The sequence below is a fragment of the Hibiscus syriacus genome, unplaced genomic scaffold (assembly GCF_006381635.1).
Source record: "Hibiscus syriacus cultivar Baekdansim isolate YM2019G1 unplaced genomic scaffold, ASM638163v2 tig00112789_pilon, whole genome shotgun sequence".
Taxonomy (NCBI): domain Eukaryota; kingdom Viridiplantae; phylum Streptophyta; class Magnoliopsida; order Malvales; family Malvaceae; genus Hibiscus; species Hibiscus syriacus.
The window spans coordinates 280,147-338,692 of NW_024063402.1; the positions used below are offsets into that span (position 1 = coordinate 280,147).

The following is a 58,546-nucleotide window of genomic DNA, read 5'->3' on the forward strand; positions in this document are numbered from 1 at the left end:
TCACAAAATAATCACCGTGACATTATAACGATTGTAGAGGTACAATAAATTTAACAGATAAATTATAATAATTTAATAAAATTTAATTATCACTTTATAACCTCCAAAAGTTTAACGACTGAAATAATTATTTAAATAAAATTAGTCAATTTTAGTCTAGTTCAATTTTTTTATTCACATTAATCATTAAATTTGGATTTTTAATTTATTTTTAATCATTTTGATGATATGATATTAAGAATCTATCACGGAATGCAACACTAGGAATACCTCATATCATCAAAAGAACTAAAACAGAAAATAGTTAAAAGAAAATTGATTTATCTGAAACTTTAAACATTTAGTCCCTAAATTCTATGTTTTTTTTCAATTTTGTCTCTAGACCTTTTCTTGATCCACTATTATTTTAAAGGGTAAACTTGCATTTAGTACCTAAACTATTAGTTTTGCTCCGTTTTAATACCTGAACTTTTAATTTTTCAAAATCATACCTACATTTTAGTTTTTGTTTCATTTTAGTATCCTAATTTAAAACTTAATGTTAAATTTTGAAAAAAAAATGAACGTTTAGGTACTAAAACTGATAGTTTAGGTACTAAACGCGTTAAGTTTTTGATGATAAGATACTAAAATGAAACAAAAACTAAACGTTAGGTATTGTTTTAAAAAAATTAAAAGTTTAAGTACTAAAAAAGATCAAACTGGTAATTTATGTGTAGTTTACCCTATTTTAAATTTAGACAATTTATCTATTCTATTATTGGATACTAACTCCATCTTTAAAATTAAGGACTGCTAGTTGTTTATATTTTCATTTTTTATTAAAAATATATTTTATTATTTATTAATCTTATGGTGTTTTTTAATAAAAATTGCAGACAGACAACGCCACGCTCTGGGCCTCCCGCCTCCCCCATAGTTAATGGGGATTGAATGTAACAAGAGTTTGGTTTAATATCTTATCTAGTCCTTGCTATTGTCCATCAGTTAACAGTAGGTCCTCCATAAGAGGTAATATAGGAGGAAGATTTGTTAAACATTTATTTTCGTCCCTGTACTATATTCGAGTTGAAAATTTAGTGTAAATATTTTATGTGACATTATTCGAGCATAAAAGATTCCACTAATAGGATGACGTGGAATATTAAAAGAATATCAAATCAAGCATAGCAAAGTATAATTTAGTTGAATTAATAACTCAGTAGTAAAAAGAAGATTATTTTTAAAAGGTCTTGTTCGAGTATCTATATTTAAAGGGTATGTAAGTGTTATTAATAGGTTAAGAAAATTCTGAACATATACTACATTATAAATAAACTTGTAATCACCCTATACTATTGAAAAATAATAATAATGGGTAAAGTACACAAATGGTCACCCGACTATAGGGTATTACTTTATTAAGTTCCTTAACTATTAAAAGTTACAAAATAATCATCTGATTATAGAATGTTACTTTATTGAGTCCCTCGACTATTAAAAGTTACAAAATGGTCATCCGACTATTCATTATGTTCTAAACTCATCATTTTCTGTTAAAATATCGATGGTATTTTGAGTTGAACGTTAACATGTTAACTGTGATATGATAAAAAATGATCCTAGAATCTCAAACGACTATCATATCCGATTCATCATGTTAATGTCTAGCTTAGACAACTGCCAATTTTTAATGAAAAATGACGAGTTTGGAACATAATGAATAGTCATATGACTATTTTGTAATTTTTAATAGTAAAGGGACTTAATAAAGTAACATACTATAGCTAGAGTACCATTTGTAACTTTTAATAGTTGAGAGACTTAATAAAGCAATACCCTATAGTCGGAGGACCATTTATGTACTTTACCCAAAAAAATTAGTTGGATAGTAAGGATAATTTATAGGGTAAACTATCTAAATGGCCATTGAAATATGAGTAATTTTCTCCTTTCCACATTGATGTTTCAAAAGTAAAGATTTGATAATTAATATTATCATTTTATAATGAATTGGTCACTCGGTCGTTAACACTATTACCCCAGTAACGAAAGACCGACGTAACACGTTAACCTAATCATCATCTTCCACACATTTATTCTTCTTGAGAACCCCAAATAAACCTCCTTCCCCACCTCCATTTATTCCTTTGCTCTTCTTTTCACCTCGTTCATTCTTTCCTCAATTACCACGCTTCATTTAAAAAAAACCCTTCAGTAGAAGGGAAAAAGAGCACATAAGTAACGGTGATCAAGATCACAAAAGAGACACCTACATAGACATATTCTCGTAGCACCTGACAATAAAAAAATACAATTCAAAATTATGAACACCTTAGAAAGTAAAACAATATTACAAAAAAACATAAATCTGAGTACGCTATATTGTTTATAGACACCCTTCAAGATCCACCCATCAAATATTCAGAGCGCAACAGTCATCTAGCTTACGGTGTAATTTCTGACATTTTGGAAAAACTCATCATCCAAGATATTCAGTAGACCTCCGAAAACTTGTCAAACTTGACTTCAAATATAATTAATATCAGCCCAACAACACAATAGTATAAATCTCCAAATGTTCCTTCCCTACTTCCAAATTTTGAGTCACTCATGTCTCAAGTTTCCCTTGTCTGATAAATGATGGAAGACATGGTGGAGATAATGGTAAGAAAGGGTAATTATTTATGTTTGTGGTTATGAAAGACATGGGGGAGAACAAATAAGGAAAACATGGTAAGGGGGGGAAGGAGGAGGTGAAAAGAACAACAAAAGAGGAAAATGAGGAAATATACGTGATGGTAAAAAAGAGGGTTGGGGAGAAGGTTCACTTGGATTTTTCAAGAAGGATAAAAGTGGAAGGTGATGATTAGGTTACTAGGTTAATGTGTCACATCATCTTTCTACTATTGGGGTAACAGTATTGATTAAATTTTTATCAATGAATAAATAAAATATTCAAAAATTAAAAAATAAAATAGTTCCATATTTTTTCCGTAGTTCCATATTTTTGCCAATAATTAAATTTGTACTTTTAAAATATAGTAGGAAAAAGAGAAATTTACTCATACTTCAATGAGTACTTATGTAGTATGTTTCGAGAGCAAATCTCATCCCTGTCCCAATAGAAAAAGTCATTTACGTTATTCAAAATCAAGTTTGATTAACGAAACTTCTTTGGATCTCATGAGAATGCAACATGGTAGCTAACTAGCTAACGAAGAAGTCCACTCTTGATCACTATCGAGTTTCATTTTTTGATTCTGTACCACCCAACATTCAATCGTTTGTTTCAAAGGATGTAACACCCTAAACCCGATTGGGCCTAAAGTGCCACATTAGGCTGCCGAGGTAACCCATGGTTTTCAAATATTTATTCATTTCCTTTTTAAACATGTTGAGTGGTATCATAATTAAAAACATAAATAACATTTATAAAAACATTTTACAAAAACCGAAGCTCTGTGACACATAATTTAAAATCAAAATAATACAATAATTTCTTATAAAACTGAATACATAAGTAAGGTCCCATGAATATGCATGCCCTCTAAAACTACTATATAATACCTTGAAAGGGATGCTAGAAGTCATGCAGTGACGGTGCTCCACTAGCTACTCAGTTACTAACCTGCCCACGGAAAATATCCGAAGGTTGAGCTTACAAAGCCTAGCAGTATAATCACTAATCTAGAGCAACATAAGAATTCATAAATGCAAGCATACTAAAGACTGAGTTCTAAGCAGTAGGTATATGCATGCTCTCGATCATGTACTGCCTATTTAAGGTTTTAATGTTCATTCGCTAAAGTATGAGTCTCACGCTTCCCTTAAACCTCGACTAAGGGCCTCGCCGTGAGAACACCTCTAAAAGGTCTCTAACCCTAATAACTGAACTACTATACATTCACTAAATGTGACTCTGACACTCATAGGCATGTCCTGAATGCAGACTTTATCTCTGCTATGCTAGTATCTGGTATCACACAATATCATATACTAGCCTCACTGGCTCTACTATGCTAGTATATGGTATTACACAACATCAAATACTAGACTACTGAGAGTGGGTATCGGTATCACACAACATTGGTAAGGCCCTCTAACTGCTGGATCATCTCCTAGTATCACACAGCGTCAAGAAGATCTTCGAGAATGAATCCCGATATCACACAACATCAGAAATTCCCGTTCATCTGAAGCATTGGCTTGGTATCACACAGCATCAAGCCAAGCTTTTCTGATAGCATAGATACTATACTAATGCAACTCTATATGTATATCTAAGGCCCAAAGGCCACACAACACTGACTCTATTAACCCACTCCTCGTGAGTGTTCGGGCCTCGTGCCCTAGCTAGCTCCTAAAGTGCCTCGCACACTGACAATGCCCCACAAGGGCAACTAAGGTAACCTGGGTATACTAAAGTACAATTAGACTCACTAGGGTGTGGTCGTTCTTTCTCTAGATGCTAACTCGCTCGTTTTTTATCTAGCAGATTGTGTTGGGTTTCAATATTTTGTTGCTGATATTAGTTATTAAGCAGCTCTACTGTAGTCGTTCAATTATTAGGGCGTATTAGTCATTCTCTGGTTCTAGTAAAGTTTCTATGTGTTTTCAAGGTCTTACGACAATTACTGAATTCACTAGTCACTGTCTGTACTATTCGCTAGCTCGATATCTAACTCAGGTTCAACTTGAGTGGCATCACTCTACTCGCCCTTATCAAGCTTTCTTTTAATACCTCTTGAGCTGAAAGGGTTGGCTTACCCTTCCTAGGTTCACTAACATTCTCCAAGCTCACTCTTTCTGCCACTACTGACTCTGATTTATTCCTTATACGATTTATCGGTATATCCTCTACACGATCCTCATCCTCGACAATTCATATATGTCCTCTACTAAAGGTATTTCAACGTAATCCACTTAATATGATTGCACTCATTGTAACCCGCTCCTATGAGTGATTTTGAGTATCCTTAGCCATTTATGTCCCTACCAGACTAGTTCTTACTGTTACAGCTCGTCCTTAGCTCTTACGAACCCTAACCGATTCAAAATTGGTCATCCAAAGTGAGTATTATCGATACTCTACTTGAAATATTGATACCATAGGGTCAAGTATCGATACCCCTATGAGTATCGGTATCGAAAATGCATTGTCTTCGAAATTGGGGCCTAGTATCGATAATGCTACCTTGAGTATCGAGATTGGAGGGTCAGTATTGATACTCCCTTTGGCAGTATCGATACTCTCAACTTAAATCCAAAATTTTGGCTCTGATTCATACATTATCGATATTGTTCATCCCAATATCGATACTCAACCCCGAAAATGGGTATTTTAGGCTCAAGAAACTCTCTAAATTCACCCTAAAAGTCTTGGTTTGAGTTCTAAACTTGTTTTAAAGCTTTGGTAAGCTATTTAGGGTCTCAAAAGAGCATATAAATATCTTTGAAACCTCTAAAACATGATTTAATATTTATATCAAATATAAACCCTAAAATACTTAAATACTCAGACCTTAAGAAATACTTGAAATTTATGAAAACTTAATACTTCAAAGGATTAGAGATACACTACCTTGATGCTAGGATCCTGAAATGAAGCTCCTTGCTTAGCCAAAATCTTCCTTTGGTGATTTGGATGAAAACTCAACTTTCCTTTAGCTATAATCAAACCAAGACTTTGATTCTTTAAAACCATGTTGCAAGGGGGATTAAGAACAAAAATGAAACAAAAAAAAGGTTTAAACTCTTACCTTGGCTTGATCTTGAAGAGGAAGAGAAACCTACGTCCAGCCACATATAAAGACCCCCAAAATATCTTCAATTTTCATTTATGGTCTAATTGCTCTTTTGGTCCCTCTCATCTTGACAACAATTCAAAAAAACCCCTTTTATGGTTAATTGGGCCCAAAGTCAACCCAATTAAACCCAACAACTTAAATTGGAATTTCCACGGGGTCCACTTACCTCCCGGATAAACCCAAACTACTAACATGAAATTTGGGGTGTTAGAAAGGATATATCGAGACTTCCATATCATAGAATTATTCGTATTCAAATCATTAGCTTGAAGTCATCTTAGAATTAGAACAAAAAACGATAAAATAAAAATCATAGTGGGTTGGAAGAGTTAAGGTCCCTCTATCACTGAACTTATCATTATGTAGAAATATGATTGTCAAAATAATTAACTTTTACTTATCGATTTTTATTTAAAAATTGAACACAATAAAGTGATGAAAATCATAATTTTATCAGAAAACATAAAAATAAAGGAAAATATTCTATGTAATACCAATTTGGATTTTTTATATAAATTCTAAATTTAATTTTAATCCTACTCAAAGGGGAGGGAAATGAAATATTTTAGAAGAAGACAAGAAAATACTCTTAAAAGGGGAGGGAAATGAAATATTTTAGAAGAAGACAAGAAAATACTCTTAGTAGGTCTAAAACTCTTAATTTAAAGAAATATAAGGGAACAAAGATAAATAATTTGACCAATTGAGATTGATTCAAGTAGTAAGCATCTTCATATCGCTTAAGCAATATCTTAGGTTCTAAGTGACTCACCCACCAAAATCAGATATACGACCTGGATTGGTCCAGATAAGTTAAGACGAAGCCTTGGAACTAAAAGGCAACAATATATATAATTTGACCAACCTACCACTCTACGCTTACTCGTACCAACTTGGATTATACGGATACACTTCCCTTAAAGTATTCCATATAAAAGAAACTGTGACATGTCCAAAATTAACTTTTTAAAGTTATATGCATAATGTATTTATATAACTACATAAATTTATATTTTAAAATACTTTATTTTATTAAATTTGTTCTTTATTGATTTTCTTTAGTTAAAAATTTTCAATTATTATTGTTTTGTTGTCCTCCAGATTCAAAGTTTCACCTTGACTAATCTGGATCGAATCGGATCTCATACTTGGCTTTGGTGTGTGAGTCTCCCAGCAGGGATTTTCTACATACACAATGACTCAAACCTGAGACTTTGCTTAAGCAATATCAAGTTGCTTACCACTTGAACCAACCCCGTTTGTTATTTAAAATTTATTATTGATAAAAATATAGAAAAATATATTTTGAAAAGTTTAAATACAATAATTTTTTAAATATTTATTTTATAAAATTTAATTATTTAAAATATTTAAAATAATTATGGTCAAAATTTCAAAATTTTAACTTTTAAAAAGTCACCAATTAACAAAATAAATGGGACATAGGAAGTAATATTAATTATAAAATTAAACAATATAATTATTTAATTTTCATTTGTCTCATAAAAAATGAAAACACTTAATTAAACGAAATCTACATATTATAATAATGGATGATATGTGTTATATTTATATAATCAAATGAAATTTATATTCAATTTTAAACATTATGTATCTTTGTTGCGCAAGAATATGTGATCTCAATAATTAAGAGAGTGTTGTTATGTTCTAGGTTCGAGCACGACATTTACAGATGTGTATGAATATTCATTGTCAAATGGTTAAAAGTTTTTCGAACATATATTACATTGTATTCACTTTAGACTAATCAAAACTTTGATGATGAATTTTTTCATGGTGTTTAGTCATTATATAAATACATATAAATAAACATTACCAGAATTCAACAAGTGATTTCAGTGGTTAATACTTAATAAGAATGCTATTGTTCTTAAAGGTCCCGAGTTCAAACAACGACATCTACGGGTGTATGTGCGTCATCAATTGTTAAGAAAAAAATCTAATCCCCAAATTCTACATCTAAACTCTAAAATTAATAATATTAAATCTTGAATATATCACACCACAAATGATTAAAAAAATTTAATTCAAGTGTCAACCATATTGCTGTAACAATAATTGATTCCGATATGGCAAAGTCACGTATCCAAATATTTAAAAATTGAGATCTAACATTTTAATTATTTATTAAAAAATAATGTATATAAAAAATTAATTTTTAACACATTAAATTAAATTAACCGTTTTCCTAAATTAATAGGATGCACTCGACCCATAGTGGTTTAATGCATCAGCCCGTAACCAAGGGAGAACCTCCATGGTTCTCGGGGTATCACAGGTAACCCCTCCACAAGTGTCACCCATAATACAAATGTCACCTCTCAAAAGTGACACACCTGAAATTTTTGCAACCCCTGAATTTTTGTCCTGAGTCCGTCACTACCCGTAACACGTGTCCACCTTAAGCAAACCTTGTATCCGCTACAAGTTTGTTATACCTAAAATAAATAAAACACTATCAATGTGATTTGTAGAAAAATAATTAATAGGTCCATAAGAAGCTTAAATTTAATTTCTTAAACGTGAAAAAAATGAATTTGAAATTTTAGATCTATATTTATTTATTATATGATAATGATATATGTACGGATTAGTTGGAATTTGTATGATTGAATATTCGAAATGTATAAAAAAAATAAATTTCAAAAGTTTTGCTTGAGATTAAATTTAGTTTTAACTAGGGATGGCAACGAGTCGGGTTCAAGCCGGGTATTGGTCCTCTCATCCCCGTCCTCATTTAAAAAATCCGTATCCATCTCCGCTTAAAAAACTGCGGGGATCCCCATCGGGTAATCCGAAAAAAACCGCGGGGAAACGTGTATCCCGTTTAGCATAAACGGTTATTTAAACGGGTATCGGGTCGGGTATATATATTTAAATTAAATATATAAATATTATATATTTTTTAATTTAAATTAAATTTATTAATATTATATATATATAATTATTATTTTTAATATTTATCGAGCCGATATCGGGTCGGGTAATCGGGACGGGGATTATTAAACCCAACCCCGTCCCTGTCCCCATTTAACATAAACAATTTTTCCCTGTCCCCGTCCCCGTTTAGCATAAACGATTTTTTTCCGTCCCCGTTTAATTCGATTTTTGATTTTTCCCGTCGTGTTCAGATTTTTTTTTTGCAATCCCTAGTTTTAACTTTGAAATAATTAATATTAATATGATTGTCAGATATTATTTAAATATATGAAAAAAAATTCAGTGTGCATTTAACAAATCAATGAATTAACAAATATAAAATTATATAAATGTGTTATATTTAAATCTTTTTATCAATCGTTATAAATTATATGAGGATGCGTAAGGAAATGCAACTTAATATAAGGCTAAGAAAAGACGCTATCGAAAATGTTAATATTTTTTAATATTTCCGGCAGAGTGTTTCCTAAAATGTTATTTTTTTCTATCGAAAATATTAATATCGAACACTACTTAAAATGTTTTTTTTTCCTGCCGAAAATGTTAATATCAGAAATATTCATTTTAGGTAGCGAAATTAACATTTCTGATAGAAAAAATAACATTTTAAGTAGCGCTCTATCGGAAATATTAAAAAAAATATTAATATTTCCTGTAATGTCTTTCCTTAAGCTCATAACAACCCAAATTATATACCTTTTGAGTTGAATATGGTTAGAAACTGTCAAATACACTCTTATAACTTTAGGAGGAGGGATGAGTTGACATGATTACGTGTGTGATTATATTTTTTATTTTCATAATTAAGATTATTTTATAGTTATTATGGATAATATCAGACATATAAATTTGAAATCAAACATGGTGTCTGTAGGGATGGGTATGGGATGCGAGTTCAGCAAATTTAGATCCAATATCATATTATTAGGTCATATTTTAAAACAAAATATCTCGGGTTTAGATTGGGATTGAATTTAAAGTGAAAACTATTTAATTTAATCTTACTCAAAAAAAATATAATAATATCTTATATATTTAAAGATAATTACAATAATATATCTTTTTATATTATTTTTTTTCAATTAGATCTTTATTTTATCAAATAAAAATAAGAATTATAATATATTTACATTCGAGTTTCAAATCGAATAAAATTACATTAAATTTAATCAAATTAGATATAAGATAAAATATTATATTTATCGGATCAAAATGAATGGACGAAAAACAACATCCGACTCATAGCCAGATCAAATTGAACGGACCAGAAACAACATGGCGACTCATATCCCTAGGTATCTTTATCAAGCACGTGATTCCCATGGTGCCAAAGGTAGATGCAGGAGGAAAAAGTGAGCTCTCTCACTCACTTCCAACTTGCATTTAATTACCTTCGTCGTAAATAAAATCATTTCAAAAACGTGTTTGATAAAGAAGTTAGCCTTGATTATTTTATATTTTAAAATGTTTACAAATAGAAGATAGCATCGAAATGATATATATATATATATATATATATATATATATATGAGATAATATATACTTAAAGAATGTACTTTTTTTAGTTTTAATTATATTTAGGAATATTAAATGAGTGAAAATAGATAATTTAGATTAACAGTAAAATATATGAAGATATTCACTTAGAAAAATAATAAATCAATACGGACCATCTATTTACACAATGTAAAATTCTTTTAGTTTTACACAGATTTAAGATAATTGATGAGTGAAAATAGGTGGCTGAAACTAATAGTAAGAAATGTGAAGATATTGACTTAAAAAGTGACGGATCTAGAAATTTAAAAATTGATCCAAATTTTAATACTCTTTTCTTAAAAATAATGGGTATGCAAAAAAATTTATTTTTTCCATTTTCTTTAACATATTAAACTAAATTTCACATTTTTACTAATATAATGAGGATGCACTTGGTCCCCTGAGGGGGCTTAGTGAATCTGCCCCTGACTGGAAAAAAAATAATGAGTTAATCTCAATCATTTATTTTTACTCATCCAACGGTCCTAAATCCGAATAAAACTAAACTTTTTAATTGGTCCCTAAATTTTTCAAACGTACAATTATATAACTTGACATAACGTTTTTATTAACATGGATAATCAATTGGTATATAATTTATAATGATTGATCAAAGATTCAAATATAACAAATTTATATAATTATATTTTTTTTAAAATCTTTGATTTGTTAAATGCACATTAAACTTTTTTCATATATTTAAATAATATCTGATAATCACGTTAATATATTAACTATTAAAAGAGTGTATTTGATTGTCTCTAACACATCCAACTCCACGAGGCATATGATTTATAATGGTTGATCAAAGAGGGTATTTTAACCATAATTTAATATAACTTGACCTAACGTTTTTATTAACATGGAGTGTGATTAGTATATACATATAATTTGGGATGAAATTGAAATCTTAAAAATGTTTGGAGACCAATTTAGAACGAAGGATATAGTTTGTGGATGGAACTAAAATGTTCAAAATCTTCGGGACTAATTTAGAGTGATAACCATAATTTAAGGATGAAACTAGAACATTTATAAGTTTAGAGACTAATTTAAAATGAGATTCATAATTTGAAGAAGTATAATGCAATTAACTCAAATTTCGTGTAAGATATTTTTCGAGAAGCAAAGGTCCTAGCCAATCCACGAAACAGCCATCGTGTACGGCTGTCTATCGACGGAAAACGTAAAGCCACGTGGAGGGAATGGAAAGAAGAGCAGCTGATGGATCCACCCATCCAAGGAGGGAAAGCTGGGAACAGAAAAGCTTAAATATCAGGCCTAGAGCGTCCAATCGGCCACCAGAGATTTAAGAGTTAGAAAAAAATAATCAAAGATCGATTTGATTGTCTATCTGCATTTTCAGGTAATTCAATATCTCTTCTTCTTCTTTTTCCAGATTTCTTCAGGCTGTTATTGATTTATTCTTCTTATTGTACGTTGTTGTTTTGTACTGTTATTTATAGTAGTAAATTCATTGATTTATTTTAGATCTATGTTGTTTTGAAGCTCAGATTTGAATTTTTGTTGTTGTCGTAATCTTGTTTTCTTTGAATTCTCCGACGTCTTCTTCTCTTCGAGTTTGGATCTGTAGTATTTAAACTATCGGTTTTAGTTATTTTTATTGCTTAAACTTTTAATTTTTATAAAATTTAAATTTTGAACTTATATTAAAATAAAATAAAAATTAAACTTTAAAAATGATATTAAAAAAAAATAAAAATTAACGTACTAAAATTAATAATTTAGATAATAAATATATAATTTACCCTAATTTTATTATCGGGTGTACTTTTGCAGTTATAATTGGTCGATTTACAAGCATGAAACTGTATTTGGTCTTTAACCATTTTGCCATCTTTGATCTTTTCTCCAGGTAGAGGAACAATGGGTGCCGGTGGCAGAATGTCGGTTCCGCCATCTGGGTCCTTGAAGAGAGTCCCAATATCCAAACCACCCTTCTCTCTCAGCGACATCAAAAGAGCCATCCCACCACACTGTTTCAAGCGCTCGCTTTTCCGCTCTTTCTCGTATCTAATTTACGACCTCATCTTAATCTCCATCTTCTACTACGTAGCCACCACTTACATCAACCACCTCCCACAACCCCTTTCTTCCGTCGCCTGGGCCGTCTATTGGGCCGTCCAAGGCTGCGTCATGACCGGCGTTTGGGTCATCGCCCACGAATGCGGCCACCACGCTTTCAGCGACTACCAATGGGTTGACGACACCGTCGGTCTCATCTTCCACTCATCACTCCTCGTCCCCTACTTCTCGTGGAAGTATAGCCACCGTCGTCACCATTCCAACACCGGTTCCCTCGAACGCGACGAAGTGTTCGTCCCGAAGAAACGTAGCGCCGTCAGATGGTGGGCGAAATACCTCGACAATCCACCCGGCCGATTCATCACCCTCACAATTCAACTCACCCTCGGCTGGCCTCTTTACTTGATGTTCAACTTAGCAGGCAGGCCTTACGACGGATTCGCCTGCCACTACAATCCTTACGGCCCCATCTACAACGACCGCGAACGGCTACAAATCTACGTGTCCGACGCCGGGGTCATCGCCGTCACGTGCTTTCTGTACCGTCTCGTCTCGGCCTAGGGGTTAACATGGGTCGTCTGCGTTTACGGCGTTCCGTTGCTCATCGTTAACGCATTCCTCGTCATGATCACTTACTTGCAACACACGCATCCGGCACTGCCGCACTACGACTCATCGGAGTGGGACTGGTTGCGGGGAGCGCTCTCCACCGTCGACCGCGATTACGGGATATTGAACAAAGTGTTCCATAATATAACGGACACTCACATAGCTCACCATTTGTTTTCGACGATGCCCCATTACCACGCAATGGAGGCAACCAATGCGATCAAGCCAATATTGGGAGAGTACTATTCTTTCGACGGCACACCAGTTTACAAGGCCTTATTCAGGGAGGCGAAGGAGTGTGTTTTCGTTGAACCAGACCAAGGGGAGCAGAGCAGCAAAGGTGTATACTGGTTTAAGAACAAGCTTTAAATTAGGGTTGCGGTTACCCATGGCGGTTGCGTGTAGGAGAATTGTGTGGGGTCTGTTATATTATCGTTAAGGGTTTGGGGTTTTGGCTTTTGCCACGACTTCATTTTACCTTTGGTCCTATTTTAAATTAAACTACAATAATGGAGGAATTGTTGGTATTCCTCAAAGTTTTAGGTGAGTACTACAAATGTTTAATGTGTACTTACTCAAGAATAAAAAAAATTATTAATAATATATTAATAATATAAATAATAAAATAATATTAATAAATAGATTTAAATATAGATTAGTTATGGTAAAAATTAATTATATTTATATTATATTACAATCGTAATTACATTATAGTTTAACTATACTAATAATAAATTTACAACGTCTATACTATATATTTTTTCTATTTAATATTATAATCCGTTAAAATTTTGACGATTATATTGACATGTTAAGACTAGGGTTGGTCATGGGACCCGAATTCGACAGGTTCCGACTAGACCCTATCTAATCAGATTAGATTTAAAAAATCAGTTTCAGGTTGGTTTTTTAAGATTATGATCGAATCGGGTCGGGTATGACTTTAGTGTGAAAAGTACTCAACCTAATTCAGCCCAAAAAATTATAATTTTACCTTATATATTTATGGATAATTATAATAATATTCCTCTATATATTATTTTCTTTAAATTAAATCTCTATTTTTATGGAATAAAAATAATATTTTTAATAAATATATTCTTTCGGGTCGGGTCTGGTTATAATTTTTTCTAAAAAAATCGAGTCGGATTTGAGTCAGGTGGAAGGTATATATTTTTGGAGTCAAGTAAAGGATTTATAATTTTCGGTTTGGGATGGGTGAACCAAAAATATGAATTGACCCGACTCATGCCCTTCCCTTGTTAAGAGGTCCAAGTAGGCCTATAAACGAACTGAACAAATGTGAACGATGGTATGTTCATGTTTGTTTGTTTAACTTTAACCGAAACAAACGAACGAACACGAACAACTAAACGAACGGAATTTTTTGTTCATGTTCATTTAGCTTGTTCATATTTGTTTATGTTCATTCAGCTTGTTCATATTTGTTTATGTTCGTTCGTTAAAATGATAAACAAACATAAATTAATGAATGTAAACTAATACAAACAAACACAAACGAACGAGCATAAACGAACGTAAAGGAACATAAACGAACAAACATAAAATTAATTGAGTTGATATTTGAGAAGAGTTTTTTTTTCTTTCCAAATAATTTTAAGATTTATATTTTATTTAATTGATATTAGGATTTTTATTTGGGTTCAAAATTAATTGGGTTTTAAAATATTAATGTATTTAATGTTAAAATTTATAAGGGACTTAATATTTCAAATGAGTTTAGAGATTGGACAGAATATAAACGAATAAATATAAACAACAAACATAAATGAATAGATTATCGAATGTTCATGAACATAAATGAATGAACGAGTCATTTATTCGTGTTCGTTCATTTAATTAAACGAACATAATTGAAATTTCCGCCGAACGGTTCGAAGAACATTCGGTTTGTTTACAGGATTAGGTCCAAGGTTTAATCTCTTTAATAAATCGGCAACTATCGGTGTAATTTATCATTTTTATTAACATCATAATTCTCTTTTAACCCTTTTAAAAATGGGTAAAGTACGCAAATGATCCTTTGATTATAGGATATTATTTTATCGAGTCCCTTAATTATTAAAAGTTACAAAATGATCATCCGATTATATAGTGTTACTTTGAGGAGTCTCGCGACTATTAAAAGTCACAAAATAGTCACTGACTAATCATTACGTTACAAACTCATATTTTTTCGTTAAAAATTAATGACAATCTGAGTTAGATGTTAACTCAGTGACTGAAATATGATAAAACTTGATATCAGAATCTCAAACAACTATGATGAAGGCAGGGTCTAATTTGGGGAGGACCCTTCACAATTTATCGATACTTTAGCAGGCATGTTTGGTCAAACCATGGACAATGAGTATGAATCGAGGGTAGGGGTGTGGTCGGGAGGGGACGCCGATGACGATGGTGATGGCGGCATGAGCCACCGTTGGCTGGAGGTGGGGTAAATGGGAGGATAAGAAGAAGATTGGGGTTTAACGGGAGTTAAATGCGACATCGGCAAAATCTAACAGGAGATAACGACATGGACCTTTCATGAAAACGATCTAAAAGTTTGATGATTGTATTGCAAGTTTCAAAAGTTGGGTGACCAAAATGCAAGAGACGTAAAAGTTTAGGGACTATTTATACTTTACCCTAAGAATTAATCTTCATATTAATTTTTTTTTATAGAAAGCCGTTAATTTTATTAAAAATAGAAATATCTATAATTATAATGAAGATGTACAAGTATAAGCGTAAATATAAACTAAATTAACCATTGACACAAAAAGTAACCACCTATATCACATAATGACAAAAAAGAAAGATAAGATAAAAGAATATAACCAATGCTCGAACAAACTAAAGATACAAATAAATATGTCTGCATCGATAAACGAATCACACAAAGGGATGAAGCTACTGAAGTCCATCGAAAAATCACAAATCAGAATTAAAAGACGTGAAAAAACTATTTACGAATACAAAGCGTGTATCCAAATCAATCCGAGTATTTTCTATCTTTAAAAAAATTCAATCAGAGTATTTAAAATCTTCTATATTTGTAACATTTACACTATATAAAAAAATATTTTATCCTTACCAAACTATTTTTTTCCCAAACACGTTATCTCTCCATTTTTGCCACATAAACATACTCTAATCTAAATATACTCAATTTTATTTTGAAAAATAAAATATGAACTCATTTATTTATTTATTTTGACAAAATATATACTCATTTATGAATGAGGAGTGATTTAAATAATATATGCATATTAAATGGGTTAATATTTGACGGCAAATATAATCTCCATTTGTCCCCAACTCCGATTGCGCCACGTAATCATCCAATCCTCCAATCCAAATCATCATCGCCGTTTATTAATACCCAATCATGGTTTATACAGTAAGTACAAATGCAGAGAATCTTCCATGGGCTTTCTCTTTCTCTCCCTTGGGCTTACTTGAATTCTCTAAGGGCAAATTTCTCCATTTTATTTTTCTTCCTCTCCAAACAAGTTGAAAGATCGCTGACCCAATCCATGGCGAGCCAAGCCGAACTCAGAAACAGTTCCTCACACTGTCCAGGTCAGTGACTCAGAGCTCTTGAAAAGCTCCGAGTTTGCTGGTCAAGATATTTGTTAAGGCCAGGTCTTTCTTTTTTCTTCAATAAGTTTTTTTACCATACATTTTCAATGCTTATCTGTTCTTGTATTTAAGGTCTTCAGCTCGATGACATAAAGCTTGGGCTGTTTCCCAATTTGGGAGGCTGTTAATTTGGGTCTTAGATCTTAGCTTCATGATATTTGTTAAGAAATTAGAGTTTTACCCTCTGGTTTTGATGAAATTGTAATCAAGGAAGGGCTTTCTTTCGGAATTGCGGTTTATGGGTTATTAGGGTATAAAAAAATTTGGGGGTTTTGATGAATTTCTTCAATTTTAGGGTAAATTTAAGGTTTTTATAATTTTTGAAGATTATAAGTAGGGTTTACCCGCTGTTAGAAAAAAAATAAGGGTTTCTTCGAGCATCTGTGATGGGTGAGGAAACATCTGATACGAACCTTGATTTGAATCTGGGTCCAGCGCCCGAGACCGGGTCCAGATCGCTGTCGAATGAAGGTGTAAATTTTGATGATTTAGTTGATAACCGGTTTGATAGGATCCGGGAAGCAGTTAGGCGAAGGCGATGGAGATGGCATCAGGTTCCAATTCCTGCTGCAACTCAGAGCCTCTCGGTGGAATTCGATCAATTTAGGGTGAATACGGGCAGTGTGAATACGATGCAGGCAGGTGAGGGCAGTGTTGCAGCTGAGGAAAGGATGAGTGATGCGCCGAAGGCTTGTGAAGCCACCAATGGGTTTTCTGAGGATGGAGTTTCAGAAGGTAGAAAGGATGATATTGTGAATGGTGTTAGCAATGATGGGAGTTTTTTCGATTGTAATATATGCTTGGATTTGGCTCGGGATCCTGTTGTATCTTGTTGTGGTCACTTGTATTGTTGGTCGTGCCTCTACCGATGGTTGCATGTTCATTCGGATGCAAATGAATGCCCCGTCTGCAAAGGGGAGGTGACTGTTAAAACTCTGACCCCGATATTTGGTCGAGGGAAGGTTATCCACGAGTCAGAAGAGGATTCAGGTTTTAAGATCCCTCCTCGGCCCTCTGGACGGCGAGTGGATAGTTGGAGGCAAACTATTCAACGGACTCCTTTAAATATCCCAGTGGAGGAGATGATTCGCCGGATTGGAAGCAGATTTGATATGGTTCGTGACCTGACTCCACCACGGGAAGCCAATGGTTCCCGAGGGACTTTAGAAAGGACTGATTCCATGCTTAACAGGATTTTGACATCTCGTGAGTTCCGGGGAGAGCAAAATGCGGTTGTGCCCCTTGATGATGTTGACTTGACGCCTGGCAGTTCAAGCGGTACCGATGCTATGTCCTCTCGGATTCAATCTTTTCAACGACGATCATACATGCGAAGAGCTGCAAGATTTATGAGGTCAGCGGAAAGGATGGCTGACGCATATTTCCGAGGCAACTCGGTGGGAAGAAATCAGGAACAGCCACCAGCAGTCGTCGATGATAGAGACTCGTTCTCAAGCATTGCTGCCGTAATAAACTCAGAGAGTCAAATGGACACCGCGGTCGAGATAGATTCCGTGGTATCGGTCTCGACTTCATCTTCCAGGAGAAGAAATGACGTCTTGAGGGTCTCGGATGTCGACAGCGGCGACTCTCGGGCGCATAGGAGGAGACGACTGAACTAGGGGACCTTGTAAAGATTTCGGATCACATCTCGATGTCACGGAACAGCACCATACTAGTTTTCTTCTTCTTCTTCTTCCTGTTAACCGCTTTCCATTTTATATCGCATTTACTTATCTTACAAAGAATTCTCAGCTTTTTATTCTCTGATTGAAATGTTGTAATCCTTTTCTATGGATCTGTCCCTCTTATCTTTGCCTTTACAAATTAGGGTTTCCAAGTGTTTCATCTTCCCTTCCCCATTTTATTCTTCATTTTTTGAAAGCTCTATTGGAATTTGATAAATAATTTTTGTTTTGTCACACTCGTAATGTAAATAAAAAAATATTTTATATAAAATTCAATATTGATATAAATTTATTTAAGAAATGATTATAGATGAAATGATAAAATATTAGTCTCTTGTTTAATTCTTAAATAGTTGTTCTTAAATGATTCTAAATAAATCTTAATTATTTTATATAAAAGTTGTATAAAGAATTTTTTTATTAAGTTAGGGGATTATAAAGTCATATTTGTTTTAAATATTTTTAATTATTTAATAACGAATGCTCTATATCCTATTACAGTAACTAGTGCTTGAATTTATAATCTCCGAGTTATTAAATTACGAGTTTTTGTATCTAAATTTCATTTTTTCAAATTCATAATTAATGTTTAATTTTTATTTTATTTAATACCCCATCATTAAAAACTTAACACATTTACTACTTAAACTATTAGTTTTAGTCCTTTTTAGTGACTAAACTTCCAATTTGTTTCAAAAATTCATCGTTAAATTTTTAACCGCAGTATTAAAATGAAACAAAAAACTAAATGTTATATATAATTTTAAAAAAATTAAAATTTTAAGTATTAAAACGGATCAAAATTGATAATTTAATCATAAATGTATAATTTATCCTATAATAAATATTATAAGTAAAGTACAGGAGATGTATTTTTTTCTTGATGTACGAGATATTAGGTTTATTTCTTGTACTTGTGATTGATGATAGGGCCTCATTTATTATTCATTTAATAATAAACACTAAATCATCTTAATGTAGTTATTGGTATTTGAACTCATTATCTTTAAGAATAACAACGATTCTTATAACCACTTAATAAGTTAGTTGATATTTTTACCAATATAATGTGCAACAGTTTAGACATTGTATAAAAAAATAAAATATAATTATTAAAAATTTTCAAACTTCATTAATTAGAGTTGACGTTCCACTAAATAAATCTTTTTGACTTAACCACTTGGTATATAAATTTGGAATAATGTGAAACTTTTTTCTTACGAAATCTCTTTATTACATAATTTATATTGTGTTTTACAGCGATTGGTACCAACCTTCACTTAAACATGAACACTATATAATATACATACATACATTGCTTACAATTTACATTAATTGTCACAAGCTTTCATTGCCTCATCCATGGCGGAGCTCCTCCTAAAACACTCCGCCGCCTTCTTCCTCTCAGTTCTCACGTTAACTTCGTCCTTCGCCACCGTCCCTGGCGCTAAACAAACCAGAGAATCCAAGCCATCTCCATTTCTACTTCCACGACATCGTCCTCGGCAAAAACGCCACCGCCGCCCGCGTAGCGCAAGCACCGACGACGACCACGGCGTCGCCGTTCGGTGTGGTGGTGGCGCTCGATGACCCTTTGACGGTCGACTGCGATATAGCGTCCGAACTCGTGGGGAAAGCGCAAGGGATTTATGCTTTCTCGTCGCAGACTGATGCTAGCTTGCCGGTGGCGTATAACTGTGCACCCACAACCTATTTTATATTCTCCAACAAAAGAAGACGCTATTTTATATTTCAACTTCGAATGCTTTCACCGCCTCAACCATGGCGGAGCTCCTCCTAAATCTCTCCTCCACCGCCGTCTTCCTCCTCACGGTCCTCTCGTTATCTTCACCCTTCATCACCGTAGAATCAAAGCCTTTCGCTCAAGTTCTGTCCCCGTCGTCCATGGGGCTAAACAAACCCGAGAAACTAAGCCACCTCCATTTCTACTTCCACGACATCGTCGCCGGAAAAGACGCCACCACAATCCGCGTAGCCAAAGCACCAACGATGACGGCGTCGTCTCCGTTCGGTGCGGTGGTAGTGATAGACGACCGTTTGACTGTCACATCAACTCTAACTCAAATTATCATTATTTTTAATATAAAAAGATTAGTTTTAAACGTAATAAATAATTTATGATTATTTTATGACTTTTAATAGTTAAAAAAATTAAAAAAAAAATAACAAAAATGAGAAGCATTCGACTTAAAGAGCAGATGGTTTTATAATCATACAAGCTAAGCTATGTTTTTGGAAAGGACAGACAACCTAATCTGCTCAAACGTTACTGTCGAGTGTGTTACTAAGTCGAGCTTTTTACTATTTGAAGTGAAGCAGGAGACTCCTTAAACGGGTAATACAAAATCATATTAGCTACCTTTTCAACATGAAAAAAAAAACATTAATTCTTGAAATTGATATATTTTTTAATTGACCAAAATGTATAGAAGTCTATTTACTTAAAAAATAATATGGTCATCGTGTTATTTTTCTTTTAATGTGATCCTTCAACTCATAAAACAAAATATAATGTGGTTATTTGATCAATGTTTTTCGTCGTTGATCGTTACAGTGCTAACGTGGCAGATGACATGATAGATAGGCTAAATTGGTAACTCAAACATGGTAGATAGACCGTCACGTCAGCACCGTGAACTGTCATGTCAACATCGTAAACTGCCACGCCAACACCATAACGGTCAACGATGAAAAAACGTTAGTCAAAAAGTCACATTAAATTAGTTTACTGAGTTTGAAGGTCACATTAAGAGAAAAAATGATATGAGAGTTACATTGTTCTTTTTAAAATACAAGGAACTATGATGTCTTTTTACCTTTTAAATTTAGTATTAAAATTATTTTATATTATTATTTAAATTTAATCTTTTGATAACGTGATAATACGTGACGTGAATTAATCTTATTGTGTTACCTAATTAAAAAGATTAAATAAATATTTACTTTTGGATCTCGAAGTTTCATCCCAGGTCCATCCATGCCAAAGTTCTTAATCACAGCAATGTGATATAAATTAATAAATATAAGGCTAAACTACAACACCAGTACTTGAACTATAGGATCAATCTCGTTTTGATCATTGAATTATTAAAAATTTAATTTTCCCACCGAACTTTTAAAATTGAACTTTATTGGTCACTAGACCAATTGTTGTTGTCTTTATTTATTTAGGGCTGTATTTGCCTTTGAAAAACTTTGTTAATTTGATAAAATGTCGTTTTTAATTCTTTGTTTTGGCTCAGAAAAGGCAGTACTTGGAGATGAAGAATTGGTTACAGATAATTGAACGTCAAGAAAAGCAACATAATAATGGAAAACTATGACACATTATGCTTCTTTCAGTAAAAATAGATCATATTTACACAATGAAGGCCTGTAAATGCCATCTCTTCTTTTATCACCCTATACTTATAATTGGGTTGGTTTCATACTAATTTTGCATCCTATGCTCTTACCATATGGAGCCCGAGAGGCATAATGGGTGAGCCATGCAGGTACTTCTTGATTTGCTTCTTGCATCAGCTCAGCCAGTGGCCTCGCCAGTGTCATATTGCTCTCGTTAAAGAAAGCAGTTGCCAACCCTGTTTTACCAGCACGCCCGGTCCTACCAATCCGGTGGACGTAGTCATTGGGAAGATCGAAGTTGGCAATGTGAGCAACGCGGGGTATATCAAGACCCCGAGCAGCCACATCAGTTGCTACTAAAATTGGGGTCTTTCCGCTCTTGAAAGATCTCAACGCTAGTTCCCTTTCCTGCATACAAACAAGCCCGTGGCATTTATGCAAAGACGTATACTGGGTAAAGGAAGGTAAATAGCAAATCACCACAGTAACTTCTTCATAAGCCAAACTAAAACGAACAAAGCAAAGTTAACAGCCCCTTCTGGGTACTAGAATTTTAATTCAGCAGCGAGAATAACCAAAATTAACTCTCACAAGCCAAGGCTGCTCAACTACCTGGTTAGGCTCTTAGAAAACTTATCCGAGACGTTTTTCGAATAGTGAATGGATCTCTAAGAGGAATTGAATACAAGAGTGAATGAACACATACAGCACCACCCACCAAAGACATGGATAAGTATATCTACTAGATAACATAATGCAAAATCTAGATCTTTTGTCTAATTTTCGTAATCCTCAAGTGTCTGGCGTGAATACAAACAAAGGTATGAGACGAGTCCCCAAAGATCCTCCAAATACATGGAAAACATAAAAGGAAACTGAACATGCCCATGGTGGACATATACTCATATCCGACACTCAAACTCGAGTCTAAGCTACATAGTCTAGAGCCACTTGAATGGAAGTAATGCTCAATGGAGAAAATAAGACTTGGATATAACATAGGCAACAGAATGTTTATCATATCAACTAGCACAGCAATTAAACGAACAAGTATATCATTCCACATGACTAAACCTCATTCTTTCACATCTCTTCAACAAATTTATTTATCAACAAATTACCTGTTGACTCCTATCACCAAGGATGGTGGTTGATGGGAATCCATTAATGCACAGCCAGTGCTCCAATGAGTCAGCTCATTTTTTAGTCTCCACAAAAACTAAAGTCAAAGCTTGCTGCGTCAAAGACACACCCCAGACAGAAATTATTCATCAAGCAAATATACCGAGTAACAGAGCAACTATCTTTGATTGAAAGATACATGGATAAAGGAACATAAGAAAGTCCATACATGGTCGTCTTGCGTTACCTTTCCATGCTCCCCATTTTCCCTCTGTGCATGCAGAAGATCCGTGAGATGGCTTCTCTTATCAGATTCGGGAACAAATTCAACTCTTTGAACAAGTAAATCTGTACTTGAGCCAACCCTCCCAACAGCCAAGAATATGTATTATGGAAAACTCTATTAGCATCAAAGCTGCATTTGAAAACTATTCTAAAGCAATAAAATATAACATTTTCACTTCATTTTGGGTTGGTACGTTTTGAAAGAGGAATAACACAACCCCACCCAACCAAAATCACATATCAGAAGAACTTGAAACATTTTACAATTATGAGCGTGAAACATATGAGTGGAAAATGTAAAAAAAAAAATACAACTTCAGCACCCAAATAGCACATAAAACGTGAATCAACAAAGAAAACATATTTAACAATTATAAACAACCTGTTTCTCTCTTGGAAAGGTGGCACTAAACAACATTGTTTGTCTCACGCTCCGATTAGGCATATCCATTTGTTCCACTATCTTCCAGTTTTGTGGCTCAAAACCCATATCAAGCATTCGATCCGCCTCGACAAGGGCCAAGTACCTAATCGTCCCAAAATGTCCCCTATAATGGACAAAGTAATTATTTTATCAAATGTTAGGAGTCTTTTTGTCCTGAAAAGAAATGTTAAATCCAAAACGGATAAAAAAATAAAATAAGGGGCAAAATGACCATTTGAAACATTAAGAGGCTAATTTTGACATTATACCTTTAAAATAAAAGTTATACTTTAAGAACATGTGATACAATTAACTCAAATTTTTAATGGGTTCAGTATTTGTTTTTTAAAAAAATCGTATCATTAATATAAAATTATATCAAAAAATAAATAGGTAACATTTGTATCATTTTGATAAAATATAAAAGTTTAAGAGTTAAAATGACTAATCTGTTGAGTTAAGGGGCTAACATGATCATTCTACCTTTTATTTTTCTTGGTGTGAACGTATAATGTTTCCCGCGTATAAACAGCTCTGCCATTGTTGCTAGTTCTTTTGTTTGGTCTGAATTAAACAACTGGGATAACCAGAGGATGAACAAGAGCATCAATGTCTGCAGCAAAGTGTTGAACACCCTAAGATTAAAGGACCCAAAGCTTCTATTACTTGAATCCTGCAACGATTTATCCCAGTTGAAGATCATCCATGGCTACATGATAAACCCACATCATCTTCGACATCTTCGCCGTCAGTCGTTTGATTTCCCTTTGTACAGACCCTTCATTCGGAACATTTTCATTGGATTACGCTAAAGATGTTTTTTCCTCGATCGAAACCCCGAATCTCTTCATCTACAACGCTATGATCAAAGGGTTTTCGAGTGAACCCGATTGAGTCTTTCCGTTTCTATTCCGAATTGTTACGCGTCGGCATTGTTCCAGATAATCTCAGCTTCCCGTTTTTGGTAAGGGCGTGTTCCCAGTTGGAAGCCATTGATGTGGGGATTCAAGCTCATGGGCAGGTTATAAAACACGGGTTTGAAAACGATGTTTATGTGCAGAACTCTTTAGTTCACATGTATTCGACCTGTGGGGATGTAAAGGCTGCAAATGAAGTGTTTAAACGAATGGCTTGTCCGAATGTGGTTTCGTGGACTTCGATAATGGCTGGGTTTAATAAAATTGGTGATGTTGTAATAGCACGTGAACTTTTCGATAAAATGCCTGAGCGGAACTTGGTTACTTGGAGTACGATGATTAGTGGGTATGCTAAGAACGATTGCTTTGATGAAGCTGTTGAAATGTTTGAGGTTCTGAAGGAAAAAGGGGTCAAAGCTAATGAGACGGTTATGGTTAGTGTGATTTCTTCTTATGCTCATTTGGGTGCCATTGGATTAGGTGAAAAAGCTCATGATTATATCGTTAAGAACAAATTGAGTTTGAATGTGATTCTGGGGACTGCTTTGGTGGATATGTATGCAAGATGTGGGTGTATTGAGAAAGCTATTGAAGTTTTCAACGAAATGCCTGAAAAAGATGTTCTTAGTTGGACTGCTGTTATTGCTGGTTTGGCCATGCATGGTTATGCAGAGAGGGCACTTTGGTTCTTCTCGGAAATGGCGAAATCCGGGTAAAACCCAGAGATATTACGTTTACATATTTGTTATCTGCTTGCAGCCATGGTGGATTAGTAGAGAGAGGTCTAGAGTTGTTTGAGAGCATGAAAAGAGAGTACAGAATCAAGCCGAGGTTTGAACATTACGGTTGCGTCGTGGATTTGCTCGGGCGAGCAGGGAAGATAGCTGAAGCCGAGAAGTTTGTTCTTCAAATACCGGTGAAACCGAATGCCCCGATTTGGGGTGCGCTTCTTGGAGCTTGCTGGATTCATAAGAATGCAGAAATTGCAGAAAGAGTAGGGAACATATTGATCCCTTTGTTGCCAAAACACAGTGGGTATTATGTGTTGCTTTCAAACATTTATGCACGTACAAACAGGTGGGAAAATGTTGAAGCTACTAGACAGATGATGAAGGAAAAGGGTGTTAAAAAGCAGCCGGGTTATAGTTTGATCGAGTTCAACGGGAAAGTTCATAAATTTACGATGGGAGAAAAGTCGCACACAGAAATCGAAATGATTGAACGAACTTGGGACAAGATTCTTCAGAGGATAAGATTGGCAGGTTATACAGGGAATACATCTGATGCATTCTTCGACATTGATGAGGAAGAAAAAGAAAGTGCTCTTCATAGACATAGTGAGAAGCTTGCTATTGCTTATGGGATTATGAGAACCAAGGCTCCAACAGTGATCCGAATAGTGAAGAACTTGCGAGTGTGCGAGGATTGTCACCATGCTACGAAGCTGATTTCAATGGTTTTCGGACGTGAGTTGATCGTGAGAGACCGGAACCGGTTCCATCATTTTAGAGAAGGTTCATGTTCTTGTATGGACTACTGGTGAGAAGTGAGAACTTACAATTACGGATGACAAGATAACTCGTGTCTGGTTCAAATCCAAGGGGAGGGCCGGTCAGATTTTCTCATAAAAATTCTAGGGCAAAGGTATCGAGTTCGCGATATTTACTAAAATCAGCATACATCTTTACATAGTTGCAATAATTAGTAAGATGGATTTCGTTTTAGATTTGTGTGATAAAATCTGGTGAATATATGGCATTGGTATTCTTTTAGGCCCCCAGATTTACAAAATAGAAATTAGTTGCACTAGATTTCAGCATTAATGTTGTTGTTTAGTTATTATCTAAAAATGACCAAATCTGAGTTTATTTTTTTAGAGAATTTATTTCAAGGATAAGTCAAAATTAAGCATACAAGGCAAGATGATGTGTATTATTAGATAGTAATTATCATTTCATCCTTGTTGTTTCATAATCTTCACATTTAAAAACCATCCATCCACCAACCCATTCTCTTCATCGTTCTCTCTCTATCTCTCTTCATATGTTCAACCAAATGTTTCCCCATCATTCCTTGATTGATCCATTTGTTCAGTAAGAATTTAAAAGAAAAATGGAAACTGGGTCCTTAAGGCTAGGCCTCATGGCAGTCTTTGCAGTTTCTGGAAGTGTGGTCTTCATTGCAAATGAAGTCCATAAACGCCTCCTCTCGGATTTCATGAACAAGATCGAATTCGAATTGGCTGGTAATACATGCATACACGCACATACATATGTACTGCATGAATGAAATTCTGGGTTTGTTTTTGGTGCAGGGAATGGGAAATGTCAAGTGAAGAAAAGGGTTCGTTTTGCCGATGATGTTCGGGAGCCATCGTCGAATAACAAAGAATACAGGAAGAGGAATCTGAGTGCTGTGGCCTTTGCAAAGCAGGCTGATAGACGACAGCTTCTTAAAATGCCTCTCAATAGGCAGGTTTTGTATAAAGGGATTCTTCAATGTAAAGCCCTTTGAACAAAATTTTCTCTCTTATTATATACATTGCAATTTGTATATATATATTTTTTATTTTTTGATGGGTTCATGTTGAATTTGAATTTGTATTATTAAACAAAAAGTTTTGTTTGTAGCTACAAATTACTGAAGTCGGCTCAAGAGCTCAGGTAGGATAGTAGACTACCCCAACGTCAGGTTGAGAACAGCTTCCGTAAGAGACTTCCGAATTATGAAATGTCTTCCGTGAGACTCGATCCCACGACCCTTAATTTTTGTTCAATTCCTCAAATTTTTTAAGTCGCCTCTTCAAATATAGTTTTACAATCCTTAAATTAAAATAAATACACTTAAATATACTTTGCTCATAATTTTATGAATGAAAACTAAATTAATGTTCAATTTACTAAAAAACGAATTATAAGTTGAGGTAACTTGTAAGTTTATTACCTAAATTATTAGTTTTAGTACTTAAACTTTTAATTTTTTCAAATTTATACTTGACGTCTTATTTTTTATTTTATTTTAGTACATGTCGTTAAAAATTTAAGGGACGGGCTTGTCGACTGTCTCATCCATTAACCGATGAGACCTAAACTTTTCGGTCCACACCTTTTTGATATTTTGAACGTAATTTAGGGTTTTATTTCAACAAAAAAAAATACCTCAATTATCTTAAATCAACGATGAATTTTTTGACTTTTTCATCAAATGCCTCGATGCCCGCATCGGGTCTGCTTGGCGAAGGAACCACCTGATCATTAGCAAGCGGCGGCGGCAACTGCGTTGGGAGCAGAGACGTCCGGCAAACAGGACACGTCGCGTGCAACCGCAACCAGTGGTCGACGCACTTGAGATGGAACAAATGGCCGCGACCAGGCAGCAGCCTAAGGCGATCATTACCCTTGTAGTGAGCCAACCATATAGAGCAGCACGCATCCGCACACTCTTTCTTCTTCCGCCTGGCCTCGGAGTACATTAGCTTCGGGTAGCTTTTTATCGTTTCCTCGTCGAGGCCTACGACATCGACGACGAAGCTGTCGGTATCAACCGCACAGGAAGTAGGGCTCGTCTTTGTTGACGTGCCTTGGTCCAACCGTAGGAAGCCAATGCAACGGCGATGATACAGAAGATGATCCCGACGGAAACTCCGATCCCATATCCGAATCCTCTGACGTTGTCGGGGCCACCAAAGAATTCCTGGTCGGAGTCCGAGGTTGTGTTCATTTCATGCAAGGGAGAAGGATCGATGGGGTATCAAAAGAGCTGTTTTTGGTCAGCCATGGCCGTATGGTTTTAAGTTGTAACAAAGTCAAAGAAAACATGACATAGGACAGGCCGAAATGTGAAACTCATGGGAAATAATTTATGTTTAGAAATAATTATAGTTAAAGTGTTGACATCAAAGATTGCAGTTCAAGCCCTAATAATTTTGTCTTTCACTGTTAGTACTATCGTACTTTTGAGTGGCTTCCGTTCAACTTATTGAGTGGCTTTCTTAGTTAAAAAAAGAGTTGTTTTCAAATTTCGAGTTCGAACGATTATATTTGTATAGTGTATACTTTATCAATTATTAAGAAATATTATGAATATGTGTTACTGTATAATAATCTCAGACTATTCAAACGAAAAGACTTGGTTCATATGTGTAAATTTTATTGCAGTTAACCTCAATTCACAATAATATATTTTCATTTATTTAATAATTCTAATAGCGTGTAAAATTAAAATTAAAGGTTAGTGGACCATATCCCTTAAAATATATTTTATATATTAATGTAATATTTTAATTTTAATTTAATCAAATTTAATTGTCTACTTTCAAATTTTAAAATTTCAGTTGCAATTCAAACAATAGAAAGAAAATATCATAAGGATGGGCATGGATCGGGTTATACTGATTTCTTGGTCGATTCGAGTATTCTATCCCTCCATCCGACACTCGACCAGACTCGAGTTTAGGAAGGATCCATCCAATCAGAAATTCAATTCAATTTTAGAGGTAAAAATCTATATCTAACTCGATTATCACAAATATATATAATTCTCATTTTTAGTAAGTAAATTAGTGATCTAATTAGAAAAATATATTGATAAAGGGGTACTATTATAATTATCGATAAACATATAAGGGATAATTACACTATTATCTCATATTGAGTATGATATTTTTTTTCACTTTAAACTCGAACCTGACACGATATTATCTTTAAAAAAAACCTGACTAGAATCAAACTATACATATTTTTTCAAAAAAAATGAATTTATAAGATCGGGTCTAGTCGGAACCCATTGAGCCCGAATCTTATGCCCATCCCTACACTATATAACTAAATTGTATGATTATAATTTATCGTATTTTATAATTTAGATAATTGGATATCCAAAAATTTCTACTCTATTATACTAAATTTTAGTTGCAACTTGTATAATTTGCATGTGAATAATAACATAAGCAGGGATAAGATTAAGCAGTGTTGTTTAGATTTTTTGTATTTTTATTAATAATTTAATGTCATATTTTTCAAATTTTTTATATAATTATCTATTTATGATCTATTACTCGATTAACTTAGATCAAGTACCAAAGAGATTTAATATAAGACGACCCTCCTAACTCAATTTTTTCATTAGCAAACGTAAGGGTTCGAATCCGTGATATTGCTTAAAAAAATTAAGGCCACACCCTACTCTTCCAAGTGGTTATTGACAGGGACGGAGCTAGGATTCATTTGTTGAAGGGGACAAAGATGTTTCGTATCAAAAGAACAAGAATCTATTAAGCATTTAATTCTAAAAATTGAGAGGGACTAAAGTTTTATTTGATTAATATTTAAGCTAAAAAGGACTTAAAGTGTTATTATATCAAAACTTTGTCACATCAATTATAAAACTATTTATCACTAATATAAACCCTTATTTGAGGGGACTAACATTTTTTTAATTTATATGATTTATAAAAGATTATTATAGATTTATACATTGTCACATCAATTATAAAACTTGTTTATTAATATCTAATAACATCACTTATTAGTGGCAATCCCTCTTACTTCCACCCTAAGTTGCTTTCCAATAAACCATTAGTTTAATTATTCCAAAGAAGAAAATCTAAGGGGGGGAAAAGTGCATGAAATCCTTTGCATTTTCCACCCTGACTTTGATGTATTTACTTCCGAGGGGCTTTCCACCCATTCAATTTGATAGAATTGATTTATTTTAAAAAAATTGAGTTCAGATCGAGTCGGGTTGAGTCAAAAATGAAAAAACTCCAACTCGACTTGATATAGGGATAATTATGTATTTTCTTTGAAAAATTATAATTTTTTTATTAAATCTTTATTTTATATAGGATCAGGTCGGGTTAGATTTATTCGCTAAAAATTTGAGTTAGGTCAAATCGAGTGGAAGATATACATTTTCTTATCGGTTCAAGTCAAATGGAATATATATATATTTTAGATCGGGTCAAATTCAAATAGAGGATACATATATCGGTTTAACTAAAATTCTATACAACCTTATCTCTTGCCATCCCTAACTAAATCCAAACGAGGTTGAGTTTTCAAAGAAAAAAAGGTTGATGACGTGGAATGCAATATCTAACAGAGCATGGAGACAAAAGTACATACTTTCTCTACGTGAGATTTTTTTGTTGTTGAAAATATCTACGTGAGATTTGGATGGATGTGTGCGTGCCAGCACGACATCACCTGCTCCAATAACTGACACGTGGCAATCTTCATAACCCATAGGAAGTTTTTGGTTTAGATAAACATGGCAGGTTTTGTGAGTTTTTTTTAACTAGTTTATTATTACATATTAAATCTGAATAACATTATTGGATTTTTAATTAATTAAATCGTTAATTAAATAGTCAAATTTCAAATATGATTTTTTTAAGTTTAAAAAAATAAAAAAAAAATATTTTTTTATTAAAACAGTTTTCCAAAAAAATTACATTGCAAAAACGAAACCATAAGATTGGATAACATGATCATGTATATTTCTAAGTATTCTAGTTCAATTTGAGGAGTATCGATATTCCATTTTCAATTTAAATAAATTTATATATATATATATATAATTGTTTGAACTCGTATTATATAATAAAAAATATCTCAGTTGTACGAACCAACTTTCCTTAGTAGTTAAAGAAATCGTCGTTGTTCTTAGAGGTCACGGTTCAAACACCAACGGCTGCAATGATTGATAGTATTTAAAACAGATACTACTTTGTAATCACCTTATCTTAACCGAAAAAAATATCTCACCTTTTATCATTAAATTAATTAGATAATTATAGGAAACTTTTGTCCCATAATTGTATTAAAGAAATAATTCCATAATTAGTAATCAATAAAATATGGTATGATTCTCTTGTTTCTCATAAGATAAGTGAGTGAAAAGAGTCAATTTAGTTCAACAAAACACTTGGGGAAAATTTCAGCTTTTCACTCATAAACTTTGCTAAATCAAAAAACGATATTTTATTGAATTATTTTTAAATGATATTCTAAAATTTAAAATCCATTAAATACAATATTTTTTATTTTTTAGACTGCATTTTTAAAATAAAAAAAGTGTTTAATTTGCTTTGGTTAATTGTTCCAAAGTTTATTAGCAGGAAATTGTCAGTGGTACCATTTATTATTATTATTATTATTATTATTATTATTATTATATTATTACTATATATTATCAAATTTGTAAAAAAAATAAGATCAACAAAAAAGAAAGAATTGTTTTTCTTAAAATAAAGTCAATCTGATCAACAACTTTAAAAACTCATAAATTAAATTAGGTGATTCGGAATTTAATATAACTTGGATTGAAACGATGTACAAATTTCACCTCTAAATTTTAATCTCTCTTATTTTGCTCACTGAACTTAAAAGTTTTCAATTTCTCACTAAATTTAATACATCGAATTTTTTTTCATTATGTTGTTAAATAATTAATGGCATCAAAACGATGTAGTTTTAAAAAAATTCACCAAAGCGACATCGTTTTGCATCTACATAAAAGCTCATTTATAACGATGTTATTGAGAAAACCATTGAGTGGCAAAAAAATCAAAATATTAAATTCAATGAGGAAATTGAAAAATTTAAAGTACAACGAGTAAAATATGAAAAAAAGTAAAATTCAATTACCAAATTTGTAATTTACCCTTCTTATATACACCTCATTTTATGTACACGTATAGTTTAGATATTTTTTTGTTACATTCTTCTATTGATTATTTATTTTTCATAGTTCCTGTTTTTTTATAAATTCTTATTTATAACACAAAATTATGAATTTGACCCTATCCATACATATTCACTATTTATTATTTTATTTATAATAATCAAAATATATACCATTCATCTCTATCCGTAAGTTGTGAGATATTATATAGTTATGCACACTTGAATCGACGTGCTCCTATATATAATAACATAGTTAACTGAACTAAGACTCAATTGATAAAATAAATATTTATTTAAACAATATTTTATTAATTATTTAACTATATTAATTATAATTAAAATTATAATTAACATATACTCACCATTAATTTTGTACTAGTGGTTCAATAAGACAATAGACTTTTGTCCCAGTTGTTAGATAATGGGTCTAATCCAATGCTTTACCTACCAAAATGTTACATCTGTAAAAGTTAAGCTAAATGATAAGTATATTATATGGTATGGGACCCAGTCATGACTTTTGATGGCATCTTTTAGGGGTCTTTCCCATATATTTTTGTCAATAACACTATATGTACCATTATATTAAGTCTTATTTTCATATATATTTTATATAGTATAAATGCTACAATATCTTATAAAAGATATTAAATTTTATTTTTCGAATGATTTTGGTTTGGGTACTCTTTTTCCTCCATTTAAGTTTATGAGGTTTTTAACGAGACCTCGACCCTAGTCGTTGTCTTTGTATGTTTTTATATTTTAATACATACAAGGTGCCCTTCGCAAAAAAATGATTAATTTTACAACTTGTTTTATGATAAGAAAAATTAATTTAAAAAAATTCAATTATCAATTTATATAATATTTAATTTAAATTAATCAATTAATTTGTCAAATATAAATAGTTATGGGTTAAAGTATACAAAAGATCTCCGACTATCGGGTATTGGTTTATTAAGTGTTTTGACTATTAAAAGTTAGAATAATGCTTTTTTAAGTTTTCGGCTATTAAAAGTTATAAAATGATCGCTTGACTATTCATTACGTTCCAAACTCATCCCTTTCCGTTAAAAATGACGATCGTCTAAGTTGGACGTTAACATGATAATTGAGATATGATAGTCGTTTGAGATTCTAGGATCAATTTTATCATATTACGATCAGCATGTTAACGTTCAATTAAAAATGAAATCAAATTTTTAATAGAAAACGACGAATTTGAAACATAATGAATAGTTGAGTGATCATTTTATAACTTTTACTAGTTGATGGACTCAACAAAATAACATTATATAATCGAAAGACTATTTTATAACTTTTAACAGTCAATAAACTCGATAAAATAATATCTTTTAATAGTTAATTAACTTGATAAAATAATATATATAATCGATATCATTTGTTCGGAAACCATTTATATACTTTACTTTTACATATGGTTATAATAATATATAAATGAGAGAAACAAATGAACTTATGGAGTTCTGACAATGTCATTTGTTTGTTTGATTTTGTTTTATTGAAAATTATAATAAACTATATATTTATACGGCCAATTGGTAAGTGCATTAAATATAAATATTATATATATATATATATATACATAACATAACATTGTTCGTAGTACAAAGTAGCTTTGCATGAAAATTGAAGCTGATTGGTGAGTGGCGTGTATTTCCACTGATTACACTTGTGAGAAGTAAGCTTTCATCAATGGCCGTCAATTGCCTCTCTCTCATGATTCCTTTTGCTTAAATTTATGCCGACATGACTCCTAACAACCGGGATTTCTTCGCCTTGTTCGCTAAATCTATGCATCTTTTCTTGTTTTCACTCTTTATGTTAGTTGTTCTTCTCCTTCTTTTTGTTTAGTCTCTGATGATCTCTATCTGTTTGATTTATTGTCTCTGTTACCTTCTTTGCTCATTAGGATTCATGGGTTTCTTTCCTTTTAACTCGATTCATATTGCTTTTCAGATATGAGATTTTGGGGTGTTTCTTTTTGGATTTTTCATATGTTGAATGATGATTAGAGATGGATTAGTTCTGCAAATGCTAAGATTCGAGTTCCTAGATCAGTTAAATGTTATTTTTTATCAACTGTGATTATACGAATCAGCTGATTAATCAACTTAGATTCGTTTTATGCTAATTTCTGACTGTTATATGTATAAATCAACTGAATTAAACTCTGAATTTGTTGTTGTTTTTAGAAAAAATTTAGGAAAATCTTGTGATGAATGTTTGATTCTAAGTTTCTATGTTGCAGGAGAATAGTTTGATATAATTGAAACATAATGCAAACTCTGAATATCAAAGAGCATGATGGGATTGGAAATCAGGCAATGGCTTCAGTTCCATCATCACTGCCATGGGGGACTCATCAATCCTTTCAAGGAGGTGGGGCTTTTGGTGCTCAATTGAAGCCTTTGTTGATGGAGCATCCCTCTAATGGAGATCATCTTCTTCTACCAAACAACAACAGTTCACTATTTTCCCAGGTAAATCTCATACCAATTTCCAGTTTCAACTTTCATCACTTGAAAAGCTTGTCCCCCCCTTTTTATCTATGAATTTATTATTAAGACTAATTTGTCTAGTTTTACCTATAAAGTATTTCATAAATTAAAAAAAAACTTGATTAATTTAATTTAAAAAATCGAATAGATTGTTAACAGATTTTTTTAACAAAATCTAGTTTTATTATTTATCGAGTCGAATTAAATTTTAACATTGATTAATTTGGAGAGAAATAAAGATTGTGGAAGTCGAGTAAAATATTTTCATGCATTTGGATATTCCCGTATAATTCAGTATTCTCATGCATTGGGGAATTTTTAGAGGTCATATTCTCATATTTATGTGTTAGACATAAATATCAAATGGCATAATACCAAAAATAGCCTAACATTTATCAAGATGGTCATTTTGGTCCCTATTCTTTTTTTGGGAGCATTTTGGCCCCAATGTTTGACTTTGGGACAAAAAGCTCCTTCTATAGATAAAACCATTAGTTATCACATGATTAACAAAATAAGAGCCTTTTTAACCTAAAATAAAACATTAAGGACTAAAATGTCCAAGAGAAAAAGAGTAAGTGATAAAGTAATTATTTTGTCAAATATTAGGGACGTTATTACCCTAAAATGAAACGTTAGGTGCATAGGGAGCAAAATGACCATTTTGATAAATGTTAATGGCTAATTTAGCATGATGTCATAAAAAATATAGTAACTTCAAGAAAAATAAAGAATCGAAACATCATAACTACGTATTACATAGATTGTTATTAAAAAATGAATATTTGGTTTCTTTACCTTCCATCAACATAGAATTCAACAAAGAAAAAAATGATTATGTGGTTATATATATTGATTCTTTATATATTGCTTTTAATACACGAACAAAGCTACCTTAGTGACTAAAGGCATAATTGCTATTCTTAGAGGTCGCAGGTTCGAGTACTAAAGACTGTACGGTATTCGAGTGTTCATAGATTCTTTAAAGTATATACTACCACTTTTAAACACCCTAGATTAATAAAAAAAATATTCGCGTTTAATATTTACTTTCGACATATATTTAGATTTAGATATAAATTAATAAATGTATGGCCCTCTTTCTCTTTATATATAAACTATGCTCTTATTGAATAAATATATGTATTCATATCCGATGTTTTCTAAAAATTCGAATAACACAAAATCATTAATGTAACGAAAATTACTAACCAGCCAATTGGTGTTTCAATTAATGGGAGTGCTAAAATTCAGGGGATGAACATAAACCTCAGGCAGACATCTCTCTGCAATCAGATCCTCCAGAAAATTGTGCTCGCTTGAACTAGGATTTGGTCAGCCCATGGTACATTTTCTCACGAACTTTATTGTATAAATGCCCAGAAATTTTTGTAAAAGTGCTAAAAAGATTATAAATATTCATATATTCGAATTATGTTCATGTTATTTTTTAATACGACAAGTTATACAGTCAGCCATTCAATTTATAAAAGAATATCATGTTGGCCACCGAACACGTGTCACCTCTTGGTTGGTTTAGAAAAAAAAACAATTGTTTGGAGGGATGGAGCTGGGATTTAAAATAGGTTTGCAAATAGGGTTTGAATCCTAGTTCCACCCCTTCGAATAATTATTTCATTTTTTTCAATCAATCAAGAAACGACACGTCATTATACTAACGAAATTAAACACAGATGACCAAAATGAAAACGGAAGCTAGCTTGAGTGACCAAAATGAAAACGTTAATAATATTCCTTTCCCCTTGTGAACTGCAGGCTTGTGCAAAATATCCTTGCTTGGATCAATTCTATGGAGTTTTCTCAACTTATGGGGCTCGAATCTCGGTTTGTTTTCCATTTTCTCTGGATTATACAGCTAGCACATATTGTTGTATATCTCGGAATCTCATTATTCTTCTTGAAATATCTTCATAAATTATAAGAACATGATATTTCAAATGAATATATTATATATATAAAATAAATATTAATCACGTTTGATATTCATATGTCATGATATTATTGTTATATATGTATGTGAATCTTTAAAAATATTTATGAATCTGTCATTGATTATATTCTTATTTAAAATCTTTCATTATGTTATGATCGTATATTTTAAATAGGGTCGTGTAATGCTGCCATTCAACTTGGGATCCGAAGAGGGACCAATATACGTAAACGCCAAGCAATACAATGGAATCATGAGGCGTCGGCAGTCTCGTGCAAAGGCTGTGCTTGAGAATAAATGGACTAAAGCCCGAAAGGTACGTGTTACATTCGAGTGTAAGTGTCGGATATGAATATATTCGATACGAGTATGTTTAGTTTGGATAAAGAGAACTATCATAGTCCATTAGTATAAGATTCTTGGTGTTCACATGAAGATTTGTGAAATATCACAACTTATTTAGGGTCTGCATTTTTGTTTCACAGCCATATATGCACCACTCTCGCCATCTGCATGCAATGCGCCGGCCAAGGGGATCCGGCGGCCGGTTCCTGAATACCCGAAGTTCGAGTTCCGACAAAGGTGGCCTTGGGATGAAGAATTCAGCACAGGGACTGATTTCTAACCCAACGGCTTCATCTGATAGTGGAACCTTAAACTCATCCAAGAGACTTAATGTATGTGCTACATTTTCAGGGTCATCGGAGGTCACCGGCATGTACTCCAGTGGTGACCTCGACCACCACTTCTTTATCGACCATCTCGGACTATCGGTCGAGTCTCTCCCATCAATGATCAACGATCGTCGAGGCACTGTTATGGTTGCAACTGCCGACTGCCGTTGCAACCCGAAAGTTTGACATCGCTGCGGGGGTCATTGTGGGATTCGGTGCTAACCGAAAACCACTTTTCCCCCCTCTGAAGCAACCAAGGGAAGATCTTGGGTTTGCACTGGCTCTTATAGGGGTTTTTTGCAGCACAGGCTTTGGTTGCTGGGCAAATCATTCTTGGCTCAAGTAAGCTCTTCTTTGCCACTGGCTGAAGATGCTGAAATATATATATATATATATATATATATATATGGATCAGACTATATTATGTGTGTTTCCGTTTGATCCATTAAAAACTATGAAAGTTTGGTTATGGTGTTTTAAATATGCTGAATTTGTGTTCATGAATTGTTATGTTTGTGAACATAATAGTGTACTGAAGGATATTATGTTTCTTAATTTTTATTTGTTTTTCATGTTTTAGTTTATTTTCAAGTAAAAATTTTAAATAGATCGATTTTTTAGTGTTTTTTTAATTTAATCAAACTTTTCATACAAAAATGGAATCATTTGAACATGGGCAGAGTTAAAAAAGGGGTGGGAGGGGCCGTGATTAGTCCCACAAAACTTAGTCCTACAAAATTGTTAGTCTATTGACAACTTAGATATTTGTAATTTTAAGGATAAAATATACAAATGGTCCCCAGCAATAAGATACTATTTCGTTGAGTCTTTCAACTATTAAAGTTATAAAATGATTATCCGATTATATGATGTTGTTTTGTTGAATCTCTCGACTTTTAAAAGTTGTAAAATGATCACTAGACTATTTATTATGTTTCAAACTCATCCTTTTCGTTAAACATTAATGATAGTCTGAGCTGAACGTTAATAAGTGATTGAGTATGATAGTCGTTTGAGATTATGAGATCAGATTTTATCATATCTCAATGAGCAATCTAACCTCCAACTCAGATTATTGTCAATTTTTTTAACAAAAAAGATGAGTTTGGAATATATAATAGTTAGATGATCATTTTATAACTTTCAATAGTCAAAGGACTCAACAAAGCAACACCTTATAATCGAGGAACTATTTTATAACTTTTAATAGTCAATAGACTAAATAAAATATTATCCTATAGTCAGGGGACTATTTGTGTACTTTACCCTAATTTTAAATATTATACAAATTAAATTTCACCCCAAATTTTAAGTTTGAACATTTAACAAGCCCTTATATTGAAGTGTAACACGGATGTAACACAATTCAAAACGTAGTTCGACAGGTCGTATATCCCCGGAGCGAAAGCACAAATCTGAAGAGGGATTTCGGCGGTCGACCTAGGTTGAAGTATGAGTTTAGTAGAGCTCGTCCCTGACCAAATGAACTGGGGGGCACTTTCGAGAGACGGTGACTTGGAAGATCGTGTTGCAAGGGCATCATTTGTGATGATCTTTGTATCGCTGGCAATGGGAGTATCCGACCACCCCGCTTGGTTTTCCGGAGGCTGAGATGCAGTGGCATCGTCTATGGGTTGGGTGTTACTAGTGGGGGAATGAAGGTGTTGATATGGACTGATGCGACTGAACCGGAGGAGTTGGTTATAGTCATCTTCCAATTTACTTCACATAAGTTACGTTGAATGATCCGAGGTCCATCCACTACCCACGATATCGGACTCATGCCAGAAAGACTGCCAGAGAAGAAAAAAAAGGAAATAGAAACAAACGTCGGAAATAAGTTTCACCTTCATCGTTAAAAGTTGTTGCGGTTACCCGAGTCCTACCTGCAATCACAAGCATGATGGGAAAGGACAAGTGGCGTGTTTGGAATCAATACTACCCTTCGGCAGTTGAGTGATGAAAACAAAATCAACTTACAAAAAGGTTACACGATATTTCGGTCATGGAAATCAGCCAAAGGTGAACTCCATACATCAAAGGGGGGTTCGCTACTATCCCGAGGGCCCAATCTTACATCACTTTGAACAGGGGAAGGTGGAGTACCATCTTCAGAAGTTGATGACCTCCGATCCTGAAGGGAAAACCAGAGTAGAGTTTTAAGTCAACTGGTGAAAAAGCAGAAACAAACAAACAAGTATTTACTCGGCAATCGAAGAATTCAAGATGACGAACAGAACAAACTTTTAAGACGCTTATTATGTGGCCTATAGCATACTTACACTAAAAGGATATAAGGTCGATGGACTAATATAAGGTGGAATTACAACTTATGCAAAACAGATCATGTTGCTCTAGTCTGGACAGCGACCAAGCCCCAGATTTAACCCTTGCCTGATCATTTACAGTTTGTTAAGTTTTTATCGATGAACATTGAAGTTGGCTTAGGTTCAAAAGAATACCATCATGATCTAAAGTCACAGCAGCATGAATGTGCATATACGAGGGAAACTGCAGTAATTAGTCCCTGCCAAGCTCAGGCATCACTTGAGGCTAGACCAAGCAAACTAAATGGAACATGTGAAGGGCCCTGCCCCACACCCCCAAAAAAAATGGTCCAATGGCAATTTAGGTCCCTATAAGTTTAAAATTTAGATAAATCAAGCGCACCCTCTCCCCAATTTTCGAGTTTAATACTTAATGGATCCTTGTAGTTTTGAAATTAGGTCATTTGGCCACTCCCATGGTTTGATCCTGGTTCCGTCCCCGCAAATAGTACTACATATAATAGATAACCAAAAAATTTAACATGATTATGTTTCTCCATAGTTCAACCATTGATCAAGGCAAGCAAATGGCCCACTATCATCAACTTGATGCCAGGGGCACTCTGGGCTAGCTAGCTTTCATTACTCTAGGGAAATGACACCCATACAAATACAATATAAAGATACATATTGATTTTTTTTCAGAATGAGACAGTTGACACTAAGTCAGTCAACGGCAATATAGAAAGATTATAATGCTAAATTGGGTAAAGAAAACTGTACCTTGACAGGAAATCAATGCATGTATGCATATATACACCCATATATAGGAACACAGCAACACACACCCAGTGGAGGTTGATGTTTTGCTTTCATTTTCCGGAAGCTCAATGTTTGAACTATCAGCATCTGTGTGGTAATTGATGTAACACAAACAATTATGATCAATATAGAGTTGAAAGGGACGATGAAAGAAATAAGGCTTTAAAGAAAACGTTAACAGACTCTGAAAGCTTGCCTTCTTCAGGATTTGCAGAGAGCTCACACATCAGAGAAACACTTGAGACAGAAATTGGAATTTGCAGAGGGTTTTTAAATTCAATATCCACTTTTATTTCTTCTGCAAACACAAGAATGTACCCCCAAAAAACTATAGGTAAAAGTTTGAGATTTCAAATTAATAATTCAATCTAAAATTCCATCCCAGGAATGCAAAATCCTCGACTCTAATTTAGGAAAGGATCTGTACAGGAAATCTAGATTGAACTATAAATCCCTGAAAAATTCTCTGTCACTGCTAATAGCATTATTGCCAATACAAAGAATACAAGCTCATGTAGCATATATGAATCAAGTTCATGCATTAACTATAAATCCTTGAAAATTCTCACTCTCAGCCAATAGCATTTTTTCCAACACAGAATATAAGCTCGTGTAGCATATATGAATCAAGTTCATGCATTCTACCCTAAAATTCTAATAGTCATACTCCAAATATTTAAAAGACAGTTGAAGAAGAGAATTACCTAATATAAAGAATACATTGGTTAAGAGAATTTGCATAGAGCAATAAGAACCTTGAACACAAAATTAGCAGTAAAGGATCCCTTGGTTCAAGTTTGGGCCTATCCAGTTAGTTAGGAAACAATAAACTATGAAGCTGGCCTCACTGTCTAATATGCGCAGAATGCATGGTTGCTACAGAAAATTTGAACCAGCTGCCAGCCAAAAACCTTCCAATTATTTGTTTTGACAGAATTCTAAGTTTAGAAAACAATTATTAACATCTTCATACCTCCTGCCACACAAATATTTGATTCTTTATACTTTCGTGGTATATGCTTTGATTGTAAGTCCAGCCTGTTGGACCTGGAAGTAGACAATGATGGGATTATGTCTTCCTCCAGTGAACGCCATTCACTTTCTCTGACACTAGCCTGGAAAGAATGAAACACCTATGAGTCTATGACATGTGCACAAATAATCCTACTTTCGGAACAAACTAGTTAAGCATATCAATGAAGTATGGAGAGCATATGTTGTTTATGATTACAAATCGATTCAAGCAATTCCATGCAAAAAAACCACAATAAAAGTAAATCGAACTAGCAAGCCTTAAGACAATATATTTAAGGTTGGCTACAAGTATCCAGACAGAAAAATCTACTTCAGAAAATTGAATGCCGCTTCAAACATTCTTATCCACCACCATCCTCTTTTCAAGTTCTAATTCTTCCATATCATTATTTATGTCTGCTTTTCATGCATGCACAATCCATCAATAAACAGTTACGTTAACAAGGAAAAGGGTTGGGGGTGTATTTTGTTTGCGGGAAAACTCGCACCGTAAAAACATAGACAACGGCTTTGTGGTTGGCCACCATTGCTGCACAGAATATGAAGTTGTGTTTAGTAACAGAGTAAGTGCTTCTACGTTCTGATGACGTTCGATCTAAACGAGATAAGTTTTAAAATATCGAGTACGGAACTTGCAGGTTTATTGTTTTTGCACATACGAAATTGATTAGAGCCTTTATAAGGGCCTGCAATCCTCCATGCATTTGGAACATCAAATCTACTCAAAAACAACTTCTTCATCAAGTCCATGAGAAGACAATAAAGTCTACTCACCAACAAGTTTCCTTTTGTGATGCGTTTTTGGGATTGTCTTTTTCTTTGTAAAGAGCGTTTATACAATGTCTAGTGGGAAAGGTTGTTTGAGGAGAATTCATACTAAATGTATCTTCTACTGTCAGTTCAATAGTGATTTTTATTTTCTGGGCAACGCCCCGCAGATATAGGTGTGATGTGACACCGAACTGCGTAAACAATCTCGCTGTTCATTGTTATGCTCTTCCTTTTATTTTTCAGCATGACTTCTCACAGCTCAACTTACAGTGCAGCAAGTAGGTATCACAATTCACTACCGGTAAAAACACCGACTCTGGACTCATTTTGATCGTGAAATCTTGTGGTACCGATGTTTCGAGGCATGTAAACTATAAGCAGATGATGTTTCCATTTGCCTCTGCTGGTGTATTTTTAAGGCTAACCTTCTGGCTATCAAATGCCATAGTGCTGAGGAAGATCATTTCTCAACCATTTAGCAATTCATCCGACTCGAGTTGACTTGCAAAGTCTGATGGACGTTGACAGAAGGCGTGAAGTCTACAACTCTGCAATGCGTACCGAACAAGTAACTGGTTTTATGCAGCAAGTAATCCTAGGAACATCTTTGCAAGACACTTTATCAAAAAGAGAAGTAATATTCGAACGCCTCTTTAATTACCGAAAAAGAGAAGAGAATGACATCGACGGAAGACTCGAGCACAAGTCCTTAATTACACCACCTTCCTTGTTTTAATAATTGAAGTGCATGCAAATCAACAACAACAACAAGAGATCAAGCAGAAGTAGCTTCCTCGAGTTTTGCATTAAGGATTGAAAATAACATCGAATCGATGCATATATACCTTATTGGTTTCATCACTCGTATTCTTCCAGCCAACAAGCCACTTAATTCCTTGTTTGACAACGTACACAACCACCGCTTCCGGGTATTCGGCATTGGAATTGGTTGAGTGCCGGAGATATCCTGTCGTCCACAGTTGAACATTTCGCGGCAGATTTCCGGTCTCATGCCAATCTTTTCTGTCCAACATGCTCAACTCTTCGTGAGTTCGGATGTTTCGTCTTAGTTTGATTTCAGTCTATAATACATGGTTCTTCTTTAATTATCTTATATGTGGTTGTTATAACTAATTTGCACTTTTTACAATGTAAAAACATTAAATATTTTAGGCCAAACTACGTATTTAGTACCTAAACTATCACTTTTGATCTACATTAGTACCTAAACTTTCATTTTTTTTCAAAATCATGCCTAATGTTTAGTTTTTGTTTAATAAAACTGTTAAAAACTTAATGCGTTTAATATCTAAAATATCAGTTTTGATCCGTTTTAGACTTTAGTACCTAAACTTCTAATTTTTTTCAAAACTTAACATTAAATTTTGAATAAGGATACTAAAATGAAAAAAAAACCAACTTTAATTATGATTTTGAAAAAATTGGAAGTGTAGGTACTAATATGGACCAAAACTGATAGTTTAGGTACTAAATGTATAATTTACCTAATATTTTAACATTAGTATCTACTCGGTGTATAGTATACAAATGGTCCTCTGATTATAAGACGTTGTTTGTTGAATCTTTTCAATATTAAAAGTTATAAAATAGTCCTTCAATTATAGAGTGTTGTTTTGTTGAGTCTCCCAACTATTAAAAGTTACAAAGTGATCACCTGATTATTTAAATGTTCCAAACTCAACGTTTTAAAAAATTGATGGTTGTCTCAACAAGACGTTTACCTATTTACTGGAACGTGATAAAATCATATTTTAATGATGTCTAGTGAAGTTGTCATTGCTTTCAAGCACTAGTTCAACGATATATTAATGTAGAAGAGTCGATCCATAAAATACAACTCAAATGATTTTCGATCAGATTTTATCATATCTCATTCAACATGTTAACATCTAACTCAAATGACTGTCATTTTTTAACGAAAAATGACAAGTTTAAAACATATGAATAGTCGGTTGATCATTTTATAATGTATAATAGTAGAGTAAGTCAACAAAACAACGCACTCTAAATGAGAGATAATTTTATAACTTTTAATAGTCGAATGACTCAACAAAATAACATCCTATAGTCGGAATATATTATTTATGTACTTTACCCATGTGATCAAATAACATCTCTTATTGATTTTATAATTTTATAATTACTGAAAGTAACTATAGTTATTATAGAGTATATTTCATGTGAAAAAAAAGTAACAATTCATGAGAGATTAAATGGGTATAAGGTTGAGAATGCTAGACTCCAATATCTTTTTTTGGGTTGCCCTTCTAATTTCTAAGGTTTCGTCCTAACTAATCCAAACCGATCCATGTTACACACCTGATTTGGTATATAAGTCTTCCGACGAGGATTTCTGTAACTTATATATACAACTGATATATAGACATATAACCCTAAGTTCAAGCCATATACATATTCATTTACATATATAAAAATGAAAAAATAGAATTATACTCATATCGAACACATCTCCGAATCCGAATAGCATAAGACCAAAATGTTAGTTGGCCTTAACCTTTCTTGATCATCATTTGCATTTTATATTCAAATTCATTTTACCAAAGTGAACTTGAACAGTTTCCACACTCATAGGCATCTTAATTTAGAAAGAAATGCATAGCACAAAGAAGCGTTACAAGGAGATCGTATCGATGTTCCATCAAACCGACATGTAGTATCGATCGAGGGGACAACTGAGGAGACAAGCAACCGACCTACATAAACCTTCACTCTTATCTTGATCCGGGTCTCTCAGATCTTGTCGAGCTTCTCAGCCCGGACTACAGGGTTGGCTCTTGCAATAGCATCGCGAGCAGCAGCCCGGTAATCAAAAGGGCATTCGTGTTTGTCGGAGTAACAGTGAGCAGCGCAAAAGAGGTTTCCACACTTGCAGTTAAACCCCGTCAAACCGACGCGTTTGCAGCATCTGGTACACCTGTTGGGACCCTCTTTCGGCTTCATCCCACTTGAAGTCATCCCGGATGGGTCGACAGATGGTTCCGGTGAGACTATGTTTGTGTCAGCATTTCCGGATCGTACATCCAAAGTGGCAGCGAGAGCTGGTTCCTTTCCATTCCCAGTTGAGCCACCATTCACAATGCTCCCGATGGATGCTGCTGCGAGTTGTGCCTGTTCCTGCTTCAGGATCATTTCCTTGTGACACTTGGAGCACATATTCATGTAGCTGCACTGCCGATGAAGCCACAGTTGTTGACACAAAGGATGGGGCCTTTGGGGGCTTTGCACCCGGTCTCATCGTGAGACTCCATATTCTCTAATCTCCTGCAAGGATATTACATTATCATATGAGTATCCTGGAACAAGAGAAGGAATCTAAAACAAAAGATAAAGAAAAGGACGATCCGAAGGACCAGAAGTTATTCAACTCTTCAAGAAGGATACGAATTATCCTTAGAAACAGGGAGGCCGATTCATGTACCTAGAGGAAACACATACTAAGCATGCAATTTTCAATTAGCATGATAACACCAAGAACCTTGATTGATTCTCTCTATTATGATCAATGAATCAACATTATATCAGAATCAAGCATAAATATCATCGCTAATCGTATAATCCACTGTACCTCCTAGCACATAATTAACAGCTAACATCAACACCAAACAATTTTTTCAATTTAAAACCCTAAACATCAAATTGACCCAAAAATTCCAAAGCACAAATCAATTCAAATCAGCCCAAAAAGCAACCTAGATCATCAAAATAAAAGGAAAAACTAATCGAACGGTCAATTTTTAAAAAAATGGGAGAAACAACTAATTAAGAAAACCCCTTCCTCTTATCTTATTTCAAGAAAATATTATTAAAAAAATCAACCAATCCCAGAAAAAAAGGATTAAAATTAAACAAAAAAAAAAGAAATACCTGAATTAAAGCAATTTTGTATAATAATCGGAAAAATCAGACGAGAAGACGATCTTTGATCCTATGAATTTTATTATTTATTATTTATTTTTTGAATTTTGAATTTTTTTCTCTTTTGCTTTTTCCTTTTATTTATAAAGACTACATCTTTATCTTTTCCAACGAATGCTTTTCCACTGTGTTATTGATGCTTGACTCACTACCCTTGTAATGTTTTATATTTACAATCTGTACCATTAGTATTTTTTATATTACGTGGCTGTTTCTTATTGGCTAAATGAGCCATGGGAATTTTCAGGAGTTTAAAAATTAAATGGGCCTGTTGAGCCCAAATAGCATTTCATAGTTACATGGTTTTAGAATTTAGGATAAACTACAAATTTAGTACCTAAATTATTACTTTTGTTTCGTTTTGATACTCAAATTTTGCATTTTTTAAAATCATATTTAACGTTTAGTTAGGTTTTAATTTTGTATCCACTGTTAAAAACTTAAGGGTAAACTACATGGGTGTCCACTCAACTATTTTCCCCTTTCATTTTGACTATCGATGTTTTGATTTTGTCAATCAAACCATCCCGCTATTTAAATTGTTCAATCAAGTCATATATCGTTAAAATTTAACAGAGAGGATTATATGACAAATAAATATTTTGGTATAATTACACATTCAGTCTCATTTACTTATGTATTCCATCAATTCAATCCTAATTTAAATTAGTTAAAATAAATTTAACCTCTCAAATTAGATGTCTCATGTATCATTGGTGACAAGTGTCATCATTCGACTAGAACAGTTTCTTAAAATAATAGCCAAATTGATAGAATATATAAGTAACATGGACCAAATATGTAATTTTACCAAAATATCTAACTATCACATCATCATCTCCGTTAAATTTTAACAACGGGTGGCTTGATTGAACAATTTAAATAATTAAATGATCTGATTGACAAAATTAAAACATCGATGGTCAAAATGAAATAAGATAATAGTTGAGTGGTCACCCGTGTTGTTTACCTAAAACTTAACTATGATATTAACGTGTTACAATAAGATAGTGTCATGTCATTATTGAAAAAAAATTAAAAAATTATCACGTCAAATATTTTTATTAAATTTTTAACAGCAAGTACTCAATTCAAACATAACCTAAAGATTAAGTATGATTTTGAAAAAAAATAAAATTTATATATCAAAATAAAACAAAAGTACTAATTTAAACATTAAACGCGTATACCCTAAAATTTATGAGAACGAATATTTAAATTTAGTATAAATAATAAAGTTCCTTATTAAATTTTATTCTCACTCTCATTTTGAAATTTAAAAATTTGTAATTTATTCATTAAAATTTAATTTTGTGTTGCTTTGATATTTTTTTTGTTTAATTTAATACTTTTCTTAATTAATTTTTTAACTATACATTATATTAAATTTTGATATCATTCTTTGTGAACAATTATCACATCAGTTGTCATTTTCGGCGACTGTTTGACTCCATACCTTTTAGCTATTTTTTATTGAGAAAATAACCTCAGTGACCAAAAATCCCATATAATATACGATTTTAACCAATTTTTTCCGGATTTGCCAAAATGACCAACAAAATCGCAATGCGATCGCTAATTCGCAACGCGATCTCCATTATCGCAAATACGCGTTGCATTTTCGCAATGCGATAGTTGAAAATCGCGTTGCGATGGTCTACAGTATCGTTGCGATTTTCCCAATTCGCAATGCGAATAAGTAAATCGCAACGCGAATTGGGAAATTCGCAATGCGAATAAGTAAATCGCAACGCGAATTGGGAAAATCGCAATGCGATACTGACTATCGCAATGCGATAATAAAAAAATCGCAACGAGATACTTACTTTCGCAACGCGATACTGACTTTCGCAACGCGATTTACTTAGCGCCATTCGTATTAACGCGTATTTTTTTTTCAAATTCCAAACACGTATTTTTTCTTAATAAATCGGAAAATGAACCGTCCACAGTAATCGCACGCAACTCATAACCTCAAACCAAACACACAACACTCAGTCCCATCTCCATCTTTCACTCTCTACGGCGAAATCCGTCCCCATCTCCGAAGATTTCCGTCCCCATCGCCGGCGAAATCCCTCACAACCATTCACAGTCAAAAATCCCTCACAATCATTCAGAAATGGAAAATCACCTCCGAGGGTTAGTTTTTTTATTTTTATTTTGAAATTTTTGCATTATTTTAGGTTTTTCATATTGAGATTGATGATAAGTTTACTGGTAATTTCAATAATAGATTAACCATTTCACTTAGATTTCTTATTAAATTCATTCGATTGCTGCCAATACTGCTAAACTGTTTAGCCTGTGAAGTTAGTATTTGTCTTTGTTTGTCTTTTGGTTGAAGTAATGCAGAAGAAGAATAGTTTCGAGAATGAAAATCGCAAAGCGGAAATAACTATCGCAACGCGAAATAAAAATCGCAACGCGAAACCAAAATCGCATTGCGATTTTCATTTCGCGTTGCGATTTTCATTTCGCGTTGCGATTTTCATTTCGCGTTGCGATTCTCTCGTCGCGATAGTCATTTCGCGTTGCGATTCTCTCATTGCGATAGTCATTTCCGCGTTGCAATTCTCATTATCTCGTTGCGATTTTCATTTCAACCAAAAGACAAAACAGTGTTGCAAATTTTAGTTTCAAGAATAAACTACTATTTATGTTTATTGTTTTGTTTTTGGTATATCTTGACAGTGTAATTTTTGGTATATCTAACTTGGTATGTTTATTGTTTTTTTGTAGAAATTTTTTTCGGCTTCATTGACATTAAGGATAAAGTTAGCCTAGCCACTACAATTGCTTCGAAGCTTTCACCTGCACAAAGAAAATTGTTTGAAGAAACCTGCTTCGGGCCATGGCTGAGAGTACAGCATCCGGTGGAGATGCTAGTTGACCCATTTGTGGCTTCAGACCATGACTAGCGATCTACCTGACAGTATACAACGTGGTGAGGAAGAGATATGGTTTCATTTTCCACCGGCGTATACTTGTTTTGGGCGGAAGGAGTTCTGCTTAATCACTGGTCTACGATTCGGACACGATGATGTAGGCCGGTACACTCGTCATATCACCCGCCCATCATGGTTATCCAGGGTTTTTTCCTGATGAGTCAATAGAGAAGCCGAACTTACACGTCGATGACATGAAGAAATTGTTTAATAAGAAAGATGGTTTTACTCGGATGAATGACGTCGATGTTGTCCGAGTATGCCTTCTACTACTTTTGTATGCCGGCTTTCTAGGCAGAGAGGCCAGACAACCTATTCCTCAGGAGCTAATATTATTGGTAGAGGACCTAAATGCATGGAATCTGTTTCCGTGGGGTTCGTATATATGGAAAGCTACCTGGACTAAGTTGTCGTCTGCCTTTGATGACCGCAAAAGTTTGCGGGGCGATGGGTCGAAATACACTTTGTCAGGCTTTGTTTGGGCCTTTAAGGTAAGAATTTCTATATAATGTTTTCAAAATTATAATTAATTATTTAACAATTACTAATGTTTGTATTATATTGTTTGTAGATTTGGATATTCGAGGCTTTCCCCAGCATGCGGACATATGCATTAAAATCCTCAGATGATATTCCTAGGGCTATTTCCTGGAAGAGGAAACGTATGTTGGATTGGGAAGACTTAATACCATATGCGACAATAATAATGTAAGTTAACACAATACTATCATATATAAACAAGTTATTAATAGTAGACGTTTAACTTTGTTTTAGTTTTTATATTATTAGGAGGCCAACACTCCATTAATGAGACTGACACCCACGGAGGCTGAGCTTGCCACTGATTGGTGGCAAGCTAGTCAGCGTTTTTTTGATGGCACGAATGATGAGCAGCCTCCACTTCCTCCACTTCGAGAGCCATCACCTCACCCAGAGCCATCACCTGATCGACCCGACTATACACCTCTACAACGAGAGCCATCACCTATCCCGTCATCATCGAGTCTCTTCTCCACCATCACCTCATGATAGGCGACCGACAAGATGCCACGACTTCTATCTCCCTGTTCTCCACCTCCACGGGATGAGTCAAGGGAGTTACGTGATGAGGTCAATGCCTTGCGTGAGGAGATCGGTACTCTACGCGATAACGATGGTGCATGGCGTGTGGAGGTCTACTTTACGTGGTGAGGTTGCCGCTCTACGTGAGATGTAGTATCGTTGCAGAATGAGGTTCATACTCTACGCAACGAGGTAAGTTTAAGATTTTCCATATTTAACTTGATGATAAATTTACTCGTAATTTCACTTAAATTAACCATTTCACTTAGATTGCTTGGTAAATTTATTCGATTGCTGCCAAAACTGCTAAACTTTTTACTTTAACACTGTGAAGTTAGTATTTGTCTTTGTTTTGTCTTGTGGTTGAAAGTTTGAAATATTTATCTTTGTTTTCACTGTTTAAATATCATGTCTGTTTATTTACTGATATTTGTATTTTTATTTAGCGGACCGATAAGGTGGATGCTTTACGTCGGGTTTTTCTTGCACGACAGAGTTCACGCATCAGACGGCGTGCACGTGCTATTAAGTCTTCGTATACCCCAATAGTGCGAAGACACCGCAAGAAGAAGCCCGACTCGCCTATCATCCATCAAGAGTCCACTCCTATCGTTGAAGAGGCCCCTATCATTCCTCGAGAGTCCCCTCCCACCGTTCAAGAGGCCACTGTCATCGTTGAAGAGGTCCCTCCCACCATTCAAGAGCCCGATTCACATGGCGTCATATGTAGGATTCTTGAGAAACCCTCTGACGTACCGGACATGATGGATTCAAGTTGGCTCTCGTATGAGTTACCGGCCAGTACCATACCGGTATCTGAAGAGGAGAGGAAACAACTACCGGACACAATTCTGGATAACACCCTTTGGGCTAAGACCGCAGTTGATTTTTATCTACACGAGCGAAGCCAGGGGTGTTTCACTGACATATGCAAGCTCAATGATGATATCTATTTGTTGCTTGATCAGTCTTGGTGGGGCGTATTATTAGGGGTCGAAGACAATGGCTATTTCGATGGAGGGGTAAGTCTTATATTTTTCTTATATTTTCATTTGATTAATTTGTTTAAAAATTAATGTAATTCACTAATATGTATTTTTTTGTAAAACAGCATATCGATGCGTGGGTGTCACGTCTACTAATAATTAGGAAACTTAAGGAAAATAAAAGAAATACACGGTATACAATAATGCCGACGGCTTTTAACGCAGTTCACTTGAAGAATCAACGAGATGAATCATTTGCGTTGGGCAATGGACAAGATAACTTTATCCTGCATGGTGGGAGGTCGATAAGGTTAGTGTTTATTTTAGATTGAGTTTAAAGGTATTCATAAATAAGTGCGCAAATGAATGAATTATTACTTATGATTGCAGGTGTTTATCCCTGTTTTGGAACGTAACCATTGGCTTCTCGTCGAGCTTCAGATCTCATCCCTTAAGGCAATAGTATATGACAGCATGATAAATTACATATCATTGGCTGATTTAAGAGATATTATTAAGGGATGGAGCTCTTATTTGGCTAAATACTTGGATGCGATAAATTATTGGACTCGTTCTGGAAACAAGAAGCCAAAGAAGCTCAATATTACAGTTAGCAGAGACGAGACCGCACCACAACAAACGAAAGGACCCATAGGGGATTGTGGTCCTCTCGTATGCTTGGCGTTGGACCGTTTGATCACAGGAAGTATAAAGTATCTACCTCCCACCGATATAGATAGAGCTGCAGTAGGCTTGTGGTTTCGACATTATATGGCTAGATCGATATATACGAGACGCTGCCTACCTGCATCCGCGTTATAAAAATGTCCATAATAATTGGTATGTTTATAGGCTTGTGTTTGAAAATGTTTGGTTAAGTACCTAGAATTCAATAATTTGCTGTTTGTAGGTTTTAGATGTGTAGAAAGTGTTGTTTGAGCAAATGTTTGGTTTATGCAGGTTAATCTCAGAATGAGCTGCGTGAAAATGATGTATGGCTGCAAAAGTTGATTCATAGTAGAAGTGTTATTTTCTCTAATAATTATTGCTTATTTTTTGATTGTTTAATTGATTTGTAAAAGGTGATTTGTAAAAGTTGATTTGTTTAATTGATGTTAACATAATTCTTATTTGTGCTTGTTTAATTGATTGAAATGTAATGGTTGATTTTGTTGATTTCAATATGCATTATGTTGAAGGCAAAAGTACTATCGCAATGCGAAATGAAATCGCAACGAGAGAATCGCAACGCGAAAATGAAAATCGCAACGCGAAATTAAATTCGCGTTGCGATTTTCATTTCGCATTGCGATTCCCTCGTTGCGATTTTCATTTCGCATTGCGATTCTCTCGTTGCGATTTTCATTCGCATTGCGATAGTAATTTCCGCGTTGCGATGGACATTAAGATGATTGCCTATTAAGTGATAACAATTGGAACAGATCATAGCAATTTTCAAACTCAAGTTACTAAACATGCCTAACTAAAAATGTTAACAGTTCACACAAAATCTACATAATACAACGTTTGCATTTAAAATCACCTAAGTTAACAGACCCAAAGGTGAAGCCAGTTGTGATTGGGATTTTAAAGATGATTGCGATTTTGATTGCCTTTTTCTTGACACCATATGAGCTTTGGATTTTGATGATGATCCATATTTTGGTAGAGGAAAAGATGATTGTGATGGCACTGGTGATCCACATGTCAACCTTGTATGACCACTTTCCTTGCACCGACTACATGTCGATCTCTTCTTCTCTTCACCCTTAGACGGTATACGATCGTGACTTTTTGGTCGGCCAGGTAGCCTTCTGTCCATGGTTGGTGGCAAAACTGTTTGTAAGTCATCTGATGTCCACTCAGAAGGATGTGAAATAGGGTAGACAATCTCGGCATAAGTCTGTCGATATACTTCTGTAGTGTAGCAATCCATAGCGTATGTGCTTGAATCATCTTGGTTTAGATGAAGAGCAACTTTTATAACATGGCCGCATGGATAACCAGATGTTTGCCATTTCATACAACTACACGTCCTTGCATTTAGATCGACAAGCCCATTTAAGTTATTATCCAGTACTTCAAACAAAGTGTTTGAACATGGTTCAACTCTCCATGACGTTGACTTCACACACGTTTCGTTATCTTTTTTCAGTCCATGGTGTAACACGATGTTCCAATGTTCCTGTAAATTTAAATAAATAATACTTAGTAAAATATCCCAATGTTCCTGTAAATTCAAAGAAATAATACCTGCATGGTTTCTTTTCTTGTAGTACCACTGTTGAATAGAGGCTCGAAAAACTCCATTAACATAGTAATGGGTAATTTCCGGATGACGACTTAGAGCGTAATTGATTCTGCACTATTAGACGTCATGAAACCATATCTTGCTCCAAGTTGATGTACTCTTGACATCTTTCAAACCGACATCTTCTAGTGTTTGAGCACACTGAGGCAAAACACGTCTTAAACAGTTTATATGCTTATTGAAATCCACTTCCCGATAAGCCTTTACAGCCTTCCAGTATGTCCATTTGTGCTTTTTTATACCAGCAGACCTTGATTTTAGATTTCTATACAAATGAACACCACAAAGTCCATGAAAAGCATCTGGGAAACACCTTCTAACAGCGTTGTCAATTGAGTTTGCCCTATCGATATGATTGTCAGATTGCTAATAGGACCTATGCAATCCCTAAGATGCCACATAAACCATGTCCATGAATCGGAGGTTTCAATTTGCCAACCCCGTAAGCTATTGGCAATATCCCATTGTTAGCATCCATGGCTACTGCTAATAAGTTTACTCCAAGGTATCGACCTTTCAAATGTGCTCAGTCACTATAATAACTGGGCGCATGCAAGTAATAAACGAACGAATCTACAAAATAATATACACAAGAAATATAATCATTTAAATTTTAAATGCATGTAACTAACAGAAATGAGTCAACAGAATTATATTGATTTACTAACCGCAGCACCAATGGCGATAAACAGCAACTCAAAGCGTCCATCTCTATCTGTTTTGATATGAGTTACCGACCCAGGATTTTTCAGCTTTAAATTATGACAATAAGCCGGCAGTTGGGCAAACGATGCTTCTGGCGACCCCCTCAACAATTCCAAGCATAACATTTGGCTCTCCAAGCTTGAGAATATGATATACTAATCTTGAACCGAGCATTCATGTCAGTCATAATTTCATGTCCCCGATATACCCTGCCATTCAAAAACATTAACTCAGCCAGAAAACCACCAACACTTTTTTGTTTGCCTGTCTATGGTGAGGAAAAACTTGGGTTCTTGAACATGTATGTTTATCAATAAAGGTCCTAACTTGAAACATTGCGCAATCTTTTATCCTCTTTGCAATCATACGCCACGTACAGTTATTGTCAACCGTACACCTTGTTTCGAACGATCTTTGCTTGATTGTTAACTTTAGTTGATAGCCATCTTCCACCATTTCGTATACAAAGCTATCTTCAAGTCTTCCTTTGTATCAAAACAATCATCTTTCTTGATACGAATAACTTTTGTGTAACAATCACTGCTTTCTTTGCCAACTCTTCTTCCGGTAACTGAAGTAATTCTGGCATATTCCAGTTATACTCCCGTGGCATTTTCTTTTCTTCGGGGACTTTTTCTTCTTCTTTTTCTTCTTCAGGATTATATGAATTACAGAATGGATGTTCAACATGTTCATTCACAGTCGTAACTTCCTCCTCATTATCATCAACAACATCTTCCTCGACACGGGTGTTTCATCATCAAAATTCGGGTATTGACCAATATCAAATCATTACACGCAGGGTCTGTTTCTTCTTCTGAAACATCATCAAAATTCGTGTATTGACCAATATCAAAGTCCGGGTATTGACCAAGATCAAATTTCGATACTGACTGTACTCATAATTTTTTCTCTTGGCTCATCATCGTCTAATTGGTCAATACGAAACCGGAATTTGTGCTGAAAGTTGATTTGATTTGGATTAGAGAAAGGATGTGGTTTTGAGACCCCTTAGTTGATTACTACCCGCTACTGACCCAACAATACTACTTCTAGGTTCAACAACATACAATGTAACTCATCACTTGAAACATTAATGTAAGCAATGAATCGTTCAACATCTTCATTGTCGGTTAACAATAACTTTACCATTTCTCTGATAAGATAGCCTAAATACACTTAGGGGCTCTAAATTCAATTTTTTTGAAACACGTAACATTAGGGTTTCATAGTTACTTCTTTAATGACAGTTTTAGTTGAAGATTCATGGGTAAAGGCATATATTGTAAACACCATGGACATTCTCCCATGACCCTCCAAACACAAATCTATCCAAACATGATCAACATTAGATGATTTCATGGTTGTAACTAAACAAACGAGATGCGAAACTAAGACCTGTTGCGGATGGGGAAGGATGTCGTTGGATATTGGAACGGATGTCGCCGGAGAGAGTGATAGATGGAGATGGAATGAGTTGCGATTTAGGGATTTAGTTATGAGTTGTTGCTGCTGCGTATATATACATACACAAAATTTGGCTTGCGAAACTAAAACCTGTTGCGAACTTTGAAACTCGCATTGCGATTCTGTATTATCTCGTTGCGAAAGTCAGAATCGCGTTGCGAAAGGCCATCATTTGACCATCGCAATGCGAACTGCAAATCGCAACGATAGAATCGCAATGCGAAATGAAAAAGGCAACGAGGATTAACATGCAAACTTTAACAATTATTATTGAATTCTAGGTACTTAACCAAATATTTCAAACAAAGGAGTATATATGTTAACAAAACTTGCATTATGTGTATTTTATGTGTGCACTTTTAACATTTTAGTTAGGCATGTATTAGTAACTTGAGTTTAAACATTGCTATGATCTGTTCAGTTGTCATCACTTATTAGACATTCATTTGACTATCGCAATGCGAAAATGGCTATCGCAACGAGAATCGCAATGCGAAACGAAAATCGCATTGCGATTTCTCGTTGCGATAGCCATTTTCGCGTTGCGATAGTCTGTTTTGCCTTCAACATAAAGCAGATTGAAAATCACAAATCAACTATTACATTTCAACACAAATTATGTACACATTAAACAAATCAACATTTACAAATCATCTTTTACAAATCAATTAAACAATCAAAAAAATAATAATAATTCTTATTTCTTCATCAATTATTGAATCAATGAATCAACAACTTTGTGATCCCGTACATCCATTTCACACAGCTCACTTAAGGATTAACCTGCAGAAACCAAACATTTGCTCAAACAAGACTTCCTACACATCTAAAACCTACAAACACAAATTATTGAATTCTAGGTACTTAACCAAACATTTTCAAACCAAAGGATATATATGTTAACAAACTTGCATTATGTGTATTTTATGTGTGCACTTTTAACATTTTCAGTTAGGCATGTATTAGTAACTTGAGTTTGAACATTGCTATGATCTGTTCAGTTGTCATCACTTATTGGACATTCATTTGACTATCGCAATGCGAAAATGGTTATCGCAACGAGAAAATCGCAATGCGAAACGAAAATCGCATTGCGATTTTCTCGTTGCGATAGCCATTTCGCGTTGCGATAGTCTGTTTTGCCTTCAACATAAAGCAGATTGAAAATCAACAAATCAACTATTACATTTCAACACAAATTATGTACACATCAATTAAACAAATCAACATTTACAAATCATCTTTTACAAATCAATTAAACAATCAAAAAAATAATAAATTCTTATTTCTTCATCAATTATTGAATCAATGAATCAACAACTTTGTGACCCCGTACATCCATTTCACACAGCTCACTTAAGGATTAACCTGCAGAAACCAACATTTGCTCAAACAAGACTTCCTACACATCTAAAACCTACAAACAGCAAATTATTGAATTCTAGGTACTTAACCAAACATTTTCAAACCAAAAGGAGTATATATGTTAACAAAACTTGCATTATGTGTATTTTATGTGTGCACTTTTAACATTTTCAGTTAGGCATGTATTAGTAACTTGAGTTTGAACATTGCTATGATCTGTTCAGTTGTCATCACTTATTAGACATTCATTTGACTATCGCAATGCGAAATGGTTATCGCAACGCGAAAATCGCAATGCGAAACGAAAATCGCATTGCGATTTTTCTCGTTGCGATAGCCATTTCGCGTTGCGATAGTCTGTTTTGCCTTCAACATAAAGCAGATTGAAAATCAACAATCAACTATTACATTTCAACACAAATTATGTACACATCAATTAAACAAATCAACATTTACAAATCATCTTTTACAAATCAATTAACAATCAAAAAATATAATAATTCTTATTTCTTCATCAATTATTGAATCATGAATCAACAACTTGTGACCCCGTACATCCATTTCACACAGCTCACTTAAGGATTAACCTGCAGAAACCAACATTTGCTCAAACAAGACTTCCTACACATCTAAAACCTACAAACAGCAAATTATTGAATTCTAGGTACTTAACCAACATTTTCAAACCAAAAGAGTATATATGTTAACAAAACTTGCATTATGTGTATTTTATGTGTGCACTTTTAACATTTCAGTTAGGCATGTATTAGTAACTTGAGTTTGAACATTGCTATGATCTGTTCAGTTGTCATCACTTATTAGACATTCATTTGACTATCGCAATGCGAAAATGGTTATCGCAACGAGAAAATCGCAATGCGAAACGAAAATCGCATTGCGATTTTCTCGTTGCGATAGCCATTTCGCGTTGCGATAGTCTGTTTGCCTTCAACATAAAGCAGATTGAAAATCAACAAATCAACTATTACATTTCAACACAAATTATGTACACATCAATTAAACAAATCAACATTTACAAATCATCTTTTACAAATCAATTAAACAATCAAAAAATAATAATAATTCTTATTTCTTCATCAATTATTGAATCATGAATCAACAACTTTGTGACCCCGTACATCCATTCACAACTCACTTAAGGATTAACCTGCAGAAACCAAACATTTGCTCAAACAAGACTTCCTACACATCTAAAACCTACAAACAGCAAATTATTGAATTCTAGGTACTTAACCAAACATTTTCAAACCAAAAGGAGTATATATGTTAACAAAACTTGCATTATGTGTATTTTATGTGTGCACTTTTAACATTTTCAGTTAGGCATGTATTAGTAACTTGAGTTTGAACATTGCTATGATCTGTTCAGTTGTCATCACTTATTAGACATTCATTTGACTATCGCAATGCGAAAATGGTTATCGCAACGAGAAAATCGCAATGCGAAATGAAAATCGCATTGCGATTTTCTCGTTGCGATTTTCATTTCGCATTGCGATTTTCATTTCGCATTGCGATTTCTCGTTGCGATAGCCATTTCGCGTTGCGATAGTCTGTTTTGCCTTCAACATAAAGCAGATTGAAAATCAACAAATCAACT

The 58,546-nt window shown here is 34.0% G+C and overlaps 4 protein-coding genes and 4 pseudogenes across 4 annotated transcripts; 5 read left to right on the forward strand and 3 right to left on the reverse strand.

The window, feature by feature from the left end:
• The first annotated feature begins 12,165 nt into the window (after positions 1-12,165).
• LOC120183510 (delta(12)-fatty-acid desaturase FAD2-like) lies at positions 12,166-13,547 on the forward strand. Its single transcript, XM_039188189.1, has one exon. The coding sequence runs from the start codon at positions 12,177-12,179 to the stop codon at positions 12,894-12,896; it is 720 nt and encodes a 239-aa protein (XP_039044120.1). The 5' UTR covers positions 12,166-12,176; the 3' UTR covers positions 12,897-13,547.
• A 3,370-nt stretch (positions 13,548-16,917) lies between these two features.
• On the forward strand, positions 16,918-18,290 carry LOC120183509. Its single transcript, XM_039188188.1, has one exon. The coding sequence runs from the start codon at positions 16,979-16,981 to the stop codon at positions 18,212-18,214; it is 1,236 nt and encodes a 411-aa protein (XP_039044119.1). The 5' UTR covers positions 16,918-16,978; the 3' UTR covers positions 18,215-18,290.
• A 3,419-nt stretch (positions 18,291-21,709) lies between these two features.
• On the reverse strand, positions 21,710-24,018 carry LOC120183535 (annotated as a pseudogene).
• Positions 24,019-24,070: 52 nt separating this feature from the next.
• On the forward strand, positions 24,071-25,984 carry LOC120183536 (annotated as a pseudogene).
• A 268-nt stretch (positions 25,985-26,252) lies between these two features.
• On the forward strand, positions 26,253-26,908 carry LOC120183537. Its single transcript, XM_039188208.1, has 2 exons — positions 26,253-26,639; positions 26,709-26,908. The coding sequence occupies exons 1-2, from the start codon at positions 26,507-26,509 to the stop codon at positions 26,906-26,908; spliced, it is 333 nt and encodes a 110-aa protein (XP_039044139.1). The 5' UTR covers positions 26,253-26,506.
• A 649-nt stretch (positions 26,909-27,557) lies between these two features.
• Positions 27,558-28,114, reverse strand: LOC120183538 (annotated as a pseudogene).
• Positions 28,115-33,793: 5,679 nt separating this feature from the next.
• Positions 33,794-37,762, forward strand: LOC120183541 (nuclear transcription factor Y subunit A-2-like). The gene is made up of 5 exons (XM_039188215.1): positions 33,794-33,926; positions 34,355-34,586; positions 36,381-36,449; positions 36,731-36,871; positions 37,041-37,762. Exons 2-5 carry the CDS (start codon positions 34,383-34,385, stop codon positions 37,413-37,415), a joined length of 789 nt encoding a protein of 262 aa, XP_039044146.1. The 5' UTR covers positions 33,794-33,926; positions 34,355-34,382; the 3' UTR covers positions 37,416-37,762.
• A 6,904-nt stretch (positions 37,763-44,666) lies between these two features.
• LOC120183515 lies at positions 44,667-46,132 on the reverse strand (annotated as a pseudogene).
• Between the last annotated feature and the right edge of the window lie 12,414 nt (positions 46,133-58,546).

What these genes read in the sequence shown, in the direction of transcription:
- LOC120183537 (XM_039188208.1), top strand. Translation starts at nt 26,507, where the DNA reads ATGGAAACTGGGTCCTTAAGGCTAGGCCTCATGGCAGTCTTTGCAGTT. An exon ending in GATCGAATTCGAATTGGCTG is followed by an intron (nt 26,640 to 26,708) that starts GTAATACATGCA and finishes TTTTTGGTGCAG; the next exon opens with GGAATGGGAAATGTCAAGTG.
- LOC120183541 (XM_039188215.1), top strand. Translation starts at nt 34,383, where the DNA reads ATGCAAACTCTGAATATCAAAGAGCATGATGGGATTGGAAATCAGGCA. An exon ending in ACAGTTCACTATTTTCCCAG is followed by an intron (nt 34,587 to 36,380) that starts GTAAATCTCATA and finishes TGTGAACTGCAG; the next exon opens with GCTTGTGCAAAATATCCTTG. An exon ending in CTTATGGGGCTCGAATCTCG is followed by an intron (nt 36,450 to 36,730) that starts GTTTGTTTTCCA and finishes TATTTTAAATAG; the next exon opens with GGTCGTGTAATGCTGCCATT.
- LOC120183509 (XM_039188188.1), top strand. Translation starts at nt 16,979, where the DNA reads ATGGGTGAGGAAACATCTGATACGAACCTTGATTTGAATCTGGGTCCA.
- LOC120183510 (XM_039188189.1), top strand. Translation starts at nt 12,177, where the DNA reads ATGGGTGCCGGTGGCAGAATGTCGGTTCCGCCATCTGGGTCCTTGAAG.